The following is a 60,948-nucleotide window of genomic DNA, read 5'->3' on the forward strand; positions in this document are numbered from 1 at the left end:
TATGTTCTGATAAGTCCTTCGTTACAAAGGGAACTAACAACTCTATTAGCTGTACATCAGTCACTTCATAATGCTAGTGAGTCATTGCATAGAAATGTGTAGAAATATCTGGTTGTGATAATAAGTGCAAATCTGCATTTATTATTGTTAACAATCTACTTTATTCATAAGTGAAACAAACATTTTTACCCAAATTAATTCAAAGTAGTTCAGTGGGCGTTCTAAACTCTTTTGAATTGGCTGTTTTCTTGTCCTCTGGTGATGCAGGTTACAGTTTTCTTACTGAAACTGTAAAAGTGACTGCAGTAACTGAGCCATGGCAAAGTAAAGACCAGCTGCAGGACTCAGTGCACAGATCCCTCACAGATCTCAGCTGCACAAAGAGCTGTTCACCTGTTTATTTAGAGTTGGGTGAATCTCGACTCAGAACAACAAACTAGAGTTGTTGCTGTTGTCGTGATTGACAGCGCCACTAACGTTTCCGCTCAAGCGACTGCTACTGGTCCCTTTTTTATCAAAAGTTTATTCATATTCACCATATCACATGTCAAAAATCAAACCAAATTCAACAGTGCACTTCCCTGGGTCTTTAGAAACACACAAGCCAAGTGTGAAGCTGATAAGATGAACGGTTCTAAAGATATGCGTTGCACATAACACAAGAGATTTCTTGAATTATTAGATAGATGGCTTAGTAGAAGGTTTCTCCCAAAACTCATTCATATATTGATCTTTTGTATGATTTTTGACACTTTGGCCTTTATGCTATACCTTTCAGTAATTAATCAAAGACCCGCTTGCATCCAGGTATAATGTTTAAGTACACAGCAAACACGCTGCTGCATACCTCACATAGTTTCGGCCTCAGCAGAGCTGTGCAGATTTGATCGAGACATCCCAAAGAAGAAGAAGAACATTTAGCTTGAGCAGCAGCAGCTCTTACGTAACAAGCTGCAAACAGCACCTCAGGGACCAAGAAAGACGACAGCATCCACAACTTTGTACAAACAGGGGTTGTTCCATGATTGTGATACATTTGGATTCCATTCACACTCCGACGCCCCCGGTTAATAAATTCTCCCTGATTTTACAGTGTTTTTTTTCCCTCCATTGAGTCTGTCCTCAGATACTCAGTGCTATTTATAAGACGCACAGAGCCGAACGAGTTACTCACTGGAGCGCGAGTGTCTATTTCCAGCCTTAAAGAGCGCTTTATTATTTCTAGGTTGTTAGCTTTTTTTGGCTGCAGGGCCATTAATAGCTCGGGTTCAGTCCATGTTGCCTCCCCACACATTCACCCAGTCCACATTCACACTTAGTGAAGTGTGAGGGCAGAAACGTCTCATCTGTCAGAGCACTGCAGCCGGGAGTCTACCTGGAAAGCAGACAGAGGAGGACAGTTAGGATGTGATGAATGAGATTAGGGACAAAAGGAGAGTAACTAGAATGACACTCAGTGGAGCGCATACCTCTGCCAAGGCCCAACAGTCCCCTTGGATTCAATCAAGCTGCACCAAATTTCTTTTTTCTCCATCAAGATCCATGAATTATTCCCTGGGAAAATGGTAAAAAGGTTGAAAAATGCCCCCTTACCTTCAACTACATTTAACGGCTTCTGCCCTGACCCATATTGCATCCTGCCATTAAGTATTGTGCAAGTCTGTTAGGCAATTTTTTTGCATTTTCTTGCTTACAAACAATGGGCAGGGGTCCAAACACAACCTCCCTGGCATATGGGTAATAAAAGCTGCATGTGGATTTAAAGGAGCTGTCTTAAAGTTGTTGTGCATCCTTGATTCCTAAAAACAAATTCTTTCTCCTCTCTGCAGGTTGAGCCAGCTGGCACTTCCACCCTCCACAGTCAAGGTATGACCAGGTAAATTTCCCTTATCCCATAAAGAAGCTTTTTTCACATTTAGTGTTTTTCACATCAACAGTTCCATGAGCAGTTAACGTCGTTAATAACAGAGAGACGGTCCTTGAACATAACCATTTATAGAGCTCCTTCCTCGTTACCTGGCAGGCATCATGTAGAGCTGTTTTCATCTGAGACCCGATACAAGGTTTTTTTCCCCTAAACAGACACGTTGACCCGAGGCTGTGCAGAGCTTTGCGGTCTGGTAAACACTGCGGGTGATAAACATGCTGATACACAAATGATTGATCAATCATTAATTTCCCATCCCATTGTACTCTGGAGTGTTTCTGCATTCTTGGAGGGTTGATTATTTGACCGACTCTCTGGCATCTTATCAAAACCCTGAGCTGCCTTCTCCCCTTCCTGTCTTTATCAGACTCTCACACATGGTGCAAAACTGATTATTAACTGATGGGGGGACGCACACAATATTGGCAGCACACCAGACAACCCGGCACAGTAAGACAATGGAGAGTGGCATATAAAGAATAATAAGATTAAACTTTGACGCGCTGATTAGAACGACAAGGGACCTGTTGTGACATATTTGTAAAGGTTATCATGTTTAAGCCAAAGGTTCAAGGTTTACCCCTCTCTAATCATTCCCTCCTAAAGCTATCTGGGTTTATTTGTGTATAGAGAAATAGGTCATGAATGGTGATACAGACTGGTGCGTTTATCACAACCCACCTCCCAATAATTTCCTGTTTCTTCTGAGTGAATTTATCAGTTTGCAACAAAGGTTTAATCATAAGTTTAAGGTCTAGGGATCAAATTGCAGGATTTCTTTCAAATGCAGTTTGATCATCTATTATTGGGCAGTAGTATATAAGTGGATATTTAGTTCGAAGAGCCAGATTCATGCTGAGTGTCCCAGTGCTGCAGGCAGAGGAAGGTCGTCCAGTCTGGTGCTTTGTTTCTATTTGACTTATATGCTAGTCATCATATATAGGTTCTTCCTTGACCCCCCCTCCCCATCCTTCCACAAAGTTTTATGGAAATCCGTCCCGTAGTGTTTGCGTAATCTTGCCAAAGGACAAACGGACAGGGCTGAAATCCTAACCTTGTTTCCTGAGGTAAGAAAAGCAAAGACTGATCATCGATAAATAATAATCCCGGGTGTAGATACAAATTCGACAGAGATATAATGCCGGAAGTTCTCATTTTCATCCTGCAGCTTCCTGAATTTCAAATGAAGTTTCCTTACATATGCTTACAAAAAAAGTTACCAATAATATATGCTTGCAGTTGCATCACCAAGTAGTTTCTGGTAAAAAATAAATAAAAAAGGAATGCAGTCGTATGATTTATTCCCCTTCACACGCTACTTGCATGGTGCACAGATGAATGTGAGGCGATGGCAGTGTTGGAGGGATGAAATAAGTCTAAAAATAGGTCTGCTTTGGAAAACACTGCAGTATCAGGGCGACATGGCTTGTAGCTTTGTGTGGTCTGACTGTGGTAATGCGGCAGCGCTGCTACCACAGGCAGGGTCACATTAGCATTCACAGCTAATGACAGGTGACATGAAAGGCTCCCGCAAGGCTGTAACACACATCATGTTTCAGTGGCAGTTTACGCCGTCGGCCTCAGGGTTCCGTCAGTCCTCTGTCACACACAGCAGCCAAAGCATTTTCCCCGTGTTGTCAGATGGGACTCAGTATAGATACTCCCAGTTTCAAAAGGCCAGAATTTAATTTTCCCATGAACTGATCATTTCAAGTCTAACATGAACCCACTAAGGATGCTCTTGGCTGACAGATTTTCAACCAATTGTTTTGAAAGATAATCCAATCAGTGACAAGCACTACTTCCTCCCTTGGGCCTGACTCGCAGATCAATACAGTTCACAGTTCACCCACTCTCTGTTGACATCCTCTACATTGACCCCAGAGCCACAGTATACTGCCGTGAGAAACAATTAGAGGAGAAAGGATAAAACATGGCGCCATGGTCAGGGGTTTAAATAGCAAAAAAAAAATGTTTTATAACAGTGAGTGGAAGTGACGGAGAGAGAGATTTAGTGGAGGAGGAGAAAAGACACGGCCACCGAATAAATGAGGATGAAGGGATGCAGGGATCGGCAAAGCTGTTAAACATCGCAAGCTATTAATCTCTGCTGCTGCAATCCCACTGGAGATCAGATCCACTAAGATCCAATTAACTTCTTCTGCAGGAGGAAGCAGCCTCCACTGACTGGTTCACCCCACACTGCACGATGAACAGGGGACATCCCCGAGCCGGGGACTGTCAAACCATCAGCGTGAGATCTGACAGCACAGCTCCAAACACATTTACTCAGTAGCCAGACATCCTGTGGTATATCAGAGAGGAAATTTACGTTGTGGCAAATCTCTGCAGTGCAAACTTCAACTGTTAAAAGTGTTTGTACAGCTGCAGACGCGTACGTTCCTTCTTTGTGCTCTTATCATGCTGCAAAAGCTACGAGTCCTGAGTCGGCAGTGTTCAGTTGGTTCTCGATGGGCAGAAACCACAAGCCACACATACACACACGCAAACACACACACACAGCATGGCTCTAAGGTGACCTCCAGCTTACAATACCTTCCATAAGCCCGTTGACTCTCTGCTCTTCCTCCATTTAACACTTCTTCAGTCTCATTTACACCAGTCACTGCTTCCTTCCATCTGTCCTTGAACGTGAAGCCAGGCACATCGACAGTATAGCAATGTCTGTGTGGCCATGATCGGTCATGATTTGCGTCCTCCCAGCCAAAAACCACATCAAGTCAGGTTGATTAGCGTTTGTTTCCCTGCCAGACCAATCAGACCTCCCTTTGGCTCGAGAGGCCAACACTCTCCAGCACAGGGAGAGTGAATCTGTGGGGAGGCAGGCCAACACATACCTCTGATTATCTCAATGCAACGCTAACACCGAAACACGTTTTTTGGCTCAAGCTATTCGGAGTTTACAGTTTATTAATTAAGGGAAAACGGTCAAACCCAGAGAGGAATGAATTGATCTCTACCACAAAACACATTGTTTTCGAAAAAATCCACTAATCCCCCTGTTTAAGATAATTACCCTTATTTGCATGACACTGTCTTTCCGGAGTTCATCACTGTGTCGGGATGTGTATATATGCACAAGTGTGTATGTCTGTCTTTGTCGATGTCTGTTAGAGTGTGTATGTGTGTGTTTGAGAGTGCAAGACACAAGCTCATAACATTGCTCTGCCAAGCTCCCAGCGCTAATCCTATTGTAGCAGAAGCAGTAGCTTGTGCAGCGGAGCATCCAGGGCACAGTGATGAGCGACCACAACAAACAGCGGGACGCTCCGCCATCTCTCTCAGGCATTCTGAAGAGATCACAAGCATGGCAGCATGCACACTTAATGAGCCAGTATGAAGTACACTTTCCCCTCCGGCTCCACATTTATGTTTATGTGTTAATGTAGAGAAGGGTGTAGTATTTTAATGAACAATTCAATATAACAGTCTATAAATTTGACTGAGTAAGCCCAATGCAAATAAACAGTGTCTTCTTCTTCTTTGTTCGGTTTATTGGCGGGTGGCGACCAACATCAAGGTGCATTACCGCCTTCTACTGTGTCTTCTTCTTCTTCTTGATTGAAATGAAGAAGATTTTAAGTGATATTTCCTTTTAATCAAAGGCCTTTCCAGTCCTCGTTATGTAGAGCACGAAAAGCAATTGTTATTTGAGCAACGAAAAAGAAGAAATAAAGTAGGTGGTGGTAATGCACCATGACGTTGTTTGCCGACCGCTAATTAACCAAACAAAGAAGAAGAAAAGAAGTAATGGTGGAAATGAAAAGTACACTTACTGTGCATCTTTTTTTGCATATTTTAATTTTAATGCTTCTGTCTTCTTCACAAAGAGAGAGATTTTTAATTTTTTACTCATTTTTGCTACATTTACTTGACATCCATGATTACTCTTTTGAAAACAAATATAATCATTATATAAAATATTAACAGTTATGTGGATTAAACTATCCAAAAGGAAATAACATAGGTCAATTTGATCAAACCTACCAATACAAACCAATACAACATGGAAACTCTTCCTAAGCATGAATATATCGGTACTGATAATCTAATAATAATTTAACACTGACTTCAACCATTCAGCTGGGAAACAAGTACTTTCACTCTTCATACTAATACTTAGTATAACAGTCAGTCAGTCAAATTGTGTTCTGAAAAATAATTTACATTCTCTATATTCTTGCTGAAATCTTGAGAAAAGTTACTAAGCAAACCAATTCCCTCACCAATCTTTGTGTATGCACGGCATATAACACGTGATGGGACACTGAGGAAGAAGCAGAGTCGTATCAAATGAAAACCCCCATCTGCAGATACATGTGTGTTTCTGTGGCTTATAGCTTGCTACTGTACAAATTGAGTGTGAGCCTGCATTAAACAAACGGTTATGTGTTGGTATGCTTTGTGCAGGGAAATATTTAGGTCACAGGCTGGTCCTGGTGGGCTACGTTATCAGGAAGGTCCTAACAGATGGCCCAGGAGCTTTCAACCTCAACATTAATTACATGAGAATGTCCTGTGGTGATGCCGGGCTCTAACCGCTCTGTTTCCTCCCCTCCCTCTCTGTGTCTCTCTCTCTCTCTCTCTCTCAGGTGACACCAATTGAGGAGCATCCAAACCAGACAAGGATGACAACATGGAGATAAAAAGGGAGGGCAGCTGATCCACCTCTTTGAAACTCCACCCGGGGTCAACCTCCCTGTTATCACCACCGCGATCCTCCTCCATCACCTCCACCTCCTCCTCTTCCTCCTCCTACTTCTTCTCCCCCATCCTCACTTCTGCTGCTCTTCCTTTTAACACGCTCATTGAGGCTGCTCAGAACTGGAATGAGGGAGCGTCTTGCCCCTTCCTGAACTGCCTCTAAATCACGGGCTGGTGGGAACACGCTTAGCGGCGTGCTGGTGTTCCGGAGCCACCTGCCCAACAGCTGGTGACCTCCTCACCTCTGTCTGTGATCCACTGAACCTTCCAGGGCGGAGGTTGAGTTGGCAACAAAAAAAAAACACACAAAAAAAAAAACATGTTCCCCTCCAACTCCTGATGCCATACTACTGAATGCTGATCATGAACCTGCCCTATCTGTCTGCCTGTCTGTCTCTGTATGTCTGTCTGTTTCATTGGCTGTCGATCTGCACCAAGTGCCATAGCGTCATTACATTCCTTCAGACTTTGCACTGACCACCAACAACCCTCATGACTTCATCACTGTCTATGTTTACATGCACACGGTAATTCGGCTTTTGGCTTATAAATTGGTCCGATCCTGCTGTTTATAAGAACATCTGCTGTCAAGAAGCTCCTCTGGTGTCCATGGTGCTCCCAGGCCAATTTTCCACAACGTGTTCTACCCAAACTTTCTACACTTTGAGTAGCTGTAAAATTCAAGTTATGTGTAGCAAGTGTTGCACTTTGTCAAAATGTGCTGCAGGACAATGATTCTAAAAGGGTTGCATGTGTTCAAACGTCCGCCAATGTCACATCACCCTGCACATATTATCACAGTATTAACAACATGAACTTCTAACCTAAACACACTGTTTACACACTGTTTGAATGCAGTATTCTCATTATCGATCCAAATTTCGCCGTGCATGTAAACATGACCGCCAACCGAGAGCCACAAAGTGTTACCGTCTAAAGGTCAGTGAATCGGCCTTAAAAATCGGAGCTTTCCCATCTGCAGCTGTTTCCTATGACCCTCGTATGTGTGTTTTCAGTTAGCTTTTAGCACTTAAATCAGTGTAGACAGTGCCACAGGACATGACAGAGATCAGATTTTTCTGCACATTATTTTTCATAAGGTTGCTTGTGATTTTTTCTATTCTTTTTATTGTGTGATTATGGATTTTAAACTGGAGGTGACGGTCTAGGATTGTTTCAGAAGGAAGATGAAGCAGTCTAGGCTCTTTTAAGCAGACACTGGATTATATATTTTGTATCATTTATAATGTTCTTTTCCCAAAAGTACATGACATGCTACTCTTTTGGCTTTTAAGGAGGAACATCTGAGTTTCTGTGTACATAGGAATCTTCTTTTCTTTCATGCAAACCAACCGTTTTTATCCACACTGCCTTATCAGTGAGATGGGTTTCCCTTTAGAGGGGGGAGCTCGCTGATGGTTGGTTTTAAATTTCTGGACACACACACCCACACGGGGGCCGAGTCACTTTTAATGACGGTTTCCAGTCCCGTCCATGCTGGTTACAATAACAGCCATTGTTATAAGAGATCGTTTCCCCCTCGCAATTGTAGATATCCCATTCCACTATCAGTAGAAAGGACCTTTGTAAAGAGCTAGAGTCCCACTCGTCCGATTATTAGAAATCGAAATCCCAGACAGGAAGAGGAAATCCATCGGCCCCGGGGTCTGACTGACGGCGGCCTCTTATCACTCATAATGGATAAGTGAGGAATCTCCCCTTGAAAGCAGATCCTCAGATGTCACTGCAGGAGCTGAGTCCCCCTCAATACCTGCGCCAGAAGTCGACATAGAGATTTCCATAGGAAGTAGAAACACACAATCGACAGAAAACCTGGATTTGATTTGATCACGCTATGCATTATCTTACCTGTAATTATGCAAATTAAATGCAGGGCCCGGGAGGAGGACTACAGCTAGGTTTTTCTCTGTACAAAAGGCAATAGCTTCATTGGGATCCTGTTTTTGTAGTGTGTTACCTGGTGGATACAATTTTACTGAAACCTCGAAGCCACTAATGTAGTCAGAGTTGTTGAAGCGTGTGCATGAAAGGGCGAAAAAGCACTTTGCTGACCTTCAAGAAGACACAGGCGATGTGGAGGAGGGGGATGAGGAGGAGGAGGAGGGGGATGGACTGACCTGAGCGGAGGAGGAAAGGGAGACACCGGGCTGGCCGTTGTAGCGTAGATGTGCGAGCGTGACTCACCGGCTGTGTGCGGGTGCTGTGTGGGCTGCGTCCTTGTTGCCAGATCATTAGCTTTAGCTTCTCTCCAACATGCGTGGAGCTCTCTGAATGTGATTCTGTCCGACCTGATGTGTTTACACACCTCCATCTTCTTAACGAACTAAGCTTCTTACCTTCCTTTTACCGTTTTTTTTTTAATGTTACCAAATGAGTTTTTCTAATAACTACAATAGAGATAAATATATATATAGCTATATCACGCAGCAACTTTTAATATATTGTAAATGATGGCTTGGATGCAATGTATTTATTTGTTTGTTACCATAATGAAGAATAATCTATAAAGGGAAGTTTATGGTTTGAGTATATTACACTTTGTTATATGTCCTTGGGTTTTAGAAAATGCCTGTTTGTTCAACCTTTTGTATCACAATGAATCAACACAATACCTTTCTACATCACTTCCTGTTTACTGTGATCATAAATCGGACATCTCAAACATTCTCCTCACCGAGAGAACTAAAGAAATGCAATGCGATGCTTTGAAGACGACACATTGGTGTCATTGTTAGGGTGCAATACTTTTGCATTCATTTTTGTAGCTCATGTATGTGCTTTTTTTTTCCTGGAAAAGAAGAAGAACAAGAACAAGTCATTTTGCACACTTAAATGTTCAGGGATTTATTTGAACCATAGTCTGGCATCAACTTCTGTCACGTCATGCTCACAGTAAGTGCTGCCATGTTGTCATCTGTCTATATCAGAAGGAGCCTTGGCTCTGGTCAGATGGGTCACAAATTGCGTTTAACTTTTGCCAAATTTAGTTGATTTAGCACCAACCCTCTAGGAGTAGAAGTCCATTGTGTCGAGTAATTCTGTGTTAATAATCACTGAAGTGATGTTTTGAGAATATGCTACTTCTTGTCATACAAGAATCGTGTAAAAAGAGACCTATTTCTGATGTTGAACAGAAAACAGAGGTTATTTTTATTTTTAGAGCAAGTCAATACAGGAGAGGTGGCGGAGAAATCAAAGGATGTTATTCTAGAACTGAACTGTGATGCTCCCTCCGGGAGTTGATAGAAAATGTACATGTCTGTAAATCAAATAAACCTATTTAATCACTTCATACCACCACGCCGTGTCTGTTTCTCTTCATTCTGCCCAACATCCATCACATCCCAGTGAAGCACCACCCAGCAGTGCCTCTATTAAGTAACAGTCTTTGACTTAATCAATTTCACCTCATCTATATTAGGAGCTTTCTTCTCCTAAAGACAAAGATAAGTTGATAGTTGTCACACTATAGACGTGTCTACAGTCTGATGTAACTGAGATGAGCCTTAGATGTAGCTTTATGCCATCAGGCACCAAATAGTGCACATGTCTGCTTGACTGTTATTTTTTGTATATTTACATCCATATGTCATGTGCGAGAGATGTGCGAGAGATCTGTTTAAAAATAGACCCGACATCTCCCGGGGTTTTCCCGGGCTCTAATCCAGGCGTGAGATTCTTTCAAACTGACGGCAGGTGGGCTCAAGAATATTGATCTGAGAGTTGATTGAATCGAATGTCAAGTTCATTTCCACTCGTTTCAGTGTTGAGAAATGAAGTTGGTCACATGGTCTTATATATACAGAGAGGTTATATGTCACATATGAACAAATTACCTGGATAGAAGCTATTGTAGCTGGTTTTGTCACTTGGATGTGAATAGGAATGTATACGATGTACATAGTGTTTTTTTTCCTTAGGATTAGGCTTTGGATTTGGCTCTGTACACAAAAATTTGTCCAAGAGATAGCAGCGATATCTATGGAAGTAATATTGCATTCATCTCAGAGTCTCTGCTCCATTTGTCCTGCCTCAAAATCCCAAAATAAGTTTTGATTTAGCAGTGAAGCAAACATGTCCCACCTGTGTAGTTTATGGGGAGATACTTGTGTCTTTAAGTAGTTATCAGTAATTAAATGATTAAAATTACCTATTTAGATTATATATTGTAATATTATATTATATACTATATTCCTTGCTTACTCCTTTGTGCAGCTTATATCAATCTTTTTATCTAAGTGCTGTCAGAACTGAGTTTACACAAACCAAAGTGATGATGGTACACAAGGATGAGTCAGGTCCGAGGTAATACGGTAATGCAAAAACTATTTGATTTTGAACTTTTGGAACAGAGCAGCGTTCTTCTCCTCTCTCCTCATCGTTACTTACAAAGGTTTGATTTTGATTACCAGCGAGAGACGACCGGAGTCTGTGAATGAACTACTGTATTGTTCAGGTGCAGTGAAGCCGGCCTCTGTGTGACTCCGTTTGTAAAGTAATCTCACGGTCTCCAGAGTGGTTTACAGACGAATTAACACATCACACACGCGACATCCCTGCTGTGGATACAGTCAAGAAAACAAACATAATATTTACCTTCACAGGAAGTGAGGAAGTTCTCAGTGAAGGCCCTCTGTGTGCTGGCTTTCATTAAAAAGGGCAGAGTTACCTAATAGCACTAATGGACATGTCTATGAGAGGGCAACACAAAATTGGGAGTAACGATACACTGCATTTGGACAAAGCAGCTACATTTTAAACGGATCCTCTATCCAACGTGCCCTCTGTTTGAAGAGGGGAAGATTATATAGGAGCCAGAGGAAGCTTTAAGTGGAGAGTCGGTGTGTGATAGCTGGATGACCTGGAGAAATCGACACCCTTTCCCACAGTCGGACCAAAATGTACCCCCAAAGTCAGACGCTTTAATCTGAAAGTCAACACACCTAGTCATGCAGCGGGCAGGAAACACTCGGGGCGTAGACAGGAAAAGGGGAGCCATTCTAGCGAGCGCTGGAATTTCCATTTGCACTTAAACTCACAGAAGGACAAACTTTGTACAAAACTCAGGGTAAATTTAGGTTGAGAAATAGCCACCGGTGAATGTGGAGCCTCAAAATGTCAGCTTGTTCCGGGTGTGAGAGCACACACTGCTACACACTGCGAATCACAGGGGCCTGTTGTTCAGAAGTGTACCCATTTGGGCGTGAAGCCTAAAGTCAGCTTTCAGGTCAGGCAGAAAGATACACCTGATCTGTAAAGTTTTTTAAGATTTAATCTACACGTCCATGCCACACTTGAAATTCACACCATTTCTTTGAGTGTGTCCATGCGTTAAACAGACGTCTTACATATCTGATGAGCTTATTAAAACATTGTCTTTGTGTCTGACTCATTCTCTTACTGATAACAAGGATGATTAAATGGTCTATTGACAGAGCTATTCCACTATTTTAGGACCATTAAAGATTTTTTGATGTGGATAAAGTTTAAGGTGCCACACTTCCATTCTATTTAACTCATTAGCATGTACAGGGTGTATCAGTAAAGCACTCACTAAGTTATCAAGACAAAAGGGATAATGGGCAAGGGATAAATCTATAGTTTTATTATTAAAGCATTTCAGGAGCCAAGTTACACTTAAAAACTAAAATTGTGGGGGTTTATTGGATATCAAAGATTAATACTATGGATATTAATGTTTGCCAGCAAAGAAAGACAATATATCATGCGTTATATATAAAGTTTTTGTTTCGCCAAATAAGTTTTCCGTATGCAGTTTGGCTTATTTTTATGTCATAGCTATTGTGATTGGACATGTGTGCTGTTGCTCTGTATGTCCTGTAATTCAAAACTACCATGGTGTAATTTTTTTAGGCCCCTATACTTGTTAATGTTAAACATTGTTAGTTCCTGATTCGCTGAACTCCATGCTAGATATTTTATTGGTGGCTTGTATGTTTAGTAATTACACTGTCAAGGCTCTTATATACTACTACGTGTCCGTTTCTCGGAGAGTTCTCAGCAGGGGGCAAAGACTCTTTTTGATTTTTACTTCTCCGTCAGTCTACGTCCGGAAAAAATTCACCGCCAAACCCATAGGTGGCGCAACGGAAGACGAGCTCAGAGAAGCCTACCCCATTTGGGAAGAAGAAGTCCACGTGTCTCTGTTGACATGTTAGCTTGCGTCCCACACACTGAACCATGGCAACTAACAGAACTAAATAAAGTGACACCCAGCGGGTCAAAATGCTGATGTAATCGTTTCTTAGCGCAGCGGTTCCCCGGTCTTGTTTCCGAACTGTGTTGCTGATTCCACAGCTTGAATCTGCTTGAGGCTACATGTAGCTAGAAGCTACACGGACCTAGCTCCCCCCAGCTTCCACACACAGTCAGCAGGGACTCCCGACACTAACTACTACTATCCAGTGTTTGCTTCTAACCTGACGGTATTATAGAAACAGTGTCATGATAGAAGTGGAATTAAAGTCGTGACGGCGGGTTCTTGCACTGTTACCACCGCAGTTAGCATGGTGGCTAGCCTAGCCCGCTAGCCTAGCCTGCTAGCGCCGTTTTGAAAGCTTGTTATAACCGTCTGTGACCGTGCACACATGCCCTCAGTGCTCGAACGAGCCACCGTCAGCCGGACAACTCCGCTGGCTTAACACACACGTCACATTAATCGTAGAATCATAGTTGTGTTTGGGTTTGATGCTACATGGAAGTAAACAGGAAGTTTGAGGTCCGGAAATACGGAAATGACGTCATACGGAAATGATGTCGTTCGCGGACCAATCACAGCCAAGAGCGGTCCGTCGGGTCTCAAACATGAAGACGGATAGTTAGAAAAATCAGACGTGTACGAAAAGCTGTACGAAGCATTCGGAGAGGGCGTTTCACGACGGATAGGGCGGTCTTATCTGTCCGTAATAGAAGAAACGGAGAGGCATAAATTGGCCTTTATTCAATTTCTCAGTCACTCATCATTGTGAAGCTTCAAACTAACAATATGTCAAGACACGTGACTCACACCACACGTCAGCGAATTCAACAAGAAGTGTGATTTATTAAGTTTGTACGTTTCTCCTAGAAAATGTTACCACCCTCCTGAGCTGGAATAAGTGATTTCAGACGGAAGGAATCTCTGTTTGTCTGCGTACCTCATAGATGTTTTTATTTCCACAGGTAATTAGGTGGATCTGATGAATAATTGAGTCCCCAGCACAAAGAATGAGGGAGCAGGTATGATCACACAGAACTAGATATTAGACGATCTGCAGGAGAACACATGAAAGTGAGGTATCTGCAGTATCACACCTCTCCTGCGAATCTCTCACCTCTCTCTGTTCACACCCTGCCGACTTTTCCGACCTGCCTCCCAACGTAGATACACCGATACTTTCACTGAAGCAAGTGAGGTGGAAACATTACACAAGTCTCTGTTTCCTCCCAAAGAGAAGTTTGCCATGTTCCCAGACCTGTGGTGTGATAGTGTCATCTGCATTTTGGAGTGAAATACTATCGTCTGCATGTGAATATGAGCTCCAGGGTCTATTTTCCAGAGTTTTAATATTATTTCAGGGAGGAACCGATTTGGTTTCAGTGCATATAGGGTTCAGAGCACATTGTATTTGTATTCTAAGAAAATAAAACATGAATAAATGAGCAAAGGCTTCAGTACACGCTGTACGACAAGAAGACAAAGATAAAAACTGACAAACCAAGTCACCCACTGGCCCATATAGCCGACGTTTCTTTCCACTGACAAGACCGAGCATAAGGTTTAAAATGAGTAACACAGAGTGAGGAACAACAGACGACTCTCCAGGCTACTGGTGCAATTGAGGGGAGAATGCAAGAACAGCGCTTTGCTCTATTAGACTCCACTTGAGGTGGGGAATGCTCATGTTTTTAACCACTGCCATTACGAGAAGACACAGTAAAGCAAACCACAGAATGTTTGTGGTAATAAAACAAACTTCGAAATGTAGGAGACCAGAATATGAAAAGGTAGAGAAATGAATAAGGGTATGTGTAATGTTTTCATTCCATTTACATCCATAATCAAAAAACTACTATTACACTTTTCAAACTCCTCATGGAGTGCTATGTCTTACTTGTGTCAGAGTGAGGTATGGAGGTGGACCCAAATACAGGAGACTGGTTCAGGTGACAAAACAAAACGGGATTTTAATTGAAACAAAGGGTGTTGCATTAAAGCAGAGTAAGAAAACATCCAAAAACAGAAAAATCTAAATCAAAATAATCTGAATTAAGACAAACACTAGAAGATCCAAAAGAGTAGAAATGCAGAGCTGGTGTAATACAAGCTCTAGGGAGGCACATTTCTGAAAAATGGACTCACTAATTACATTGTAAATTAAGGTTGCTATGAATCTATTTTGTCTATAAATCTATAAATCTGCACCAAACAATATAAAAGATTATCAGAATAAGTTCCTCCCTAACACCCCACAACAGTAAAATGCTTCTTATTAGTAGACTAAGAAACTGATACCGGTCATTCTGATACATTATTAGTACTTCTCCTTTTTTCAATTAAAGTAGATTCGATTTTTACTTCAGTAAGATTTTGAAGGGAGGACTCATTCCCATTGTTGCATTGTTACTTGTACTTACTCACAAAATATGTTCTTGCTGGTCGATTAAATAGTATTAGGAAATCTTACTGAAGTAAGATGTTGAATACAGGACTAATTCACAGTGTAGTATTGATGTTTGTACTAGAATGAATCTGGAATGCAAGAATATTCCACTACTGAAATTGAGCAAACATAAAAGTATTTAGACAGAGAACAAAAGAGGCCGAAGAATTGATACCTGAGGTACACCCCACATTATGTTTTTGCTGAAAGATCAACTCACAAAAGATCTTCTTATTTGTAGATTAAAAAGTATCACTACTATTACAAGTATTGTCAACATTTGAAAATATGTTTATACTTTATATTTCAATGTCAGTACAACAGAAGCTACTTTTGAGAGGCCAAACAAAGACAATAAACATCTACAAATTTATCGCACAGAAGAGGTCAAGATCTGTTTCCACAGAGAACATCATGCAGCTGAGAGATTTCCCTCCTCTTCCTTCCCCTTGTTGAGCATCTCTGCTCTCATGTGTCAATGGATGGTCAGGCCTGCGGAGGCAACTAACCTTGAGCTGTCAGCGTCTGCATTAATGCACGGCCCTGCATGTATTACTGTGTCATTAGAGAAGCCGACACATGTTTCAGAGGAAGCATGAGATGTCCTCCTCCTCTTTAGTGTCTGCCCATGTGGAATGAATAAGAGATGTGCTTCATGGTGGTTGAGCAATGTCAATGAAGGACCCAACGCAAATGATTCAAGAAGACGTAAATGGCAAGTAATGGTCGGGCGTGCTGTCACTGGAGCCACGGCAGCAGAAGACGTCATGACCCTCCAGCTAGTTCTAATGATCTCTCCTCATCTCCCAACGCGCCTTCAAGCAGGGGCTTCATTTCAAACTGTGCCAGCGAGGTCCCTGCTGCGATGGGGGATTAATTTGATTTGCATGCTTACTAACAAGGATGTAATGCAAATTGACAGCGGAATAGTGTCAGCGCGACTGTGCTAGTTATGTGCCGCAGTGGGTTCAGTGTCACGGGTGCAGCAAGAAGAAGTTATGAATACCAGAGGTCTTTGAATTAAACATGAGCTTATGCTTGACTTGGCAAAGCGTGAATGATGTTGGTTGCTGTTTTTAGCTCGCTTGTTTCCATATTTAGCTCTACTCTTTCCACTGCAGCATAAACTGATTCAGAATAAACTTCCGTGGCTATTTCTGCATGTGCCTGGGTGTACCCGGGGAGCATCTGCATTCATGTGATCCGCACGTGAGGAGGTGGCAGGGGAAGCAGCTTTGTGAATGACTTAAGTGCGTAGTGCAGAGTGCAGGCAGGGGCAGTGAATGGCAACAGCTCTGTTTGAATGGAAGCAGAAGAGCAAGTTACATTGTATACAGACGGTATGTACACACGCCTACACTCATAACAAAAAGCTGTGTCTGCCGGGTTGCACGCAGGTGTGTACAGCCGGGAAACCACAAATGAACTGATGCATCAAATAGTACACACCAAGACAAACACAAAGAAGTGAATGGGCACATAGAAAACTACTCCGAGAAGAGTTCAAGAGGTCAAATGAGTTAATTTCAGTTTTACTTGTCATTAAACATGGATCCAGGACAGGATATATTTACTCATAATGTGCCATGTAATTAAAGGTGCTTAAGTCAAGAAGAAAATCATGCAAATAGTTAATGTTGCACGTCCCTGGGTAATTAAGTGCTCCCTAATTGGGTGGAATCAGTTATGCTCTAATATTTTTGCAGTAGCTGGTCTGAATAAGCTTGGTCCTCTTGTCAGTAATATGATTGGGGTAAATCAAGCTCAGCTCTCAAACCTCTATTTCTTAAGGTTTTAAGGTCCCGGACATATTAGATTGTAATGACCCCTGCACAGGGAGTTAGTGCCTCAACCCTCAGGATGAAGATACAGGGTCCCACAGGCCTAAAGGAGTCAAACTCTTCTTTGTCTGTAAGGCAATTAATAAACTAAACTTGCATGAATCATACAATGAGCATGGGCAGCAGTGGTTAGTACTGTCGCCTCAAAGCAAAATGGTTCACGGTTAGTATCCCACCTTGGTTGGGCTCTTTCTGTGTGGAGTTTGCATGTTCTCCCCATGTCTGTGTGGGTTTTCTCTGGGTACTCCAGATTGGGGCTAGGTTATCTGAAGACTCTCAATTGACCATAGATGTGAGTGTGAATGGTTTTGTCACTATATGTTGGCCCTGGTGTACCCGGGTGACCTCTCCAGGGTGTACCCCACCTCTCACCCCAATGTCAGCTGGGATTTGCTCCAGCTTCCTCCGCGACCCCTCAAAGGATAAGAAGTGTAGATAATGGATTGATAGTTGACTTGTCATCAGATAACACTTTGTCCTGTTACACTGTAAGAACGGAGGGGCCCCTGTGTTGACTAAGATCAAACATCAAAAGAAACCCACTATCTATAGAACCTTTATTTATATGAGATATCATCGATGTATTCGTCAAACTTCCGCTGAACTAAGACTCATTTGCCTCAGGCTTCTTTTCATTCTCTGCTCTTTCCTCTCACTTCACCTCACCTCTTACACAACCAGACAATCCAGAGCAGAGCGCTGTAAACCACGAATGAATGAATGTCACTGAAGGAGCGAACTGAAATGAGGGATAGATGAGGTTGATAGACTATTCACGAGTGCAGGTTGCACTGTGATGGTAAAACTGAGTGCATGTTGCCTCTCGTGCTACAGATACGTCCACCCAAAGAAACTTTGATTTTCAAGTCTAGAAACTCATTGGATCAAAGAGGAGTAAAAAAGGTCTCTACAGCAAATTTCCCAGAGGTGGTTTAAGAAGACTAATTAAAATATTAGCATGGAGCTATTGTAATGAAATCTGCTGGAAAAAGTGCTCATTACAATTTCCTCAATTACTTCAAAGCCATCTGTTATATTAATCATGTAACATATTCATAATTACTAAGTTCTTTGTGTGTCTGTCTCTTAATCCTGTTCTCCAACCTCAAATACTACACACATTCACCACCATGTGTGAAGGTACAGTACGATGCAGATCGAATGACCTCATTCTCTGCTTTTACCACAGGAATCACCGGCTCCTCCTGTTCACATGTGGCAGTGAGACAGAGAGGATGAAGATTTATTTTTTCTAGAAAACCTCAGGAAATGGACTCAAATCCTGTCCGTTCATGCGCTTCACATTACAAATGATGCCGAAACCCTAAAATCCAATTTAAGAAATGGGACGAGAGAAAAAAAGACTGTGGCAAGAGAGACGATAATAAACAGTATAGTTTGGTCGTATAGAAAATATGCATAAGGACTGGGAGCAAAATGAACATGTAATTCTTATGAATGATAGAGTTTTATTGCATTGAGACTGGTCCTGACCTCTTTTCCAAAGGAATACAGCTGTGGGTGTTAGTACACTGTGTGTGCCCAGGGGTTGATGAGAGGTCAAGTCAGGAGTCAGGTGGAAGCGGGAAGTCACGACAGATAAGGAAAAGAGGTCAAGAAAATATCAAACATCTGCACATGTCGTTGTATCGTTACCGTAGAGTCAAGACCATATATATAAAGTCAACACGTTTAGAGGATTTTAGCTTCAGAAAGCTGCAGCATGAGGTGGTGACAGAAGTTATTAAATCCATCTTTTGGCTCATGTGTTGTGATGGTTGGATTTTCAGCAGCATCTGCTTCTTTGGTAAAATCCCACCTTGACAGCAAATCTATTTTCTAATCCAACCTTTGATTGACAATATCTCGGATCAATTAAATTGATCATGAAGCCGACTCATTTCATGACCGATGATGATTTGATGTACACACATTTAGCTAATGACATCCGTTAGACTAAGAGAAATATCCCGTGAACTCTGACACGGTCAATACTGTGGAAATGCTTTCCTGCCTGTCCCTGTGACCCAGGGTGAATGGTTTGTAAAGTCCCTCACTGATTTCTGTCTGGTCTATAGAATTACATTGGCCAGTTACAGTAACAGATGTGAGAATTCTGGCATCGTCTGACTGTGGTGGGGCACCCAGATCTGTGCAGCAGGCAAAATGCCACAATGTGTTAGCATGCTGTGCAGCCTTGTAGCCTGTGGACAGTGGTGTGTGGAGACAAAGAGTGGGAGCCAATCCAGGAAAACACACAGCCACAGGGGCTGAGCTGAATGTTATCTGCAAACAATGGAGTCACATTGACACTGCAGAGAGGGAAATGTCTTCAGGTCAGGTTTATTCTGATGAATATTAAATACATTAGAGACTGTTGAGACTGGAGATAAATATGTGCATGGGAGAGACAGTCAACAAAACTGCTGCTGTAAATTCTAAATACAAAGATTCATCACAAGAGAGAAGGATCACACACAAACAAACAAACACACACACAAACACACACACACACAGTCACGTTTCCATGCCATGACATCACATTGCATTGACTTAAACTGATTTCCATTCTCTAACCTTAACCATAGTTACTACTTGCCTAACCTTAACCTAATCTAAACCTTAGCCTAAACTTAACCTTGACCTTACCTCAAACTAAAAGTAAACTAATCTTAACCTTAACCAAACCGAAACCTAAACCTTAACCTAAACATAAACCTTAAACTTAGCTTTAACATACACCGTAACCTAATCTTCACCTAAATCTAACCTTAACCTAAAAATATTTAATCACCTTACAATTTTATAATTTATGTTATGAGGACTTATGAGGAATTTACGTTATGAAGATTTTTTTCCCCTTAAGGAAGACAGGTCCCCCTATTTGACAGTGTAGCTATAGATTTAGGTCTCCACGGTGTGATTAATACCTGGACCACACAAACACACACCTTGTTTTATGTAAAAACAGCTGAACCCTCACGAAGTTCATCGCAGCTTCGATCCAACTCATGAATCCATCAGATGCAGTCGTAGGCTGCAGCAGCCGACAGCAGCCTCGTGGGACTGAGGGGGGTTTATGGGATGTAGGCAGCAGGGTGGGTAATCCACGCAATCCTCACTCCCACCAGCACTAAGCATGAAATATTTATTTCCATGAAGGAGAGAGTCTGTACTGGTCTCATACTCAGTGCAGGTAAAACTGATTAAAAATTGACATCTAATTTGTCTAAATGAGAAGTAACATCTTGCAGGTGGATTGTGGTATAATATTCATACGAGGAAGCATGGCTGTGGGTTTCATAGAACTACTTGTGATATACTTTATTATCTCCTGATGTTTTGGGGATAAATCAGATGTAGCAGAGGATAGAAAGTACCAGTGATGCAACCTTGTTTCTTATGCAACTATTTGTTGTTTATGATGGACAAATATAGTGTCACTTTAATGGTGTAAAACCAATTAATCATGAATAACTAAATAGTGGACCAATTTCAGATGACTGAAACATATTTTAAACCAATGATGGAAAAAAAACACAAATACTCGGATGGGACTTATCTTCATATAGACAAATCGAGTTATGAAGAAATCTGCTCCACAGCAGGTGTGTGTGTGTGTGTGTGTGTGTGTGTGTGTGTGTGTGTACAGTGTCGGTGTACAGTGTCGGTGTACAGCTTGTGTGTGCAGGGTATAGCACCAGCAGGCAGGGTGTTAGATTGAGGTGTGGAGGACAAAACAGTGAGAACGTTTTAATAAATGAAATGATGCAAAGAGAAGATATTTATAGGTTTTCATCAGTGCAGTGCAGATCTCTTGCTTATTGTGAAACCATGAAGGAAGTGTAGAGACTCCCATTCATCTCACCCCAGTTTGCATCTTGAACTGTGCGCAGAAAATCATTTCTTCAAGAAAGGTCTTTGGGTGCCACCTGGTGGTAGCTAATTCAAATATATGACAGATTTCTGAAGGGCTCATTTATAAATTTTAGAATGGTCTTATTAGTTTGTTTTTCTTACAATGGCCTACACCCATTTCAATAGATTTTGTTATATCGCTCCATATCTTTCCAATTTTGTTTTCTTACCTTGCACATGTTAACACAGTAAACGAAAAATATGTTATATTTATGAGGCCAAACAAAATTACTGTAAATGAGACTCTGACTTGCTGTATTTACTCTTCATATATATATGTAAGTAGAACCAATGAATTCTGGATGCCACCACATATCTGCTGGAGATTCTCAGGGAGGATCACGCTGCAGACACCTCATTTCCCAGGTGTGAACACGCTGCCTATTTATATCTGCACCTAACCTTTTTATGTATATATAGTGAAAATACAGTACATAGTTTTGTATTGCACTATAGGAATTATAATTCATATCGCAGCATTTCTGATTTAATAATAAACCAAACACTTTAAAGTAAGGTGCTACTTCAATTAGCTGTCACTCTTTTTGGTGCAATGGAATCTTAGTATTTTTGGTCACTGATTACAAATGTTCTTGTTGGGAGAAAAATGTCATGATGCAAGAGTTGATCCTGAGATGAGGATGATAGTGTCTTAAATAATAGTGCATTTTTGTGTGATGTGAAATGTTTTGCAGGGCTTGATGTTGGTAGAGACTGTTCTATTAGTTTTAATCAAGTCATTATAAATATGGCCATTGTAAGCATTTGGTGCAAACAACTAAACTAGGTACTCAATTTCAATGTTCTATATTTAATTGTCCTGGTTCACATTTACATTCACATGTGTTTAATTCACATGGTCTGTGGATTGTGGGGCCTTTACACAGCATGACAAAATGAATACAGCTTATATCTAAAGATTTTCATTAAAGGATTTCCAGAAAGGTTTTAGTCATAAATTCCAAGGGTTGTGTATAAGACCCAGAACCCTGGACTAACAAATATCTGAAAAATGTCAAAGCAACTGAACTTGGCGAGATGCGTAAAACTACTTTTAACTTGGTGATTTAAGGTTCATTTGTATCAAATAATCTAAAATAAAACTAAACTTGTGGTGTGACAGTCCAACAAAATGATAAAATCTTTTAGCAGTGAAGACAAAGAAGAAAACAAGAGTATGCTCATAAAAGCCTGTTTAATAATTTTCATAAAAATAAATCATTGTTAAGATAAGTAAACAAAAAAAAATAACAGAGGAAGGAATATTCTTGCCTCAAGGCCGCATGATGAACAGAAATCTGCTAAATTCTGAATTAAGCCTAATTTCAGTAAATACATTTGAAATCAAAACATTGATACAAGAGAAGTTGAACAGAAAAGAGACATGTAAGATCTTCAATGTAATTCAATGCAAAGTTGCAATTTAAGTAGAATCAATGACTCCAAGAACAATGGACCATCAACAACCTAAAAAGTTCACAGAGTGCGAGTACAAAGCAGTCATCTTCATTACGAGGTATCCATCGTAGGCGTTTCTGAAATTAAGACGGAGCAAAAAAAAATATATCAAATTTATTTACAAAATAAGTCGTAAAAGTTATTATTTTGCTTTATAACAAGGTCTTATATTTGACTCAGTTTCATAGATCTATTTGAGCAAATTAAAGCTGGTAACCCCGGGTAAAAGTAGGTTTCAGCATTTGATTGCTTTGATTGAACTTTAAGAGGATTCGGAGCAAACTCACGTGTTTCATTAAAGAGGAAAGAATCCTGATACTCCTTCATGTACTGAGAGGATCTGGCCTCGTCCAGGAACAGAGAATAGACCCGTTTGATGTCCTCCACCTGCACTTCTGTCCCCTGAAGAAGACAGAACACAAAGATGACCACAACACTTGGCTAATGGAACTTAAAATTAGTGAAATAGGATCAGTCTGGATTTTAAGAATTGGTTACATGTATTATAGCTGTGTTCCCTCCGAGCTTACCTTGCGCTTGCGACACACCAGCCCTGCGGTGCTGATCAGTTGAATGGCGTAGCGCAGAGACGTCTCCATGCCGATGCGAGTCAGGACGGAGTGAGCCTCGTCGCTCAGCTCCACGTCCTCCTCCTCACACCTGAAATACGAAAACAATCAGATTGAACGAATTCCTACACTGGAAAGACAGAAACGATGTTTGTTGATGGAGGATCAGAGCAGTTTCTCACCGGATCTTGAGGATCTGCTTGGTTTCTTTTTCGGTGTAAGGGGAGGTGGCGATGATGAGCAGGCGGTCCAGCAGGTCGATGGGGATGCCATGAGGACTCTGATAGTTTGTGCCGCGGATACTGAACGAGAGGATATTAAGCGTTATGTCATTTATATTCAGTTAAAAGTCAAACCAAATATAATATTTTTATTTTTTTGGTAAAATTATATAAACCTATATGGATACTTTTTTCATTTAACCACATGACGAATTAAGACATTTTGTAGAGTTAATTGTTATTCAGGGAATATTTTAAAACTCAAGATACAATTTTACAGTGGATGGATAGACAAAAAATGTAAATCAAACATGAAGATAAAAAAACTCAAATGAAGAGATGAAGGCAGATGTGAACAGTACCGGGTGATGCCTCTGTTGGTGGCCATTATGAGAACTGGAGACAGGTCACTCTCGAGCGCACGGTTCAGGAAAGAGAAGCACTCCATGTCCAGCATATGGACCTCGTCAATAAATAACACCTGGAGCCACAGACATGGAAAATCAGCCAAGTGCAATCATAGAGACGAGACAGACAAAAGTTCACACATGTTTGTACATCTATCTTAGTGAGGACACTCATTGGCATTATGCAGTCCCTAGCCCCTTACCTTAACCTTAACCATCCAAACTAAATGCCTTACCCTAACCCAATTCTAACCCCAAAACAGCCCTAAGAAAAATGAGAGGCGGTCAAAATATCCTCACTTTCCAATAATGTCCTCAATCTGGAGGGTCTATGCTTAAAATGGTCCTCACAAAGGTATAAGTACATGAACACGCAGACAACTGTACCTACCCCTGGGATGATCTCTGCTTTGCCCTCTTCCCTCCACTCGCACACTTTAGCATTGATCTGCTCGCGGACTTCAGACTTGATCTCGCCGGTGTCTCCGGAGAAGAGAGCCAGGAAGCCTTGTGTGCGGCTGTTGATGACGTCGATCTCGTGGAGGGACACTGTGTGGACCACCTCTTTCCTCTTCTGCAGCTCCCCCTCTGGACACTGCACAAACTGTGTCTGTAGAGATAAATTTGAAAAATCTGGTTAAAAAAATGAATGCACCCACTTTTCAGCAAATACAGTTGTTAGATTCATCAGTTAATTTCAAATTAGGTAAAACAGGTAAAAGGTAAAGATCATAATCATGTCCACCTCATCCTTGTGCATTTTAAAACCTAACAATACTGCTTTGCACATAAAACGTGCCTTTTTTTAACAACACAATTCAGTTTTCAAATGAAAAGGCAGTAAAGTGGCCTTAATAGTGAAACGATCTGCTGTTGTTTGCCAATATGAGTTACAGCATCTGGATTTTAGTGATGTGACAACAAACCTGAGCTCCCATGGCATCGTAGTCTCGGGCTCTGGTGAAGGAGCGGCCCAGCTTGCTGATCTTTCCAGTGGCTTTGTCAATGGTAATAACATCTCTGAAAGACCACAAAGAAATACAGTTCAAATTCCAGCTGGCCGTCAAATAAGTGAGTGTTGTGAAACTGTAGATTACATAAAAACATCAGATTCTGTAAAGATCCATTAACAAGAGATGAACTTACCCTGCTTGAACCTTCTCTTTACTGAGACTGTCAATCATCTTGTTGCCTAAGTCGTATATTGTCTCCATCTCAGTCGTCTTTAAAGTCAACTTGCCTACCTTGGCGCCCTGATAGAAGGAAAAGTGTTTTTTAGTAAAAGGATGATCCAAGAGGGTTGTTTGTTTAATAATGACGAGCAGGGTATGTATACATTTATCCATTCAAATATTTTATAAATAAGAGGGAAAAAGCTGAACACGGTGTGTAAGCGACCTACCGTTCCAGTGGCTGGTCTATCAATCTGGATTTCCACCACCTCTCCTTCAATAATCTCTGTTTCTTCTCTATAAAAACAGACAAAGAGTGAACAGGGATTCGTTTTAAACCATAAAAATTACAAAACACAAATATTGTCTTTGCACACTCACTTGATCCTCACTCCAATAGCTTTTCTAAAAGATTGGCTGAGTGCCTCGGTCTTGCTCATCTCCAGAGAGAAGATCTCACTGCCAGCCAGTGCTGTGAAGGGGGTGTCGGGGCCAAGAGACTGGGCGATGCCTGCAGTAAAGAGAAAGTTTGAAATGAATCAAGAATCTGGGAGCAGGAACTCTTGCTTTACAAACATACAACTTAAGCTAATGACACATCAATGCAAGGAAACAATATCACTTCCAGGGGAGGACGATGAAATAACGTTGTGTTCTGAAAAACCTCCAGTGAGGCCCTTACCCATAGCGATGGCAGTCTTTCCTGTGCCAGGTTGGCCAGCAATCAGTACTGCCCTGCCAGCAATGTGGCCATCTTTGATCATCTCCAGAATGACCCCCGCTGCCCGACGGGAGGCCAGCTGGCCGACCATCCCCTGAGACACCTGCGGGTGAAGAGGATAGAAATAAAAAGGTGTCGTTGAGGCTATAATTCAAAACATATTCATGCACATCATGTAATCCTCCATCTGCACACCATGATCTAACTTTACTCTACCTGTCTCGGCTCCAAGGCATCATCCAAGCCAAGGCCACGGATGTGAGAATGTGCACCTGAACGCAAGATAAAATGTACCACGTTAATATTAACCCCCTCCAGTAGAAGTGGCTCTTTGAATCAGTTAGCAGTCAACAGACCAGGGTAAATAATTTACATATTTGACATAAAATACATTCTTACCAATCCTCTCGATCCGCATGATGTCACGGACCTCGGGAACCTTCGGAGTCATTGCCATCTGCATCGAGTAAAAAGCAGTTACACATGTGTCCTGATGATAAAATAGCACCAATATAAAAAAAATACTAGCCCCACATGTTTCTGCCTTCCATAACTTTGGAAGGATCAAAGGAGGGAACAAAGCCGTTCCGGACCATCTGTCTTATAAATACGAGCACCTTTCTCTAACCCTTTTACAAAACGTGGCTAATCTTCATAAACAACATCAGGTTCAGGCGGGATTCGGTCTTGTGTCACGCAAACCATTTTAAACCCTCTAATATAGAGTTATTATCTATATTTGTTCATGTTAGTTCCTAATGATCCAACATTAAACTGGTTCTTATCAGATCTGTTCTCTTGAGTTGTTCGCTCATGACGTGTTGATGCTGGAGTGGTTTTCTACTTCTATCACCTGATATTAGATAAAGTAACATCGCAGCAGAAACTGAATAAACTCAACTCGAGCTTTGGTCAGTCGGTTGTCATAGTGACGCACCTAACGTCTGCATCAACATACGAGTGACTCGGCAGCCATGTTAGCCATGTCGCTGTGGCTTTCAATGTGTAATCTTTCATTTATAACTTCCCTGTGAACAACAGACCTCCGAGGTGTCGGTGAACTCAACTTGACATTAAGTGTCACTCGGACGCCAAGACTCGAACCTGCGATCATCTCCACAGCGATAGTCGGGCGACATGTGATGCTAACGCTGGCTAATGTTGTGTTAGCACTGTAGCTAGCTCCGCGCACAGGTTTCTGTCTTCTGCAGCCGCTCTTACAACGAGTACGCAGCGCTGGAGCTAGCGGGAAGGCTTTAACTTAAACCACGTGTTTGGTGACAAAAAGACGGAAACCCTCCGAGTGTACCTTATTTATTAAATCTGTCATATGAAATATACACTCACCTCTGCGGCCACACTTGTGAAAATGTGGGAATGCGGCGCTTCTTTCTAAGTTGTGCGCAGGGGAAATGTGTCCGGGGAGAAACGACGTGCTTTTTTTTTCTGTCTGCCGGCTTTGATTGCTCACTGCCCTCTGGTGTTCCATTTCAAATGGGGATCATGGCAATTGGTGATTTGTTGTCTTTATTCCAGATGTTGCAGACTCGGAAGTGCGGTGATCTACTTAAGGTGTCGATGTGTGAGGTGTTTTTTACTTTGTCAGCTGTTTAACACCTGATGTGGTTTAAGGCAACGGCCATGTTGTCTGGTGATAGTCCCAACACAGAATAAAACCTGCAGACCTAATAACAGGCTCTACAAACTGATGCTCATCCTTCATAGGAGACACAACCTAGTTCAAAAGTGACCCGGCTCAGTTTATATTTTCTGTATCTTTGCAGTGAATGAATTTCACCATTCAGTATTTCAGTTATTCCACATTTAACTTGTTCTAGATCAACACAATTCCTCATTCGAACTTTTCCTTTGTTACTTTTTGAATTAAAACCATATTTGGATCACTACCCTTCTAATCCGCAACATGGGTAAAAAATGACCCATATTAATTTCCTGTGTTAATTCATGGGTGTTTCTATGCTATATTTTTGAAATAAGTGTGTTTTTTCATTTAATATTCTAATTATTCATTAAATATCACGTTCTTGATTACCACAAAACATTATTTTCATTTTCAATTCTTATTTTATAAACAAAAGTAAAGTTTGTATTTCTACTTCACTATACACACATGCTAGCTGTTAGCTAGCTAGCTTATTTTCTGGCTAGCAACCATTGCTAGATCAACATAATAAAACTCGAAATGTAACAGTAATAGATGCATTGATATGCATTTGAAAATATGCTTTTTTTTATCCAGAGTGTTGGTACGGCTGGTCGTGATCATTTAAGACTTAGCCTACCGTTAAAATGTATGAAGAAGAGGATGAGGAAAACGAGGAGGGAATTCTTGGTCTTGATCATGAGTCTGAAATCTCTGATGCTGAGGACCAGGTTCAAGCTGAAGTTATGGGTATGTCTTGAAATCCAGCTCTCCTAAATGGAGAATGCTCCTTTGATGGCATCGATGTAGTAGATGAGTCTTCTATGCCATCAAAGGAGCCTTCTCCTCAATGAAGAAGTAAGAATAAGCTATATCAAAGAAACACCCAGTAATGCATGATTATATTCGATACACGTGTTTGGTGGCATTGTAATGATCACTAGAGTCAAACGAAAGCACTATGCATGGATGCGCGGGCCATGCGTGTGTATATATCATAACTCCTTGTTTCTGAATCATGAGCATCAGTTTGTAAAGCCTGTTATTAGGTCTGCAGGTTTTATTCTCTGTTCGGACTATCACCAGAAAACATGTGCATTGCCTAAAACCACATCAGGTGTTATACAGCTGACAAAGTAAAATAACGCTTCATTCAGGTGAAGCACACCGAGTATTTTGTACTGTCTTTATTTTTGTACCCATATGATTTATATTGTTGTCTCAACGTGATGCTGACAGGGACACATTACATCAACTTGTGAAGTTGTTTTTTTTTGATGTTTTGTTTCCACGACACCTTCAGTAGATCACCGCACTTCAGACACAGGCGCTATGTGAAAATTATGAACTGCGACCGAGTCTGCAACCGACCATCAATCTCTTGAATAAAGACAACATATCACCAGTTGCTGTGATCCCCAGTTAAAGTGGAACAGCGGCGGCAAAGAATAACGAGCGGGCAACAGATACATAAACGTTCGTTGTCTCCATCACATGTTCCCTCTACTTTCCTGTTTATGAAGTCGATGTTTGTTATTTGAAAGGTAGGTGGCACAAAGATAAATGTGTTAGCAGTTGTATTAGCAGTTGGTCCTGTTGAGTGGACGTCACAACTTGAAGGCAGGAACAATTCATTTACTGGGCTACATAGTTCATGCTTTTACCCTTTTGGAGGAACGCAACATGTACGTAGGACATACTTTGCACAGTGGGCCTTGCCAAACAAATGTGGCCTTACCAAACAAATGTGGCCTTACCAAACAAATGTGTACCATGTGTGGGATAGGTCAATTTGTTCAGGGTGGTTCCCTGTGTTATGTCTGAAGTCATTAATCCTTAATAAAAGCGTTATATTTCTTTGTGGGGTCAAAGCCTCAGATAAGCTGGAACACCAAGTTAAAGCAAATATACTTTTTAACCATACTTAAAGGGATAGTTCACCCAAAAATGAAAATTCACTCATTATCTACTCACCACTAGGCTGATGGAGGGGTGGGTGAAGTGTTTGATTCCACAAAACACTTTAGGAGTCTCAGGGGTAAACAGTGTAGAAGAAAAATCCAATACAATTGAAGTTAAAGGTGACCGATTCTTTAAATGTATAAAAACAACAGAAACACTCGGACTCTGACACTTGGATGACACAACCGGATCAGTATGGAGTTTTTTTTCTGTTGTCTTATACTTCTGAAAATGTTTTAAATTATAGTGGATTCACAATCGATTGTATTAGACCTAAATTGTTTTGTGGACGGAAACACTTCACCCACTCCTCCATCGGCAGAGTGAGTAGATCATGAGTGAATTTTCATTTTTGGGTGAACTATCTTTTTAACAAGCTTTTCAAGATCTACCAACAGTGACACACCTTCTCACAGAGAAGCTCTTCCCGGATTGACAGCCTTGGTATGAGCTGCGTGCCTTTCCCCACTAGATGTAGCAAGACTCACCAGTGATTTCACAAGTGGAAGAATGAATAGACAGAGTAACTACAGGCCAAAGTTACACAAAAAAGGTTCACTGCATTTTTTGTGAGCAAAACTGTCAACATGTCAGCATAAGAAAGACAGTTATAGCTAACTTTTCTGTATTCTTTTTAATTTCAACTATTTCATCTTTATTTAATCATGTGAGACTATTGAGATATCAAATCTCATTTTCAACAGAGGCCTGACAACATTGATCAACAAATAAAAGCAACGCAACAAGGATTTAATAAATAAAAGCTACATAAAAAGGATTAAATAAATGAAAGCAACACAACAAGTATTAACTAAATAAAAGCAACACAAAATGGACATAACAAATAAAAGCTACATTCCAAGGATTAAATAAATATAAGCAAGACAACAAGAACTTCATCCGAACAATAACAACAATAAAACTTTTTTTCCTATTTCACAATAGCTTGTTTTGTAGTGGGAGTGTGAAGTTTGTTCTCTCAGTCTGCTCGCTCTCCTTTAGTGAAATATTTAAATCAACATTACAACTTTGATGAACAATAGGAGTGGATTCTCTGGGGGAGTTTTTCATATCCTCTCTGCAATATCTTCAAAGTTATCCCCTTGAGGCTGCATCTTTAGGATTCCAACCTACTTCATTTCACAATGACAGGAGGCCGATACTGAAATTTACAGTCTGTACACAAACCACCTTTCTGTTTGTCATTGTCCCCCGTTGTGGTTTATCCAGTTGTGTGATCACTGACTTACATTTAAATGAAACTCATGCTTTGTCAGGCTTCTAAAATGCCTCCCAGTGCAGAGAAAATGGCCACCAAGCTGGAGTACAGTTGGACTTTTTCTTCTCTTACAATGATAAAGTGATACTCTACTCTCACAGTTTCTTTTGAGATGATAGACACTGACAGAAACCAGACTTTTAATGAATAACTAGGTGATAAGGATCTTTACTGTCAGATGGGGTTGGGCCTTGGTTCAGCAGACCACACTACTGCTTGATGAGTTTCAACCATGTGTGAACTCAGGAGCTCTCGGTCACGCCCCACCTCTCTCTGTACAATCCCTCTCAAAGCTCTCAGACTTCCACAAAACCAACACTGTTGTTGACGCACAAAGACGTCATCTCGCTCTTGTACCGTCTCAAGTAGACCACTCATAATTTTATTTATCTTATGTGTTGGCAAAAGTGATGCTAGCCATTTTTAATTGTTCTTGACACGTCATTTTTGGGTTTTGTGGTCTGACAGAGCAGAGAGCTGGACCATAGAGATGTTATTGGAAAGTTGCTATTAGTTTTTCACACAAAGTGACTTTTGTTAGGTTTGGTTGTCAAAATGTGCCTTGATTCTAAAGGTTTTCTCTGATTAAATGATGCTCGGCAAAGTGAGTGAATGGAGGGATACATTAAAACAGTTTTTTATTCATGGTAAGCAGGCAGAAGAAGAATAAATCTGTGGAGTAGAAGGACGTTTTTGAGAATAGCAGGATGGGGTAAAAAACACAACTTCCAACAGTGTATTTTTGGCTTAAAAATGTTTATTGATAGAAAAAATATGCATGTGCTGCAAGTGTAATCTATCCTCTATAAATGATCACAAAATACAGTTCAATTGAGTACAACCTTCATTGTTTTAAATAATTTAAATGCTTCATTCACCTTAGATTCCACACATGATAATTTGTAGAATATTCACAGTCATTAAAAACAGGTCCCCTGATACTAAAGACATATTCTATAGTCTAAAAATAACATATCCAATCATGTAAAAAAATTAAAAACATGTCATCAGTGGTAATAGTTTTGTTCTCCATGACAATATCGAATCACTGTTGTACATTGATTATTGGAAGTGGGTTATCTAATCACAGCTGGAGGATGGTGATGGCCGACTCGTACCAAACCCAGAAGCCTGGATAGACAGGTTCACTGAAAGAAGCTTTGAATTTATGGATGAGAGACATGTTGTCCCCTACAGTGTAGAAAGCAAGGGTTCCTCCAGCGTGGTCGAGGAACACCCCGATACGAGACGAGTAAGGCACCTTGATCTCTATCTGGTCCTTGCTGTGGCGGGCTGAGTAGCTGGAATCAGAGCAGAACAAGCTCCAGGACTTGCGGTTGTATCCGATGCGGCAGGTGTCACCATAGCCGTTCCTCTTGATGCCTTTGTAGCTGACACCGATGGCTGCCCCCTCCCCGCTCCAGTCAACCTCCCAGTAGTAGGCGCCTCCAGTGAGGGCCTCCTTGCACAGGACCTGGGGCAGGGAGTCAAACCTGGCTGGGCTCTCACCGTAGGACTGGGGGTCTCGCTTAAGGGCAGCTTTCCTGTTGCCTCGAGACAAGTAGAGCTGCCTGTAGGCTGTGTTCGTGTCGAGGGTGAGCGGACAGGCATCTAGGAGCGGACAGGAGAGAAAGGGTTTAGCTGACATTGCTTGTCTTAAATGTAAAGGAGTAAATCCAAGATGGGCAAAGTCCGTGTTTCACAGCAGATAAAGCACCCCCTCACCACCAGCTGCAAGGTTGCAGGGGTTAGCAGAAAGTAATTAGGAATCTCTAATTTTGGTTAAATGTTTAGCTAACTTATGGTTTGACATAATTTCAGAGAAAAGTGGGGGACATTGTGACTGTATACACAGAACTCAGAATGAACCCCAGGGGTTGGATGTCACCTGCCTGCTGTCTGCAGGTCACAGTTGGTGGGACACCCGGCGGGCTCGGCTAGATCTGCCCGGCCTATTATCTGGAATGCCAGAGGTATCGACACTGTTTGTGAGTTTGAGCATTGACAGAAGTCCATCTAACAAAGAGCATACTTGACTATAAAGTGAGACCCCCAACCTTTGAGCACCTTTCTAGTCTGACTTCAAAGACGAGGCCCAAGAATAGGAAGTAAACACTGGCTAACAGAATAACCAAGTTCTGAGTATTCTTATGATACTAGAAAAACCTATTCTGTTTTTTTATTCTAATAAGACTACTCAGTAAACAACATCTGTTTTGCACCCTCATTAAAAACATGGGACACTTAAACTGCAACTCTATTGCTTGCTCATACAGTATATCAATGATTACTCTGTCTGTATCAACACTGCGCCACAGAGCAGTGACAAAAATATTTTTCCGTGGTGAACCACAAGGTCTGAGCCAGCAGCATCTAATTTGCCTCGTGCAGGGAAAGGAACAGGAAGAGCCGTGAACTGTGTCAGTGCAGAAAACTGTGACTCACATTTCAGGAAATCCTCCCTGTGCTGAGGTTCCTGGACCGGGACAGACTTGTACATGACAGCTTCATCACCTGTGGAAGTGAATATATACATATCAGTTAAGTCCTATTAAAAAGTATTATGTTCTGTAACATAATTTTATTAATCAACATTACTACAAAAGGAAGTTGTTATATTTTGACAAGCTCGGTAGTGAGAGCTGGTATAATGTGGGTAGTGTGGATATTCTTTGTTGTATTAACTCAGATACTGTGACTGTTACAATGTCAATGACGCTGATCTGAACAATTTATGTAAACTTATTCAAGGTAAACATTTAACCAGCTGAGTGACCTCAGTCTGCCCTTTCATGAATATCGTGCTCTGGCCACGACTAAACAAGCAACAGGACGACACAAAGCCCATTGAGTACAGAGGAAATTGTAAATCCGTTGTTCTTTCCTGTAATCAAATCAGAATTTGAGTCCATGTACTTTCTACATACTTCCTTAATGGATTATCTAGAAGAAGTTTGTATAAGATATCTAAAAAGTGGAAGTTCTTTGAATGCATATTATTGCCACATTACTTTGTTGTGCACACAAAATCAGTGACAGGAAAGTTAATGGCTGACTCACTTTTTATTGATTTATTGTGTTTCTTTTTGGATTCGTCCAGTTGACAGAAGGTCATTTTGTTCACTGCAAAAAGAAGAAAAAGAACGAGTTAACAGTTGTGATAAGTTGAGGTTGTGATAAGTTGAGGATAAGTCCACTCTCTCACCTGTCTTGGCGACCTTGACCAGTTCCTCGTTGCTGAATTCATTCAAGTGCTGTTTCATCTCGGAGACGGCCTTCGTCACGGGGCCGAACGTGAAGTAGGGGTTGACGGTGACTGTGGGCAGCTCTTCTGCCTCTGTCTGAGCGATCAGCATGTGGTAGGTCTAATGAGAAAAAAGAAACAGCTCATCATTAGGATAATTCTTTTACTTATCATTATACATCACATTTTCAGCTCCGAGTTACTGATACACATGTAAAGTTGAAAAATACCATTAACAATATGTTTTATAAGTGTGCCTATCTTACAAGCCTATTTAAGTGTGGCAGTATCATATTGTGAGCTAGGAACTTTGACCTAACTGAATATAAGGTGTCTTAATGTGTTTGTTCAGTGGTCGTCAGTTACCTGGATGAAGTGGATGTGGTCCTCAGTGCGGGACAGCTGGGTGATCTCGCTGTCTCTCCTCTTCAGGTCCGAGATCTCGTGGGTCAGACGCTCCAAGTGGCCCTCGGCGTTGTTGAGCGCCGCCCTCTTGTTGGAGGAGATCAGCTTGGTCATCTCCTGCTGCATCCTCTCGATGGAGCGCATCATGTCGGCGAACATCTTCTCGCATTCCTGCAGCGCCCTTGAGGCCGAGTTCTGCACAGGAGAAAGACGGAGGCATGTTAAACATCAACTGGGGTGTCGCACTGGTTTTTCAAGCACCCACTTAAGTAAGCTGTCGTCAGCCCGACATGAAGGAATGTTTTCTTTATTGCTTAGTTGATTCACTGTCACTTCACTTCCCATCTGGAGTGGTTAGTCTGGTTTAGTCATGCATGATGGATGATAGTGGCACAAACCTTGAGTGAGTCCACTGCTTGTTTTAGTTCCTCCATCTGCTTGAGTCGGTCATGAATCTTCTCCTGGATCTCAGCCTGGGTGGCGCCAAGCCGTTGCTATGAAGAGAGAGAGAGAACAACAGACTTTGTTTAAATTAATGACACCAATTAATTTTGAGATCTAAACATGAGACTTTATGACAGTAGCGTACAGCTTGACACAAATGTAAATTGCACAACATTGTTGGTACGTGCAGGGAGCAGCCTTCTTATCGTGCGGGCAATTCTCAGAAAAGGCTTGAGGCTGCAGTTTATGGGCTTGTTTCACATACTGTAAACTGCTCTCTCATGCCGTACCTTCCATTGTTCTGCTTGTGCAATGAGCCATGGTGGGTACATGTGCCACAGTTGATTCACAAAATATTTGTGTGCGTAAAAAGCTAGGCGCATTTAGCAATAACAACACAAGTCTAAGACCACTGTCGTCACTTACAGTTACGTAAAAAGCCAAGGCGCAAACCTGGCGATAACAAGACATACATTTACAGAATATTTTTTAAGTTATAATTTGCCTATTCTGTTTACACTATTTCTTTAGCTACAGGTTAATATCTTGAGTGAAATATTCATTGAGATAAGTCAAATTTAAATTAGGATCCGCATGAACTGGGACGTGTTTCCGGTGTTTATACAACACCCGGCCAGGGATAAGTTAAATGTTACCAACCTGCTCCTCAGCCCTCTCCTGCTCGGCAGACACCATGTCGTGACCTTTGTGCTCCTTCACCGTACACAGCACGCAGATGCACATCTGGTCAGTGCGACAGAAAAGCTCCAGACCCTTCTGATGCTGGGGACAGATCTGCCTGTCCAGGTGGCCGATCTCATCCACCAGCTTGTGCCTCTTAAAAGTGGCAGACTCGAAGTGAGGCTTCAGGTGCTTCTCGCAGTAGGAGGCCAGACACATCAGGCAGGTCTTGATGGCTTTATGCTTCTTGCCAATGCAGATGTCACACCCTACATCCTGGGGTCCAGCGTAGTTGTAGTCAGGAGACGGGGGTGGAGGTGGAAAAGTCTCCGAGTTGCGCTGGATGGTGGAGTGCCGGGAGCCCGCCATGCGTCTTGGCGTTGGCCTCTTGTTGTAAGAGACCTTGCACTCTGGGCATTGGAACGAACCCGTGTGGTCAGCATGGTCCCAGTAGGTCTTCAGGCAAATGGAGCAGAAGACATGGCCGCATGGGATGGACACTGGATCCCTGAGGTATTCCTTACACAGGTAGCAGCTGTCCTGGTCAGATGACATGAGGGCAACCCGGTGCTGTTCCCTCTAATTCAGTGAAGATGCCGAGAAGAGAGATGGTGACTGGTGTCAGCACAGTAGCAGAGTGATCCCACAGGCACTGCGGTCGTGAGTTATATAGAGTAAACAGAAAGGGAGGTTAAACAGGTTAAGCCGAAACCAGTAAAACAAAGGCGGGGCAAGGAAGGACACATGCCTCCATTCGTTACAGAGTCGAAAGAGAATGACTGAAATGTGTGATCATGAGGTTTGGCTTTGTCTATTGTCTCTTTGTGATATGTTTTTTTTTTTTACTCTCACTGAAACACGCAAAAGAACCAAAATCTATCCAGATACACTTCCTGTATTTTCCTCTCTGCGCAGGAGAGGAAAGCAAAATGATTGATTTACATATTGCTCGTTGTATTTGCGTCCCACAGGTAGGTGTGTAAAAGAAGTACAGAGTTCAGTAGTAGGGAGGAAGCAGATAGGAAACAACGCAGTGTGAAGAAACCACAGGCGTGTCACAGTCCACCGTTGACCAGGCTCTAATTGCTGAGTGTCACAGATTTCCTGGTGACAGACTGTTCTCTTTGGACATGTGTTGATACCCACTCAAGTCACAGTACAACCCTGACATTGATATAGAGTGATTATTTTCTCCACTATGTCTAATAACAATAATACAGATTATTTTCTGCTGGTTAGCTGTGGGTTTCAGACTCATCTGACACTGTTGGGTGAAGCCGAATAAACGTGTTGGCTTTGGAAAGACTTGTTTGGTCTTCTTGAGCCACTGTGAGGTTGACCTTCAGCGTAGCCTGTTACTAGTTAATTATTAACTATTTTTACTTTTCCTTTGCATCTCATTACCACAGATTTCTCTTTATTTCTGAAAGGACGCATGGAGTTTTTTGTCAACACTGGGAAATTCTCCTTTCGAGCTGTAAACTGAATCATATACCCAAAATAGAAAATTCCTTCTTGTGTTGAAAAACCTTCCTTTGGATATTTCATCTCACAGCGAACACACCTCCCTGCCAAAATGGAGTTTCAGTGCTGCTGAAACGGAGATAGGAATGCAACTACACTTGATAGCCCAGATAACAGGAGGGCCGAAAAGCCTACTTAAAAGATTCCATTGTGTTAGAGCCAGCACGGCCGGAGCAGAGTGCCAGGCATTGCAGGTTCTGTTGTCCGTCAACAACACTAACTACAACTGACATGCTACACTAAATTTAATATCTGATTTGACAAGAATTTACACTCACAAGGGCCATACTCATCAACCTTCACTTCACATAGAGAGGATAATGTAGTGTAAACTTTGTCTTTACAAAATATGTCTTCTTCCATCGTAATTTGTCCCGAAAAGATCCACAGTTTTTGTGTTTTCTTGGTTAAGATAACGTGACCATCAAAATTTGCTTGTACAACTCATCTTCATATGACTTAACAAAATTAAGATCACTATTTCAAATGTGCAAGGATTAATTACACAAATACTTTGTTACATTTGATAACATCAATTGATATTTTAATATGCGTGCATCGCACCCATTCACATGTAAATTCAGAAAGTGTGACCGCAAGACTTTTATTGATCGTGACAAATGCAACAACAATCTTTAGTAATGGTTGAATTGAGTCAGTTTTCAGAGTTTCGGTGCCACTGAAGATTTAAAATTAGTTTTGTAGAAAATAACAGCAACTTTCAAAATGGCACTTCAGGTGTCCACTTAATGGACATTAAACATTGTTCAATTACAATATTTTATTATTGTCTTTCAAGACTTTTTTAGAAATTTGGTCCTCCAACCCAACTGGCCACACATAAATAATGAAAATAAATATTTATGGGGAAGAAGGATCTGTAAGCTTACACTTACTACAGGTATATATGAGTCACGTGAGTTTCTCCTGGACTTTTGCATCTGTTGAAAATAGTTTTGCCTAAGAAACAGGGATGGAGTGGGCAGAATTGGCTACAGAATTGTGAGACCAAACACAATCCAAAGATTTGTCATTTGTCTCAAAAGTACACACTAAAAAAAATTGTTTTTCTGTTTTGCTCGGGTCAAATTTCAAGTTTCAGTTTGACTAAATTTGGACTAATATTTGCTCAACATGTATAGTTCAGCTTCTTGGTAAAACAAGGATTTTCAACAAACCTTGTGCACACATAATATATTCACATAATTTGAGCTGTATGTTAATGTCTAATTACTGTTATCTTGGCAACTTAAAATTAAGATGGGACTGTAGTTTTCTACTTTCACTTGCTGGTTTCTGCTCATCTTCTGGCTGAGGTTGTCGTGACAACGGTATTGCTTACAACTGTTTACTGAACAGTCTTTCCTCCGCCTTCAGCCTGTGTGTGTTTCAGAACTCTTTGCCAATCTACCAGCATCGACTAAATGCTCTCCCCGTTTGCCCATTGCCCGTTTAAAATTGTGTTTCCTGTTTTTATTACTCACACTCAGTAAGTGCATGGCTTGAGTGGGTCCACATTTCCTCCGTTTGCCTTTTGTGCTCTCCTGCACTCGCCCTGCAGAGAGCACACTCGCTGCACCATAACGAAGCTTGGCCTTTCACCTTGAACTTGAACTCAGCCCCTGATGACTGCAGAGTTTCAGTACAGAACACTGTGACCTGAAACAGTGGTGCCACTGTTCGGGAGATGGGTGTCATTAAAGTGTCTTGTATCCTAAACACAATCATGCTTCACATTGACATTCCCAGTGATTTTCTTGTGTGCAGAGACTAAATTTTTTTTATAATAATAATAATAATATAGTTATAATTATAGTAATAATAATAATAATAATAATAATAATACATTTTATTTATAGAGTACTTTTCATGATACTCAAAGACACTTTACAACATTAAAAGTTTAGCATAAAAAGTAGCACAATATAAAAATTGCGCACATATCAAACATTCAACATGTGTTGGAACCTCTCATATAAATCAATGTGAAATCCAAAGTGTTTACCCTGTGTGTCCGTCTGATCCTCTAACAGGTAGTTAATCTGTAAGCACAGAGCGCTCCCTTCACGCGGAAGGAAGGAAGGAAAAACTGGCTTATCAGAAACCTGACCAAATATGGAGAGGTGAAACTGCCTATTGTATGAAGTAATGCTCAGTTTGAAGTCAAGGTGGAGCTAATGTAGTTTAAACAACCGTTAATTATCAGTCGTGTTTCTCAGTAGTGACTTGAGATCAGGCTGTAAATGTAAAATACATTAGAGCGTTTTTGCTTTTATTTCAAACGAGCTTCTTAACAGTTGGGAGTTCCAAAGTAATCCTGAGCGACAGATTGATACTTCTTCACTGTAATGGGCCTGTGGTATTGGTGGAAACCAGTAGAAAAGGCCCAATTGAAATGCTAATAAGAAGCGATAATGATGTCAGCAGACACTTCATGTTACACAGGCTCTTCAGAGGCTTCTCCTTGAGCTCCTTTTAAATTAAAACTTCACTCTGTCAAAAGGAAAATGACAAGAATGAAAAAAATTCGACCTAACTCGTGATGAGGGATGCGCACAAATATGCAAAACACCCGGTGCAACAACACACCTGCAACCCACAGGAATGTCCTGCTTGTGAAAGTGTGTGCATGTGTGTGTGTTTTGCCGATTGGTGTTTCATCCATGACGTTTCCTTGCTGTTGCACAAACAGATACATCTCTACAGTTGACAATTTGACTCATGCAAGTGAGCTGACTGGTTTGACCGGCCGTTGTGTAAATACAACAGATCTGTACTTTGCTCTCGGACAAATCTCCTGCAGCAAGTTTAGCTTTCGAGCAAGTTTTTTGGTGAGAGGCACTAAGCAGGGATGTTTGTTTATAGGGTGGTCCCTTGAATTCCTACAGTACCTTCGTCCACACTGATGTTTGTCGGACTATAACCGGTTTGAGACAATGGCGATTCTGTCCTGACAACAATAGGTGGAAATGCAGCTGCCAAGAAGTGTGCGCGCAATTCATCCACAGTCGAGCCCAGGGAGAAATTCTGGAGTAAAGGAAATGGCAGGGAAAATGGAGGCGTTTTTTTTCTCGCACACTAGTTGTCACTTCTTTTGCCTTTCACACTTCATTCATTCGCTTTCTTTCAGTCTGTTTTCTTTCTCTCTCTCTCTCTCTCTCTCTCCTCTCCTGTCTGCCTGCCCTCTTTCTCGCCCTCTCTCTCTTTCTCCCTCCTTGCTCAACCTGCTTATCTAAACTGGGCAGGGCTCAATATACTCCCAGCACAGGGGGAGGGCCTTGTCTGCTTTCAATCAATAACCTCTGGAATTCAGAAATACAAGTAGGTCCTGTCCCTGGCAGGCTGTACCAAACTCTTGAGGGCGGGCTCCCAGGCACAGTCGACGGAGCGTCTATCTACTTCTAGCTTTCTCTCTGTCTGTCTCCACAGGTCTCACTGTGTTTGGAGTCCCATCACAATGGCTGATCCTACTTCTCCAGATTACTTCAGCTGCACCCTGTGTCTGAACCTCCTGAAGGACCCCGTGGCTATCCCATGTGGCCACAGTTTCTGCATGGACTGCATCAGTGGCTACTGGAATGAAGCTGACTACACAGGGATTTACATTTGTCCCCAGTGTAAGATCACATTCACCCAGAGGCCTGTGCTCCGCCCCAACGCCACTCTGAGCATGGTGGCCGAGAAGATCAAAAAGAGCGGCCTGAACCTCAACCTCAACATGTCCCAGGGGAATATCTACGCCGGGCCGGACGACGTCCCCTGCGACTTCTGCACTGGGAAGAAGTTAAAGGCTGTGAAGTCCTGTCTGAACTGTCTGGCGTCCTACTGCGAGAAGCACCTGAAGCCTCACTATGAATCAGCCACGTTCAAGAGGCACAAGCTGGTGGAGGTGCTGGGGAACTTGGACAGGAAGATCTGCCCGCAGCACCAGAAGTCCCTGGAGCTCTTCTGTCGAACAGACCAGATGTGTATCTGCGCTATCTGCACAGTCAGTGAGCACAAGGGCCATGACATTGTCTCTGCCGAGGCCGAGAGGGGGGAGAAACAGGTAAGAATTCCTCCTGTCTCTGCTGATGTTCTTTCGATAGATTAGACACCCTCAGGCTCAGTAATAGTCTTGGTAACCTGTTAGAAAAATCACTTTCACTCAGCTTCTCAGTGCGGGACAATGTGGGAAAAAAGATAAGTAGCTGCATGTGAGACAGTACAGTGCTGAAACTGCACAACCAGTGTCATGGGACACTTCAGCTTTCAAAGGCGAGATAAGAGAGATAAACTTTCACAAAGATTCACATAACTGATGAATGAAAATACTGTTTATTGTCATTGAAGGCACTTGAATCCAAGCAAGCATTGTGTTTTTGCCCAACTCCTATCCATGCTTTACAAACCGTTGCTTGGACTTTGACCCATTTCACCAACACTATCAGCTACCCTGGCAGGCATTCACCGCCAAAACAAATCCAGCTCTCTGATTAGCTGTACTGAGGCCGGGGGGTGGGTTGGGGTGGGTGGGGGTCTTCTAGTTATCGCCTCTGAGAACCGCTTCTCACAGGACGGGGCGTCCCAGCTGTGGGATAGATACACAGAAACTGCAACTGAAACTTCCTGCCGCTGCCCCGGTTCCCACCTGTGGGAGTGGGTCTGGTAACGACACTGGAATGTCAGTGAGTCGTGACCCTCTCCAGTGCCGCATGATCGAGCGGTCACAGCGCTGTGACCACATTGAAAATCAACACTCAAACCACATCCCAGTCAGGTTGCCTTGCCCAACACTGTAGGGCAACACTGTCAAAAGATGCTGCAGTGTAAATCTGCATCGGTGGGAACACGTATGGCTGTTATACATGAGTAATTGAGGAGGAGGGTATTTTTTATGGCAGCCTAGAACATCAGTTTACGGATTCTTAGGGCATGATGCAGTAATAACTCATCCTACTGTTGTCTTTGCAACACGGGAAGTCTGGTTTCTCTCCTCCAAAGATTTACAACGTGAATCTCATCCATCTCACTCCATCTCCCTCTCTCTCTCTCTCGCTCTCTCCCCTCCCCCTCTCATGCCCCCCCCCCTCCCTCACCCCCCCTAGATTCCCCACATTCCTCAAGCTTATCTTGAAGAATGGGTCGGTGGGCTCGAGTAAAAAAGCTGAATTAGAAGCCCCTCTATTTGGCGCGTCAGTGCTGTGTGCACCTTGAAACGTCTCTTTAAAAAAAAAGTCAGGCGGCGGGTAGACTCGCATTCCTGACAGAATTCCATTACAGACACCCCCCTCCTTGCTCCCTCCGAGATAAAAGCCGCCTGTATTAAGAAGATTCTTTGAGTAGGGTTTATTCAACATGCCAAAGGGCCTGCCCACATATTCCTTGATGAGAAAGAATGTTTGAACTGGGACAACAAATATTGGGCTTTTTAACTTGTTTAAGAAAGCGGCACATCAACGACATATTGTGAATCTGAAGTGATGTTACATTATAGCACTGCATAAAAAACTAAAAGAATCAAGTTCAACTTCCAGCATTGGGAGTGCATGTGAGAAAACAGTGAAATTGATGTCTGTGTAATGCTCCTTTATTCTGCAGAAACTATTGGGCATCTCCCAAGCAGAGATTAGACAAAAAGGCCAGGAGAGGGAGAAGGAGCTGGAAGAACTGAAGACTGCAGTGGATTCCCTGAAGGTGAGGACACCATGTTGATAATTCAGTGTGTCTTTCTGCCAACCATCTGTCTCGGATCATGACAGAAAAGCAAAACATTGCTCTAAGATGTCTACCATGACTGCACTGCTCATCATGAATCAAACCAGCCAGCGTCTGCTTCTGACAGGTACTTAACTTCCTCTGTGTTGTGTCCAGAACTCAGCCCACAGAGCCATGGTGGAGAGCCAGAAGATGTTTGAGGACATGATCCGCTCCATTGAGAGGATGAGGTCGGAGGTAACCAAGCTGATTGGCATCAACGAGAAGGCGGCTTTCAACCAGGCCGAGGCTCTGATCGAGCGACTGGAACTCGAGATTGATGAGCTGAAGAAAAAGGAGTCGGGGCTCAAGCAGCTTTACAGCACGGAGGACCACATCCACTTCCTGCAGGTAAAACACCGTTTTAAAAGGGAATAGAGCAGGATATATATCTGTTGGCTGAGTATACTGGCCAATATGAGCCTTTTACAAACATATTGGTATAGCCATGCTGGCCGTAATGAACGTTTTTATTTTACAGAATAGTAAATGCAGTAAAAAGTGCATTATTTTATTAATTCAAGTTATGTATGGTTGTGTTTATATTTAATTCATATTTTTTTTTTTAATTTGTAATAAAGGTTATGAATGATTAAACTCTAATATATCAAGCCTCAAAAGCCTCAAAAAGATATATATGGGCCAATGAATGGGTATAGGAAATATTTCACTCCTTTATAAAGGTATCAACATTAGATCTCAAATATCTTTTTCCTTTGGGCTCGACTAACCAAGAACAAATACATCTGGAGTTTTTATGGTGCTATGGTTCACTGATGGTCTCGTCCAATAAAGACACAATAATAGTAATTTAATGTGTCATTGTCACACCTCTACATTTTTATTCTGAGTTAAGTTGATTACGAATTAATATCTCACTGTGAAGTAATAACTGAAGTAATTAGTTTTATGATTCATGATAATGAGCACATGTGGGTGTTGCTTTTTATGAGATGGCTCATCACTTAACAGGCTCTCCCTGTTTATGATGACACCACCAAAACCAAAGTCCTTTTGTGACAGATGTTTTTGTTAACATGCTAATAAATAGTTATCCACAGCAGAATTTTGATGTGCCATTCACAGCATGTAATTTCGGTGTGTTTAATAAGATAATAACGTTCAAATATTGAGTAAAAAAACAAAAGATCTAGTTTCCGGGAAAATATTTGACACCACTTGATCCACAACTTTCCTCTCTATGTGTTGATATTTAAAGAGAATATTGTTTATGACAACGCTTTCCTCTTCCCATTAGAACTTCAACTACCTCTGCACTCCAACCGACGATGGCTTCATTCCCAAAGTAACAGTCAACCCTGACTTTTCCTTTGGGGCTGTCAGGAAAGCTGTGTCTGAGATCAAGGATCGCCTCGAGGAGTTTGGCAGAGAGGAGCTGCTTAAGATCTCCAAGTCAGGTGTGACCTTCCCACCAGAAATATACCACCTGTACATAATGCGTATAAAACACCAACACCAACAGTTTGCTGATTATGAATGTGCTATGTCTTGCAGTGAGTGAGGTGCCAGTGTACACTACAGAAAGTCGGACATTGGACAGAAAGAGCAGAGGTGAGCACTTTCACGTCCTATAGCGATATTCCACTGAAGAAGGTTAATTATTATATGTGTTGACAGCGTTGTCACCCTAAAGTCTTCAACACACGCCTCAGAACATTTGCATCATACATTCCTCCGTTTCAAACACTGCAAAAACAACCACATTAAGATAAGAATTAAAGGCATGTGTGTGGGTGTGTGCAGTTCATATTGACCTAACTCTGAGCTTCTTCAGCTGCAGGCAAAGAAATGGCAGTGAACAACCTTCCTCCTGCAGAGCCCAAGAGCAGAGCAGACTTTGTGAAATGTAAGTTATCCGGTGTATTTTACAGGAAATGTGTCAATTTAGGTCTAAACAGAATATTCAATTTCAATTCATTTGGCAAACAAATGCAATAAAAATCTATTGATTCTTCCCCTAGACTTCTGCCAGCTGAAATTAGACTCGGGCACGGCTTACAAGGAACTGTTCATCTCTGAAAACAGCAGAAAAGTCATCCGCACCAGGGACCTGCAGCCTTATGAAGACATCCCGGAGCGGTTTGACAGCTTTGCCCAGGTGCTGTGCCGGGAGGCCCTGTCTGGTGGACGCTACTACTGGGAGATCGAGTGGAGCGGGGAGTTCTCCATCGGAGTGGCCTACAGGAGCATCAGCCGAAAGGGCAAGGGCTCGTTGTGCCTGCTGGGCTACAACGACAAATCCTGGAGTCTCCTCTGCTCCGACTCGGGCTACTCTGCCTGGCACAACCGGGTGGATAAGTCCATCAATGCGCCCCACTCCCCCAGGATAGGAATGTACCTGGACCACTCTGCGGGTGTGCTGGCATTTTACAGCATAAGCAGCACCATGACCCTCCTGCACAGGTTCGAGACCACCTTTGTTGAGCCCCTCTATCCAGGTTTTGGAGTCGGGACCTCAGTCAAGATCTGCAACATCAAGTGATCGTCAACATTTGAAAATATTTTCCATTTCTTACACTACACAGCAAAGCTTTTGGAATATATATATTATTTTGCAAAGTATTAAAGTTGTACCAAACCTATTTTTTAGAGAAACATCCTTCCAAATGTGTATATATTGTTTAACCCCACATGTTACCTTTTGCATTCCACTGTCAAATCACTGTTTCATGTTAGTTTTCTCAGACCTTACTGAAATACTAACTAATAAGTACAGTATAATATAAAGAAAAGTGTTATTCCATTTAGCATCAGATAAAAACTGTTAATAATATTACAAGATGTCAGTAAACATTATATGTCCACAGATAATATATCATACATTATTAGTTTTAGATTCACAATTATAACATAGGGTATGACATATTGCAAATAATGATGTTATTGTAACTCATCATGACTCTACCCTTGAGATCACCTGAGGAACCTTTTCGTATGTGTCATTACTCTGTTGCCCAACGTTATTGCAGAATACATTAAAACACATTGCAGCTTGTATAATGTTCACGTTGCTGCATTCACAGGTATTATGTTTTCAGTACATTCTGAATATTTCAGTGTCATTTCATTGTATTTTGATGTTACCTGTATATCAGTTGCTGAGTCCTAAAAGCTGTTTTTCACTTGAACTAATCCATATTTAAATTTGCATATATGTTTACTTATATAATGGCCAACCGGAGTATAACTGTTATCCAGAAAAGAGTTGTTTTGTAACAAAATTATTCATTTATAGTTCGAAATAAAGAGCTAAGTGAATGAATCCATTGTTGTGTTCTCAAGATTATTTATCTGTTCTGACATAAGCATTCAAACAGCGGACCAAACAGTGTTATATCTATTTGACCAAATTTTATGCCATATTGGATAAGAAATCTGTTTGAATGAATATGTTAGGTATTTATTTAAATACATTTGAAGACAGTTAAAAAAAAAACACAATCAGATACAATTTGAAAGTTAAAATGTAACTGGTATGTGAACCATACAACATCGAGCCACCTGCTCTGAGAGTACCAACCCTAAAAGAATATATGAATAGTGGCTCCCTCTGTTGGTTCATTGCTGGAACTGAACTGATATTGAACTACATTGACATATACAAACTTTGTATATTTATGTTTGGGCGTGAAAATTGACAATAAGTGTAAAATTATTATCAAATTCAAGTTAGGAGGAAAATATTGGGTAGTGACCAAGAGTCAAATGAGGACTGACATCACTGTTGGTTATTAAATCTCAGGCCTTATTCATAGTAGAGATTTTCAGTTATCATAGTAAGAAAAGCAACTTTTACCAATAACATTTATGATGGCTGACTCCTTTGTTAGTTGAAAAAGGACCTACACCACTAACCCCATGAAACTAAAGCAGCAAATTGTAATTCAATCATTTATTTCCTTATTTACACTGGTCCTATTCCCACGGTTACATGGGACAAATTCCTCTGTGGCAATGTTCTATCCGGCTGGGTAAGAATAATACCTAACACTAGTCAAATAAAACAGGGAGCATTCTGGGAGGATAGAGTCCTTTATACCTTAATGATTTTATTTTATTTTTCTGTGTTCAGTCATGAATTAAAGACTTGGATGTTATATGAAAACGAAAGTCTATACTTAACCTGCAGTTAATATATAACCAAAACACAACAATCCATTAAACAGAAAAATCAAGGAGTCAGAAAACACTGTACTTTTTTAACAATAGAATTTGTTTATTAGATCCCGGGATTCATGAAGGAAGTTGAACATACAACGTTCAAAAGAAGAAAAGCATGACAGTCCACAATTCAGACATCATAACCGATGAGGCCTCCTTTGCCGATGCACTCTCCGATGTAGAACCACATCAGCACCTCGGTGGCCACCAGTCCGTTCCTCAGAGCGTCCTGTGAGGAATCAAACAATTTCCTTTGATAAGTGTTGTGGAACATCAGCAGATCAATGCTCAACTCATCAGTGAAAAAAGCGTTCAGGAGCCCTTTGACATCTTATGCTGAAATATTTATTGAAGCTTGGCCAAGGAGAGAATTTGAATTAATCAACACAACAACTGTGCATGATGACCTCTCTTATTCCGAAGTCTGCTTTCCTGCAGTCACACTTTAAACTACCGATTATTTCATCTATGGGTCTACTAGTTCCTAAATAATCAGATGTATTGTCTGGTTATGCAGTCTCATATCTGTGGTGTCTAGGGAGTGAAGGATTTGACCTTCGCCAGGCTCTCGCACTTTCCCAAACAGGACAGCCAGCTGCATTATGTTCCAGAGATAGGACAGGAGACAGTGTCTCCGAATATTCCAGAACAATTAGCTTCTGGAAAAATGTATCAAATCAAAAATGTAATATTTGCCACAGATGACACTATTAATGGCACAATTTAAATGTGGATGATTTCATGGTTTCTACTTTGTAAAGCAGACTCTAACAATAAAAACAATTATACTGATAAATTCCCCTCATTGTTTTCAATGGCTTCTTTGTAAAGAACGCAATAATTCAGCAATTAGCCCAAGATTTTAAAACATGTCCCTTGATCCAAGATGTTTTTTCTCCTGGCCAAACTGAATTTGAATATAATACTATTTATTCATGTTAATAAGGCTTCACTGTGGCAGAGGAGAAGAGACCTGCAAATAAAACTACAGCGACCTTCTTCATTGCAGATAGAATCAAGATGATTCTCTGTTGATAGAACATCCTCTGAAGGACTGATCTAAAAATAAAAACTCTAAAACCCAGAACATTACAGTACATTGTGTACCCACGTGTGTTTTACTACATCAAGGACAAATGACTTGAGAACCAGGTCTAACCTTAACTATCATATAACATATGCAAACTACCCTTTGGATATTTGTATTAGTATTTCTGACGATGTGGTATGTCCTCACCAGTGCGATTAGCCCATATTGTGCATATACATTTTAACCAAAATCATTGTAGACTGACAGACATCACACACACAACGTTTGTCTGTGAATAACACACGTACCCTCATTGTGGTCTGACCGAGACGTCCTGTTTGGAAAGCCTTGATCAGGTTGGTGGCCCCCTGGATGGCCTTGGGGATCTCGGCAGGGGACGGGGGGACAAGCTCAACACGAGCGTAGTACCAGAAGGTGGCTAGCCGAGGCTTGGAATAGGTGACAGCGGCTAGAGAGGAGAGGAGAAACCCAGGGATCAGTGCACGCCTCCGGTCTGCAGCCATACTCCCACTGAAGTTAGCTCCGAGCTGCAGCAGGGCTCACTACACGCTCATTGGTAGCATTAGCTACTTAGCTAAATGGCTAATGTGTTCAATGTGTGTAAACAGTCTACATATATCTTCTAGCTAGCTACAGAACAATATAGTCATACAACACTTAAGTGTTTAATGTGTCCGCTCCTGACAGCATTAGCTTGCGTGACGTCCACTTCATTGAGTTGATAGCTAGGTCACGGCCTCGCTACGTCTTGTCATTAAATATCACACCAATACGCCACAGTTCCTCATTCTATACAACTAATTCTATTTCTATATAATTATACATTACAGACACTTACCGCCCAGCATCGTAGGGACTTTAGCCACCAGCTTTTGCACTGCCTGCGCCATGTTGAAGTGTTGGTCGATGCTAACCGCTTCCCCGGTTCCTGCTAGCAGAACGAATGTCACCTCCAGTACAAGGACCCCCTGATGACAGCTGACCGCACAAGTGCCTGAACACAAACAGCCAAGGTACGTGCTTCCTGTGGAGGACTAGTGTACAAATATATCAAATGTTGTATTTACACGCCGCACAGCATTTTTAGAACTTCCATATAATTTCATTCTCACTTCAAATTTACTTTTTCAGTGACACAACTCAGTTGATAAGTTATTTTAGTTTTTGCACAAACTACATTTTTGCCATATATGCTCAGCAGAGGGTGCAGTGAAGCTGAGATATTTATATGAATATTAATCAGAGAAATGTGGATATAAGCACCTTGTATGTTTGCATTTGACACAGTCAACCACAGTATATTAGAGACCAGCTGGAAAACTGACTTTTCGGCACAGAATCTTTAAAGGACAGGGATAATTTTGTAAATCCACATCTAAATATACAAATATAACGTGGAATTCCTCAAGGCTTTATTTTGGGGCCATTCCGTTTAACATCTACATGCTTCCACTCAGATAAAGGCAAACAGCAAAATATGTTAGTGACAAACAAAATGAACCCAACCATACAACCCGGGCACCATAAAACAAGAACTGACTATGTGCATTGAGCAAATCAACAAATGGATGAGTCAGAATTTGTCGCTTTAAGATTAAGATACATTTATTTATCCAACACACATGCACGGGGAAATTTAACCTCTGCTTTTAACCCATCTGGTGCAGGACACACAGAGCAGTGGGCAGCCGTGTACGGCGCCCGGGGAGCAGATGTTGGGGGAGTAAGCCTTGCTCAGGGGCACTAGACAGGGTAGGGAGAATCCTCTTGGATTTTTTGGACAGATCAATCCAGGTTTGTCTTTTTGTTGTTTCTCCGTGGAGTCGAACCAGAGACCTTTTCTGCCCATGGTCCAAGTTTCTGCCACTAGTCCACCGCCTCTTAAGAGACATGAAAGAATAATATAAAGTTACTTTGGAGGAAAATTCCACTGACCAGTGTCTAAGGTTGTGAAAACTTCCCTGACTAGGTGTCTCACTGCTGTGATACTGTCTACCTGACAGGATGGAACCCTTATTTGGTGATGTTTTGCTTCCAACTGGTACCGCGGATGGACCCTTTGTCCCTTTAAGAGACAGGAAAGAATAATATAAAGTTACTATCACAAATAAAAACCATAAACCAAGCCAGAAATCCTGGTGTGGAGTGCACTCAGATCTTTGACAGCCGCATTAACACAGAGTCAAATTATTATTCAGAACATATCAAGGATTAAAGACTTGTGTCTCTGCAGGATTTGGAAAAACATGCCCAATGAAATCAACCAGAAAGCTGCCACTGATTCAAATGCTGCTTCTCTATGTAAAACTTTTTTGGCACTTGTTGCTTTTAAATTTGTCATGACGCCTTTTATAATTGATGTAAAGCACATTGAATTGCCTTGTTGTTGAAATGTGCCATTCAAATAAACTTGCCTTGCCTTGTCATTTATTTGGCATGACTCTGAACTTATTGTTTGGCCTTTGCCTCTTTAATTAAGAGTGTTCTCATGTTGATTATGGACTCCTTTTTTTTTCCTTATGTTTGGATTTGTGTTCTTGAGTTTTCAGTCTCCTGTTTTACTTTGTAGTTTTGCTCCTTGTGTGTTTCCCAGTTTACTTCCTGTGTTTGTCCTGTTTCCTGCCCCTGTGATCATCTGCACCTGTTCCTCTTGTGTTTCACCTGTGTGTGTGTGTGTGTGTGCGTGTGTGTGTGTGCGTGTGTGTGTGTGTGTGTGTGTGTGTGTGTGTGTGTGTGTGCGTGCGTGCGTGCGTGTGTGTGTGTGTGTGTGTGTGTGTTTGTGTGTGTGTATGCGTGCGTGTGCGTGTATGTGTGTTTGTGTGTGTGTTTGTGTGTATATAAGTCTCTGTGGTTCCATCAGATCACAGATGCATTAAATATTAAAAATGTGGTTACATAAAACACAGACATCATCAGGCACATTACCACTTTCATTATAATCTAGAATCTTGTATCCTGTCCTTTATGCTTCGTCATTTTTGGGAGTTCAATGTAGCACTGTGAATATTTAGAAAACAGGGAACACAATAAAAATGTCAACAATAGATAGTTGGGATCAACAATAAACATTTAATTTCCTATTTATTCATAATAGGTGGTACACATCAACACAAAATTTACATAGTCAAGGCTTATAGCAAATGTTTTTGCCAGTTCAATACTTTACATTTCCAGTGTTCATTTTCTAAAGAGTACCGTAGTAGTTTTCTTATTTTTCCCTAGTGTTTAATGCTTACACACAGGCCTGGTTTCCATTCATCTCGGTGCAATAACAATTTTATTTTATGGTCCTTTAGCATTTTATTTATAATGACACATTATTTACTATTTTATTTATTATGACACAATGAGTGGTTGTTGCTAAGACTTAATGTCCGTCTTCTTGTTTCTATCATGAAACCCAGGGATAAGGTAATCTTTGGAAAAATAATAATAATCTTGGTTTATGTTTTTCTTCTTTTGTCCAGTTCAGCTTGAAGTTTCCTCGACAGATGGATGGTTCGAATTTCTTCACAAACATTTGTTGCCAGTGCTCACAAAGATGATAACTCAAAGTCTTCCTCTTCCTGCTGAGATACATATAAGATAATGTGGTTAAGATAGTGATATTTGTAATAGTGACAAATGTGTTAACAGAATTTGTAATATAGAATTTTTTTTTTACCTCTTCAGTGACGTCATTGGCTGGCGGGTATGTCTGCCTCATCTTGTTATAGCTACTCTTTTCTATGACTAATAATGAAAGAAAATGCCCTCCATCCCTCACGACTATCATAACATCCTCCAGATATTTCTCCTCCACATTTTGTCCATTCACTTCAATCACCACATCTCCCTCGATAAGTCCTGCACTCTGCCCCGAGCCACCGGTAGCCACCTACAGGAGAAAAAGATAATCATCAAAAACATTTGACAAAATACATAATATATCAAACTGCTCTATATTTTTCCTTTGTGCCTCAGCAACAAGGTTATTTTGACTGGTACAACATTTCATTCCCCACCTGGCTGATGAAGGTCCCTGGTCTCTCCAGGATACAACCCAGATTAAAGCCAAACCCCAGGGGGCCTTTTTGGAGAGAACAGAGTCTGGGCTTGCTCACGCCTTCTATTTCCTTCTGTGATGTCTTCTCTTTTTCAGAGGCTGCGTCACTGCTCTCCTTTTCTTTCTCAGCACCATCATCCTCACAGAAGAGAAGAGGGGACAGACCCAACTGTAAACAAAATAGAGAAAAGAAAAACCAATCCTGGATGAGAATTCAGTTTAGATATTCCTTTATAAATAGATTTTATTACCTCCGCCAAGAAGGTAATGTGTTCACCCCTGTCCGTTTGTTGATGTAAGCGAGATAACACAGAAACTACTTGACGGAATACCCCGAGCTTTGGAGGAAGTATGGGTCATGGAGGATCTCTATTATTCAATTATCACTATTACTTAATTAGCATGTGCAATAAAGTGCACATCCAAAAAAACGTCTAGTGAATTTAAATGTGGTTTCATAAGGGGACGCCTTGGTGGAGGTATGCACCCAAATTCAAGTTTTGATTTTTATTATCTTATGCAAGTTAACACAAGGTCAACGACACAATGAAAAGTATTCTGATCCGATATTCTGTTCTGGTGTATATTGGTAGTAATATGCACAGGGTGCTTGTTTGTCCATACAGATGAAATGTGTCGGTTGATTCGGACATAATGGCTCAAGCTTATTGTCTTTGGTAAATTGTGAATGCTGTACTATTTCAAAGCCCTTTATCTTGTATTCTAAAGTTGTTCTTAAATGTATTAGCTCCATCATATTTCACTACATTTCAGAGTATGTTTTAGTTGACTACCCTTTTATCTGAGTACATCCCAAGTATAGTTTTGTAGTACTCTGTCTTCTAAATATATTGTTTAGTACAGTACATGCCGACCTTGGTGTAAAACTCCAGCCCCTGTGATGTGATGGTGGTGAGGGAAACCTGCTGTCCACTCTGTCTCACTCTGTCCACGACCTCTTCATGCGTCAGCGTCTCCATAGACTCTCCGTTGATCTCCAGCAGCAGGTCTCCGTCCTGCATACCTGCCCTCTCTGCTACACTGTCTCTGTCTATCTCTCGCAGAACATGAGCTGTTGTTCAAAAAGACCATGAAATATATTAAAAGGGCCTCAATGCTTAGACTGTTTTGTGAATAAGCTTTGCGCTCTTTTAGTCTCTTACACATGCGTCCTGATGGCGCCCTCTCCAGCCGAAGGAGGAAGCCATAGACCTCCGGCCCTGAGACCAGGAGGAGTTTCTTGGCTCTATGAGGCAGGTTATGTGGAACAGCCATGGTGGGTAGGATGGGCATCCTCCGCCGCATGTAGCTCTTCTCACTCTCGCTGTCAATCACCAGGATGGTGAGGTTATTGCCACATTTTTTCACCTACAGAAAAACATTATTATACTTTGACAGGACTGAATATAATGTCTGACAAATAAATGATTCTAATGTTTTTTTCTCTCTCATATTAAATGAGTCACTAAGGTACATAATCCAGTAACTACATCACCAATCCACAACACTCACACTAATGTTGGCAGAACTGAGTTTAGGTATCATTCACCTTTTAAATCAAATGAGTTGCTATCTGCACTACAACTGCAATCTTACCTTGGTTCAAATCTTTGTTTTCTGATGTATTCATGATTCTTTTTGTATTGTATTAATTAAGTCCTGGAATAATTGTAATAATGAGTAATTCAGTAAAAGAGCAGTGTGGCTTTCATTTTGAACATATGATTCAAGGTTCAAATATTTGTTTATTTTAGTGGGAAATAGCAAAACCTTTGACACGATAACAACATAGTTGACAAAAAAACAACTCAGGCAATTTATTGATTGATTTATTAATTGTATTTGTTTATAATTTATTTCTTTCGTCACCTAGTTGTTGGGCATGTTGATAAGGTTGTGATAACACATTGGTCTGATTTTGGATGGTTTAGTGTAATTTTGGTGTTGTGTTGGTTTTGATGTTTGTTGTATCGTTTTTTTCTTTGGTGACTTATGTTACTTCTATGTTCATTATATGTATATTACAAAAATACTTTGACTACCATCCTGTTGAGTGCAGAGTGTGTGAGGTCGCACACTGTCGCTCCATTCATCCACACCAGACGATCTCCCTTACACACTCCGGCCTTTTCAGCTGCACCTCCTGACACCAGGTTCACTGAGAAGTGACCTTTCTCTCCTGCAGTGCAGAAACAAGAGCAGCAGCTAAATAACACAGTTTGAACCCCAACGTAACGGCTCTGTTAGACATCTGATTTCTGTGATTAGCACAAAAAGCGTTACCTTCCACGGGTAATAAGCTGATGACCAGACCTGAGGCAGGGTCCCTGGTGATGTGGCAGAGTCTGGGGGGTTTACAGCCCTCGTCCTTTTGTCCTCTGACCAGACTTCTGAGATCTTGACCTTTTGACACAGCTTGCTCATACTCCTCCCCATTCAACACTAGCAAACACAACTGGTGTCCACTTAGCTTTATCTTCCTGGACACCTTATTCATACAAAGGGAAACACAACAGATCCCGTAAGAATGCTATGAATCCTTCAGAGAAGTTTCTTTCCTTTTTTAATAATCTCATCTTACTTCAGGGTGAGGAACATCGTCAACATAGCAGTTGTTGACTTCCAGAAGTCTGTCTCCATCTTGCAGGCCACTGCACCCTGACACTCCCCCGACCACCAAATTTCGGATGATGTGACCCTGGCGCCCCTTCTCCACTCGCAAATTAAAGCCATAGGACTCCCCCTCCTCGCGTTTGAGAACACACATGCGTAGGCTGGGTTTCGACACATAGTCTAAGCAGGAAGACACAAAAATGTGCTTTCATACTGAGAAGACATTATGATACACTGAAGACTGTAAGAAATGTTGCATTAGATACCTGCATCATCTGTGAAGACCATCACTGGGTTGTCTATTCCCTCTTTAGGATTAAATGTAAATGTCCTAATAAAAAAAGGAAAAAATGGGAAGAGATAAGTGATAATTAACCTTCAGTCACTACAGGCTATCATTACATCAATTCCAATTACATTGCAATGTTCATGCGTAATAATTGCACAACCTTGGTATTATTGTGATAAAAAAAAGCAGCATTTATCTGCACACAACAAGCCTTATCTCTGGCCAAAAGTCTTTAGGATTATTCTACTGCAAAAGACAAATTGTTAAGCCTATAGTCAAAGGAAATTAGGTTTCAGGCGACATAAACAACCTAATGTTGTTTTTCGGGCAAAATGTTCAACTCTCTTCAATGCTGATAAACTTAACAGTATCTTTTCACATATTAGCTGTACAATGTTGACACTTTCATAATGATGGTGTTTTGAAATGCATGAACATTGGTTGAGAGAATGACACGAAAAGCACACTTACTCTGTCAACCCTATGATTTCCACCAAACCTTAAAAAACAAGAATCAAACAAAGTGAATGGCTTTAGCAGGACGATTCCACACCCACACATTTCAATTCATGTCATATATCATCTGTGATATTGTTTCTATTATAATTTCCAATGTGTACTGGTACCAAACACTACAGATCCTTCCAGACAGAATAGTAACACCAACCATAAATACCATTACACTAACATACCAAACACATTACAGTTCATGAATCTGAACTTACAGTTCTATGAGTATCTGCGTAGTTCTCTCCTCTAAACTGTGAGGTATCAGCCTAACTCTACGATAGCTGTCTGAGCCTTGGATAACATATCTGCTGACTATATGACAATTATGAGCATCATAAAACAGGGTTAGACTTTATGTAATTACCTTTAGTCTTTGGCCTCTCTATCAGAGGGGGGAGGGGGGAGGGGGGATTCAAGGATTATTTGTTAAGACATCTGAGATAAACAAACTGCATTAACTTAGGCAAGGACACTATAGCCCTTGGGCAAGGACACACACAGAGTGAGGGAGCATGATCTGTTCTGATCCACTTAGATATTAAGTGATTGCCACTGAAATAAATACACAACAGAGTTCAAATACAGTAGTTCTAGAAATGTTTTCCCATATGTTGCTCTGGCTCTAGAGGTGTCGAGGGTCGTCCATTAACCGGAGGGTTGGTAGTTTGATCCCAGTCTCCTCCGTTCCCATTGCCAAAGACTCCTTTAGCAAGATACTGGACCCCATATTGCCCCTGATCCCTGCACATATAGCTGCACCCACTCTATGAATGTGTGTGAATGGCAAAACTGTAGAGAGCTTTGAGTGGTCTTCAAGTTCTATACAAATACAGACCATGTGATCCATTGGTGCCTTTATGAACACAGGGTAATTCTTTGTTTGGCAAACAACCTACTGTCACTTTGTGTGTTTAAAAAATGTCTTTTTGGATAAATGTTATTTCACTTCCATACATTTTTAAGCTAAAATCAAAGGTGTCTCAACAAGCTTTTAAAAGGTCACTAAATAAACCATCACCGTCCTCTCACACTGCTTATCTGTGTGCTTCGTCACACAGAGTGACACAGAGTCCTTGCTCCTTTAATACAGTGTCAAAACAAACCGCCAGCTCACAAAGCTACAACAGCACACTTCCAGCTCTCACATTACATCTCTGTGGCCGAGCAGCCTCCTCTCCTCAACAGCCTATACCACAGGCACTTTGCTGTGGCAAATGGATCAATGTTTGCCTTTCCACCATAAAGCCCTCTTTTTAATGTTCTAGGACGCAACGGTCCTCCAGATCCACACAAAGACAAACAACTGAACGCTCAACTGGGTCTGTGGATGATCACATTTTGAAAAAATGTCATATTTCACTCAGATTCTTTAAATTAACATTTGGGAACACTTTTTAAACCATTAGTTGAAATTGTGCAACTGCAAAAAGTAGAGAAGTGAAGTGATCAACCTCTACTCTGTATTTCATCCGAATAGATGCAACAAGCACAACAGAATATAATCAGGGCAAAGACATACAGAATACACAACTAGTTTAGATTATAAAACATATATTTAAAAATATAAATATAATCAAATGTACATTAAAGACGACATGAACGAAACAGCTCATATCGTTGGCAAAACAAAGATGGACAAATTGCAAAAGGTTTGAATCCAGTACCTGCATTTGATCCCATGTTGTGTCTCTTTCCCATCAGGGCAGCAGTCAAACAAACAGTGGGATGCAAGCTTGGACGTCCCTGAAGCCCAAACACTTATTCTGACTGGAGAGAGAGTGACGGAGAGAGAGAGACTCCTCCCCAGGAGGGGGAGCTCCGAGCTTAATGTTTAATTTGTATGTGAAAGTTTCAACGCACCTTTCTCTGTGTAGGGCCTGAGTTGCTTTGAGCCATTTCAAGAACTAAGAACTAGTTGTTCAGGATTGTGCGTTAGCATAAGAATTTGCTTATGTTTTACGAAGAGGATTCACCTCTAATCCCTGAGGCTTCTTCTGCTCTAACTGACTCATGGGAGGTTTCAGGTACTTCATCTTTGTAGGTCTTTATCTATGTTGAAGGACATTCTGTTAAACAGGCAGGTCGTTGCAACCCCCACCATAGATCTATGCCCCCACCACCCCGCCAAACAACTTTATTTACAAACTTATCTTTAAACAGACATTGTAGCTATGTGCTTGACACAGAAAATAATCAGCTAAAGTGGCAGTAAACAGACACGTAAATAATCAACTATTAGATAGAAAAATAAAACAAAAAATGTCATATTACATAAATATAATGAAGATAAAAGAAAAAAGTAACTATTTTGTCCTAATTGAAAATGAGATGTAGAGTCTTGATATACATATACTGTATATAGAGTATATAGAGTAAAGTCCTTTTATGATGAATTTTGTATTACAAAAGTACATCTATCTATCTCTCTCTCTCTCTCTCTCTCTCTCTCTCTCTCTCTCTCTCAATCTATCTATTTATAGATATCTTCTTTAAATTCATATAGAAATACTATGGTGTTGGGGTTACTGTTTGCCATTCAGCAATAATGTATGTGAAATCAATAAAGAATCATTGAGTTTATTACGAATGAAGTCAAAGTTATAATTTTTTTAATGCGTGATAACACTTAACGTTCAAACTTAACACTAAGAATGACATAATATATGATATAATAATCCTTCAATCAAGTTAAAAAAGTAATTGAATGGATAAACAATGTATATAATTAGTGTGTCAAAGATTTACCTTATCATTTCAAGATTGACATTTGTTTTAAATATCAAAAAATGTGGAGATATTGATGATCTGGATAAATATGTGCACTTCTTTAATCTTATTGGTGATACAGACATGATATGTCACCCATAACCCTTATCATCAGGAGTGGTTCTATTCTCAGTAGTTGCTTCATACTAAAGATGACTTTTCATTAGCCACCGTAGATAAACCATTAGGAAAACCTTTTCATCACATAATTAAATTATCTGCTTGTTACAGTAAATGATTAAACACGAAGGAAACGTTTATAGCTAAACAATAACAAGATCATTCTCTACTGCTATGTCTCAATAAACAACTTTAATCCTGTTAATCAGGAGCAGTTGTGACGATCTGTGCTTGTGTGTATATATACACTGTTTCCCTGGCTGTTCCCATGAGAATCACATCATCAAGTGGTTGTTGGTGTCAAGGCTAAATCTTGGAGAGAAGTTGCTAAAACAGACCAACAGAAAATTTAACAGCAGTGATTTACAGTTCGGCCGCTGGTGAGGCAGAAAGGAAGGTGATGACTGGACTCTCTTATCTGGGTTCACAAACACATGGCACACACAGCACAGGAGAGCCAGCTCCTCAGGCCGCAGCAGTCCACCTTCATATAAAGGGACAAGGGACATTTATTCGAAGACAGACATGTCTATATTTTGGCCTGGGGAAGACAGATGGTTTGAAATAGTGAAAGAAGCCATCTATGTCAAAAAAGAGAAACCATCTCTGAACAGTTTAAGGCACCACCTATCAGCCATATTCAATAAAGTCTTGAATCCCATCTCCAGGAAGTTTCACTACAACTCACATGTTAGGACACATGCCTCTACGACTCACAATGAAACCAACAGCACGGTGGGTCCAGCCTCTCAGGTAACCTCAACGACTCATAACAACCCTACAAGTTAGATACCTGGGACTCCCAGTGTCCAGTTAGAACTGAAGAAGCCTCTTGGATTAGAGGTGGAACGTCTTCAAGAATCTCAACCAAGTCTAGTTGACCTGTTTTTAGCACTTGTATTTACTTTAGGTAAAAGTGCACAACTGAAGTTTGACTATCATCTGCTGGTGGCTGCTAACACCTGCTAACATCCACTAGTAGTTGGTAACTTAAATTGTGGAGAAGACCATCAAACATACAAGGGATATTCAACATCTTGTCCTATATTCTAAAATATATTTGATGGCTCAAAGGTGTTTTAACATGTGATAGGATGAGAGTGGGTGTGAAATCAAAGTTGGCTGGATTGGATTTAGCTGGTTCAGGATCCTGATGTTGTTCTCTCTGCCTCACTGTCACACTGACAGGCACACTAGAACAGACCACAACCATCTCTTATGTTATCAGCACTGCACTGTAAAATCCAACATGTTGTTTCAACCTCAAAATGTTCTTCTAATTTGTGTATATGTTATGTTATATTGATTAAATTTTCCTTGCTGTGTAAACCAATGATAGTTGTTTTAACTTGCTACTTCAGCTAAACTAAAATGGTAAGTTGTGTAAAACATTTAGTTTCAGTCAAGTTGATTTAGATTATTTAGTTATTTGAACTGCTTAGGCCGGATCACTGCTTCCTCAATTTTAAGAAAAACATATACATTTTGCGATTACTTATTCTGAGTAACAATGACTTAAATATTTTATATCTAAACAGCCACACTATTGCCTTAGGACAATGGTGGAGAGCTCTGCATAAAACATTGTTCTTTTTTTCAAAATTACAGAACACTGAATGCATCAAACCTGGTGTCAAATTTGAAATTATTTTATCTGGACAGATCTTTTCAAAGTAACAATTTGTGTGAGGGAATCGAGTGCATAATGTTGTCTAACATTTACAGAAAGCACGTGGTTATTAAATATGTTTGGGTAGGTATCACTTTGCAGGACTTATAGGCCGTTTTTCAAGAGGGATCTTCCTTGAGAAAGCCAGGAAGGTCCCATTTCTCACTGTGGAGCTCTGATTTAAAAGAGGGGGAAAAACAGAAATACCAGTTACAGTTTATTAAGCACTATGTTCTTGTAGGCATTTCAAATATTACTGAACTGTTCCTTTTATATTGCAAATTGCAAATGGTTTCCCTTCCCATCTGTTATGGAGAGGAAAAATGACATTGTATAAAAAAATATGAACTTGTGAACCGCACCATAACACTTGGTAATTTGGACTCTTATTCCAATTTAAGAACTGATATAGAACACAGCAGATACATTTTCTCAGTCTCTATCCACTAGATGGCAACAAAATCCAAATATTAATGTCTGCACTGAAATACTTTTACCATTTTATTGAAATAAAATAAAATTGTAATTAAACATGCTAATAAAACTGTATTACTTGATACTTGTTCAATATTCTAGTGTTTATGACAAGTCAATGACATGCTCAAAATTTACGTTTTGCTCACTTTTTGTTCTGAATTAACATTTTTATTTTTATTTAAAGGTGCGGTAGGTTCTGAATCCTGAGATTATGGCAGCAGAGATATATACACATTTGACCAAAATGTAAAAACAATATTTAAAATGATTTGTCTTTGTTGGACTGAAGTAATTGTGTTCCTTAGACGTGTGTGTGTGTGTGTGTGTGTGTGTGTGTGTGTGTGTGTGTGTGTGTGTGTGTGTGTGTGTGTGTGTGTGTGTGTGTGTGTGTCTGTGTGTCTGTGTGTGTGTCTGTGTGTGTGTGTCTGTGTGTCCTTCCTCCTGGGAGCAAAGGCCCACAAACAGTCAATTAGTAACTTCACCTCTGCTGGCGTTCAAAGGTTATAGGCTATGCTGCATGAAGCTGAAGAGTCGTCTTCAAAAATGAAATCAAAATATTTTAACATTTTAACTCTATTGCATTTCATTTAGCATCAGCATTTGTTATAGTTGAACTTATCTCACAGACAGAAAACATATTTTACA

At 41.0% G+C, this 60,948-nt stretch overlaps 6 protein-coding genes across 8 annotated transcripts in view; 2 read left to right on the forward strand and 4 right to left on the reverse strand.

The window, feature by feature from the left end:
* Positions 1–9,973, forward strand: part of spns2 (SPNS lysolipid transporter 2, sphingosine-1-phosphate) — a 69,348-nt gene extending 59,375 nt beyond the window's left edge. Inside the window, exons 12-13 of one of the 2 annotated variants that reach the window (XM_061085704.1) lie at positions 1,830–1,866; positions 6,541–9,973. In XM_061085704.1, the coding sequence (XP_060941687.1) occupies positions 1,830–1,866; positions 6,541–6,594 (91 nt within the window). In that variant the 3' untranslated portion in view covers positions 6,595–9,973. Of the gene's footprint in view, positions 1–1,829; positions 1,877–6,540 lie in introns of both variants that reach the window. The other variant, XM_061085705.1, reaches the window with a different exon arrangement.
* Positions 9,974–22,271: 12,298 nt separating this feature from the next.
* Positions 22,272–27,057, reverse strand: ruvbl2 (RuvB-like AAA ATPase 2). Its single transcript, XM_061085770.1, has 14 exons — positions 26,991–27,057; positions 26,043–26,100; positions 25,860–25,915; positions 25,605–25,746; positions 25,304–25,433; positions 25,153–25,219; positions 24,897–25,003; positions 24,677–24,770; positions 24,142–24,360; positions 23,706–23,824; positions 23,305–23,424; positions 23,084–23,213; positions 22,841–22,955; positions 22,272–22,630 (listed from the first exon to the last, which is right to left on the reverse strand). Exons 2-14 carry the CDS (start codon positions 26,098–26,100, stop codon positions 22,605–22,607), a joined length of 1,383 nt encoding a protein of 460 aa, XP_060941753.1. The 5' UTR covers positions 26,991–27,057; the 3' UTR covers positions 22,272–22,604.
* A 4,241-nt stretch (positions 27,058–31,298) lies between these two features.
* On the reverse strand, positions 31,299–38,345 carry ftr83 (finTRIM family, member 83). The gene is made up of 8 exons (XM_061085213.1): positions 38,330–38,345; positions 35,301–35,973; positions 34,595–34,690; positions 34,158–34,391; positions 33,753–33,912; positions 33,608–33,670; positions 32,993–33,061; positions 31,299–32,158 (listed from the first exon to the last, which is right to left on the reverse strand). Exons 2-8 carry the CDS (start codon positions 35,874–35,876, stop codon positions 31,632–31,634), a joined length of 1,725 nt encoding a protein of 574 aa, XP_060941196.1. The 5' UTR covers positions 35,877–35,973; positions 38,330–38,345; the 3' UTR covers positions 31,299–31,631.
* A 1,704-nt stretch (positions 38,346–40,049) lies between these two features.
* ftr82 (finTRIM family, member 82) lies at positions 40,050–45,864 on the forward strand. Its single transcript, XM_061085212.1, has 7 exons — positions 40,050–40,893; positions 42,426–42,521; positions 42,699–42,932; positions 43,840–43,999; positions 44,097–44,153; positions 44,377–44,448; positions 44,564–45,864. The coding sequence occupies exons 1-7, from the start codon at positions 40,303–40,305 to the stop codon at positions 45,082–45,084; spliced, it is 1,731 nt and encodes a 576-aa protein (XP_060941195.1). The 5' UTR covers positions 40,050–40,302; the 3' UTR covers positions 45,085–45,864.
* Positions 45,865–46,794: 930 nt separating this feature from the next.
* On the reverse strand, positions 46,795–48,778 carry atp5l (ATP synthase, H+ transporting, mitochondrial F0 complex, subunit g). The gene is made up of 3 exons (XM_061085905.1): positions 48,653–48,778; positions 48,102–48,262; positions 46,795–46,992 (listed from the first exon to the last, which is right to left on the reverse strand). Exons 1-3 carry the CDS (start codon positions 48,702–48,704, stop codon positions 46,894–46,896), a joined length of 312 nt encoding a protein of 103 aa, XP_060941888.1. The 5' UTR covers positions 48,705–48,778; the 3' UTR covers positions 46,795–46,893.
* A 2,080-nt stretch (positions 48,779–50,858) lies between these two features.
* Positions 50,859–57,014, reverse strand: nherf4b (NHERF family PDZ scaffold protein 4b). 2 transcript variants are annotated; one of them, XM_061085703.1, is made up of 11 exons: positions 56,936–57,014; positions 55,233–55,260; positions 54,739–54,803; positions 54,441–54,652; positions 54,143–54,347; positions 53,902–54,038; positions 53,023–53,227; positions 52,735–52,931; positions 51,819–52,028; positions 51,479–51,691; positions 50,859–51,380 (listed from the first exon to the last, which is right to left on the reverse strand). In XM_061085703.1, exons 1-11 carry the CDS (start codon positions 56,967–56,969, stop codon positions 51,348–51,350), a joined length of 1,539 nt encoding a protein of 512 aa, XP_060941686.1. In that variant the 5' UTR covers positions 56,970–57,014; the 3' UTR covers positions 50,859–51,347. The 2 variants fall into 2 exon arrangements, with proteins under 2 accessions (XP_060941686.1, XP_060941685.1); XM_061085702.1 differs by having other exon boundaries at positions 50,859–51,383.
* Positions 57,015–60,948: the final 3,934 nt, after the last annotated feature.

Source organism: Limanda limanda, chromosome 14 (assembly GCF_963576545.1).
Source record: "Limanda limanda chromosome 14, fLimLim1.1, whole genome shotgun sequence".
Taxonomy (NCBI): domain Eukaryota; kingdom Metazoa; phylum Chordata; class Actinopteri; order Pleuronectiformes; family Pleuronectidae; genus Limanda; species Limanda limanda.

Bases quoted from the DNA above. Each gene is read 5' to 3' on its own strand.
- ruvbl2 (XM_061085770.1), bottom strand. From the start codon at position 26,100: ATGGCAATGACTCCGAAGGTTCCCGAGGTCCGTGACATCATGCGGATC. The intron at 25,004-25,152 runs GTAGGTCGCTTA...TCCTTCTATCAG, and splicing joins ATAGACCAGCCACTGGAACG to GGCGCCAAGGTAGGCAAGTT. The intron at 23,825-24,141 runs GTAGGTACAGTT...CTGTGGCTCCAG, and splicing joins AAGCAGAGATCATCCCAGGG to GTGTTATTTATTGACGAGGT.
- ftr83 (XM_061085213.1), bottom strand. From the start codon at position 35,876: ATGTCATCTGACCAGGACAGCTGCTACCTGTGTAAGGAATACCTCAGG. The intron at 33,671-33,752 runs GTGAGAGAGTGG...TTCTTTTTGCAG, and splicing joins GGTCAAGGTCGCCAAGACAG to TGAACAAAATGACCTTCTGT. The intron at 32,159-32,992 runs GTGAGTCACAGT...GTCCGCTCCTAG, and splicing joins CAGGGAGGATTTCCTGAAAT to ATGCCTGTCCGCTCACCCTC.
- ftr82 (XM_061085212.1), top strand. From the start codon at position 40,303: ATGGCTGATCCTACTTCTCCAGATTACTTCAGCTGCACCCTGTGTCTG. The intron at 44,000-44,096 runs GTGTGACCTTCC...TATGTCTTGCAG, and splicing joins GCTTAAGATCTCCAAGTCAG to TGAGTGAGGTGCCAGTGTAC. The intron at 44,154-44,376 runs GTGAGCACTTTC...GAGCTTCTTCAG, and splicing joins ATTGGACAGAAAGAGCAGAG to CTGCAGGCAAAGAAATGGCA.
- atp5l (XM_061085905.1), bottom strand. From the start codon at position 48,704: ATGGCGCAGGCAGTGCAAAAGCTGGTGGCTAAAGTCCCTACGATGCTG. The intron at 48,263-48,652 runs GTAAGTGTCTGT...TCTCCTCTCTAG, and splicing joins AGTCCCTACGATGCTGGGCG to CCGCTGTCACCTATTCCAAG. The intron at 46,993-48,101 runs GTACGTGTGTTA...GATTCCTCACAG, and splicing joins TCGGTCAGACCACAATGAGG to GACGCTCTGAGGAACGGACT.
- nherf4b (XM_061085702.1), bottom strand. From the start codon at position 56,969: ATGGGAAAGAGACACAACATGGGATCAAATGCAG. The intron at 54,348-54,440 runs GTAAGATGAGAT...TGTATGAATAAG, and splicing joins ACGATGTTCCTCACCCTGAA to GTGTCCAGGAAGATAAAGCT. The intron at 54,039-54,142 runs GTAACGCTTTTT...TCTGCACTGCAG, and splicing joins CAGCTTATTACCCGTGGAAG to GAGAGAAAGGTCACTTCTCA.